This window comes from Pollachius pollachius (assembly GCF_949987615.1).
Source record: "Pollachius pollachius genome assembly, chromosome: 11".
Lineage (NCBI taxonomy): Eukaryota > Metazoa > Chordata > Actinopteri > Gadiformes > Gadidae > Pollachius > Pollachius pollachius.
This window is the reverse complement of record NC_136944.1, coordinates 5556023-5625513: the sequence shown is the minus strand read 5'-3', so window position 1 is coordinate 5625513 and position 69491 is coordinate 5556023. Positions and strand designations below refer to the sequence as shown.

The window sequence follows — 69491 nt, the reverse complement described above, 5'->3', positions numbered from 1 at the left end:
AAAAATCTGGGCCTATCATTGGGCCTATTTTTGCCCTCAATGACTGAAGCTATTGATTGTAATTTGGCTATGTTATTTTCAGCTACAATTCTTAAGACAAATATAGAAACGATACCAAAAGTGATGCCATTTAAAATGAATCATGCTCTGAATCATTCACTAACATCCTTTCCACAATATCAACACAACGGTCAGAAATTCGACTGAGCGGCTTCGTTGGTTCTCGTTGGGGGTTAAACCCTCCCTCCGGGCTGCTCCACAGCCAGGACTCCTGCTTATTGTTTCATAGCGCAACCAGGGCTTTAGGCTATTCGTGAATAGACGTAGGCAGGATCCAGATCCCTTGGCTAGTCACACCCACTCAGAGGAGGACTTTCCTCCTTTCTCCCATTGAACCCCATGTTATTCACCGGCCGCCAACACTTTCGGGGAAATGAATGGGAGTCAATGGAGGCTGAGGGAGGAACGTCCTCCCTGAAGTAATTGTCAATAGGCGATAGGGGGTGCTAATGTCCCTTTTGCCCAGGGAAACAAACATAACATATACAAAGGCATTAAAGTAGTCCTATTTAATTTAACAATGTTAAGGAGGATCTTCCTCCCTCTCCTCACTGGAGAAGCCTCCACTGGTATATACCAAGCGTTACTCACTGATGCTTGTTAATGTTATGCCCTCACGTTTACTCCCTAACAGTGCAGACACTTACTGTCACTGCCTGCTGTTCTCACAGGCTGATTTTAATATGATTAGAATATTAAGGCTCTAGTTGAACGGTCTCACGGTCTAAGTGGTGAGACTTATCTCTCAAACAGACTTTTACCTTTCATCTTTAGCAGCCACATCTTCCTTTCCTATGGACCTTTACCTTTACCTAGTCATCAGGCTCTTATCACAGGGTGCCTTCCCCTACCCCTTTCTAATCTGTATCACTATCATCGCGTCACTGATTACATCCAGCATCAATACGTTTTCCTAGCCTTGTTGTACATCTATTAATTAGCCAACGTTGCTTTGCAAGACTCGCAAGTGAGGCGGAGCAACAAGAAATCGAAATCGGATAGCTCCTAGGAATGGGAAATTCCAGGGTCAGCATTTTGTCATCGTTGGCCTAATTTGACCGGTTCACTGTGAACGCTGTAGAGCAACACATTCCAGAAGATATTCCTCCAAACATCTGCTGAGACGGTTGTTCCCAAAGAATTCCCAACCGTCACATTCCATAGGCATACAGCCATTCTTAGTTTTCAGTCCCATTGATCAAGACAAAAGGGCGAGTTTCCATACTGACAGGTCAAGGGTCAATAAGGTTGCATACCGTTGAGAGGGAGGGAGGGAGGGGAAGAGAGGGAGGAGAGAGAGTCAATCGTCAATCGCTTTACTGAAACGTCTTATCTTCCACACCTGACTGGTCTTGTAGCCTGGTGGATGTGGCTGTCCTTCAATATATTGGCTTCTGATTGGGATCCTGGGGGGGGGGGGGGGGGGGGAACAGAAGGAAGGCCTTGTCTTGCATAACAGCCCCGCTCTCTGTGGGTTGGTAGTGGTTATGCAAGGGACCAAACATGGCCAAAATTTCAGGAACTGGAGACAAACTAAGGAAGAAAACAGGGTGTTGTTTAGCCCCGTCTCAGAGTTAATATGTTGACGCAACACAATTAGGGAACCGAGAGTTCTAGATGTAGGAGAACATATGTTGGCTGAGCGGATATGGTTAAATGTGTTGCTCTCCATACAGACAGGTTCCGCTCTGGCTGTTTCAATCTTCGATGCTAACGTCACGTCATGTAAAAAACTGTCCTAATCAGCCCACACCAAAATACAATCCGGTAAAAAAACGAATTAAAAGAACCATCCAAAAAAAAAAAAGATTTGCAGACCTTAGTCGGAAAGGGGTAAATTGTGAAAAGAATCTGGTTAATTAGTCTGTGGTGTGTACCCAGTGTAAGACCAGTCCCTTTCTGAAGACCAGGTCCAGAGTTCTGAGGGGGTGGGACCCATAGATCTACACTCTGACTTCAGGTGGGGTGGGGAGTGCCATATGGGCTGGAGGTGAAAGGCAATCTTTAGATTATCTCCTGATTTTTGATAATAGCCAGAACCCTGTTATATAACGCACATGGATGAAAGTTCATCAGGTAAGGGTTTACCTGGGTCAAAGTTCACTTCCGCATGTGGCCCAGAAATGCAATCTAACGAAACCCACATGGCTGTGGCTGAATCAAATGACGAGATGGTGTCACTGCTCACATGCTACACATAACCGGATCGCCATCACCTGTTCCATTTCCTGTTCTCCCTAAGTGTGTGTGTGTGTGTGTGTGTGTGTGTGTGTGTGTGTGTGTGTGTGTGTGTGTGTGTGTGTGTGTGTGTGTGTGTGTGTGTGTGTGTGTGTGTGTGTGTGTGTGTGTGTGTGTGTGTGTGTGTGTGTGTGTGTATTCTCCAGGCTTGTTTCCACAGTCCATGCGCTGGTCGTTGGGCTCTTCTGTCTCTACATCCTTTGTTTCGACGACAAAGTCAACGCCGACCCTGTCTGGTAAGAGAACCCTCTTAGCGATGTCACTAAAGACATTTCACATCGAGGCACGTTAAGGTTAGCTTTTTATTTACTCCAGCATTATGAAGGTCTTCCCATTTGCAACCTCTTGCCTCTTGAGCTGAAGCTATAGTTACAGGTATATTGTTTCAGGCAACCATTTCTGTCTCATCGTCTATATATTTTATAATTCAGGCCCTCATTCCCTGAACCGTCCTCTATGAATGTGACACCGACCAATGGAGTTCTGTATAAATAACCGGTGCCGGTGATACATGAAGCCAGTGAGGTGATACTGATGTTCCCGGTTGTGCAGGGGGTCAAACAGACCACAAGGTCATCCCTGTAGAGGTGGAGAGGACAGTTCACACGTGGTGTTCGTCCCTGGCCAGTTAACACAATATCAACACAACCATGAAACATCTGCCAAACGGAACACACGGCGCGATGCAACAATGACGATGTTTGGAAAATGGATACAAATTACAACAATATGTACAGTATTATTGACCTACTCATTTGGAAGTATTTTCAGTAATATGCATAATAACCCTGACTTAAAAGCATTAACAGTAGTGCCTATACTATTCCCCATAACAGGAAATGTGTGCATTTAATTTCATGGACGGTGTGTGTGGACCCTGATAAATTGTTGAAGAAGGAGGAAAAAGATTAAAAAAAAAACGTCCAATCTAATCTGCCTCGGCAGACCACAAACTGTGACTCTCCCCCAGGGAGGGGGGGAGAGAGAGAGGGGTGGTTAAACAACAGGGAGGGGTGGATCCTCCTCTCAGAAGGGGAGACGGAGACGCACTCCTCTGTCAGGGATGGTCTCTGGAGAGGTGTACTCACTGGATTTACCCTTTCATTATTGCTTTCCTCTCCATTTCTATCCCTCCATCTTCTTCTCTCCCTTCTCCAATCTCTCTCTCTCTCCGTCTCTCCTGCTGACTCTGTGATACGCATCAACAAATCCTAAAAACGATGAGGGGGAAATAAATGGCCCTCTCTCTCTCCTTATCCAACCCTCCTCTCTCTCCCCCTATTCCTCTCTTTATCCCGGCCCCTCTCACCTCTCTCTCCCCCTATTCCTCTCTTTATCCCGGCCCCTCTCACCTCTCTCTCTCCCCCTATTCCTCTCTTTATCCCGGCCCCTCTCACCTCTCTCTCTCCCCCTATTCCTCTCTTTATCCCTGTCCCCCTTGCCTGTCTCTCCTATCCCGCCCCCCCCCCTCTTCCCTTTATCCCGGTCCCTCTAGCCTCTCTCTCCTCCTCTCTCCCCCCTCTCCTCTTTACCCCAGTCCCCTTCGCCTTTCTCTCCCCCTCTCCTTATCCCATCACCCTTCTTCCCCCCTCTCTTTTCTTTATCCCTGTCCTCTTCGCCTCTTGTCTTTCCATCCCTGGCATCCATCTTTCTCTCTCTCCTGCCTGGCTCTTTCTTATCCCTCTACTTTACTGTCTTTCCCTGTTCCTTATTATTGCGCTTTACATTATTTTCTCTCTTGCTCTCTCTCCCCCCAACATGGATGCTAGCAGGCTACTACTCCACCCTCCCTTGCTGTTCCTCCTAACCCCCCCCCTCCCGACGGCCTCTCAATGTTTAATCAATGCAGTACCCCTCCCCTACTCCTGCAATCCCCCCCCACACACACACATACGCCCGCGTCATTAGCATTGCTAGAATCACTAATGCTACTGCAACGCTGGGGAGGAGGAGCCAGAGGGGAGAATAGAGGAGCAGAGTGTTCCTGTATCTTCGGTTATCAACTCCCTCTTCTGTTCTGTGTTGCCTAGGAGAGGGGACGTCTTCGGAAAGGGGCAGGTGTAATGTTTTTACACCTGCCCTTTTTCTTTTTTTTTTATAAAGGGGACACACACACACACACACACACACACACACACACACACACACACACACACACACACACACACACACACACACACACACACACACACACACACACACCCACCCACCACGGTGTGTGTGAATCCACAGTGAGCATGAACTCCCAGGCTGCTGAGTCTGTTGCAGCACCATTAACACCAGTCACACAGCCCCATTGTTCCCCTTTCTGAGCGGCCCCAGACTTGCCCCCGCTCGAACCTCTGACCACGCTTTGTCTCCGCGGGGCCACTCCCCTACCGCCCCACAACAAACCAGCGCGTCGTAATCTGCTAAGTGTGTGTGAGACCGGGTTAACGGACACCTCTTTGTGTCGGTTTTTTTGCTTCTTTCACAGTTCGATTTTTCATTTTCTGAAGGAAGGCATTGTGAATATGAATTTAAATACAGACCCAGTGTTCCGCATACTTCATCAATTATACCTTCTCGCCAGCCCCTTGGTTGGTATTTGGTCGGCGAAGAGAAACACAACATTATATTGAGTGTGAAGTGACAGCTACTACACCGAGATAAAGGGGGTTCAGACACATCATGCTAAAAATATGCTAAGCTGCTAAACGGATGAATGGGTAAATGTGAAGTTTAAACTTTAATGACCCAATATAACACCCTTGATAGGGCTTACTGTACACCACAGTAATATTATAATCGTCATTAAAACAAAAATCCAATCTCCCTTTTCCCGGGAACCTACAATAACCTAAAGTTCAGCGGGTGATTAATGCCCTGGCTGAGGGGTGAGGTGTTAAACTAGGTGATTAGGGAACAGATTAGGGACAGTCTGGTGGACGTTGTGATCTTTCAGCCGCTCTCTACCACTCTGCCGTATTATCCCTGAGCGTGAGCGGGCTCCGCAGCGCTCAGAGTGTAGAGGTAAGGCGATACGGGTGATGCATCAGCAGGATTGAGAGCAGCCTTCTGCGTGTCAGATCGGACACCAGGGCGGGGTGTTAGTGCCTCCATTAACCACAGATGTGTGTCTTCGAGTCTAGAGGCATGTGTCGATTTCGCCGCGGGCCGTACCTGGTGGTTCCGGGAGCTAACGCGATCCGAAACGCTCGAGGATAGTGAGGTTTTAGAAGTGGAAAGGATCGTGTGCTGATTCGTTTGTTGAGAAGGTGGAATGAAAGACTAATTGCCTGGTCTGTGAAATGGGCCTGACAATTTATCAGTGAGTCATGAACAAGTCAATATTGAAAAAGCTGACCAAGGAAGCTGAATTCAGTTTCCTTTGACCGCAATGGGGAACTGTACTTTGATGAATGCAGTCTAAATATTAGCCCTAAATCTGTCGTCTGGAGGTGTGAATAGTGGTTAAGGTGTTTGACTCGCTGCCAAAAGGTTCTGGTTTAATAGTGATTATCATTTTGTTTGAGACGTGAGTTCCTGAGGTTGTTTCTTTGTGTGATAACTAAAAGGGTCACTCTTTTGGAAAAAATTGCTATCCAAATCGGACCATTGTGCCGTCAAAACGGGCCCCATGATGACTTTGACAAAGATACCTGATTGTGATTGTTTAACTCACCCCAGCCCATTTGATTATATTTATGCTCAGACTACATCTGGCAAAAGTGTGTGTGTGTGTGTCCATGAATTGTGTGTTCACACAACTTTGGTGCTGTGTTTCAGGGGAGACCCCACTCTTGTGAAGCTCAACGTAGCCATCACCTGTGGCTACCTCGTCTATGGTCAGTACTGCTGTGGTTCATATACATGATCAAAAACATAGTCCCCCACATCCTCTAATGTTTCATTAATAATGTGTGTGTGTAGACCTGGTGCTGCTGGCATGTAACTGGAGCACCATGGGAGACGGCTTCTTCGTGTGTCACCACTTGGCGGCGCTCTACGCTTACGGATACGTCCTGGTGAGTCGGCCATGTTTGTGAGGGCAGAGTGACCTGCTGATACTAGGTTACAGGGGCACTGTATTTATCTCTCAGGGACTTTTTGATTAAAATGTTCTTAAACAGGAAGGGTATTGATAGCATTTGGAATACAAAATATAGAAAAAAATTGAATGAATGGATTACATTTACCAATAGGATACAAAGGCGTACTTCATGTCATTTTATTCCCACTTGAGATTAGGATGGTATTTTTCACTTGAATTGTTTGCATTTTGATGATGTGATAATGGTAAAATGACAAGTAAAAAGTTGTTGTTGTTCTGTACAATCGTTTTTTAATTCAATTGTAAATTTTATTGTTGTTTGACAAATCATCCTCCGCCATCTTCCACTCTCTCCCGCTCCCGATGTGTTGCCTATTGTTGTGGTGTTGTTTATTTATTTATTTTTGCCTTTTGTTTGATTGTCTGTACTGTCTGTATGTATTCCTTTCTTATTTGTAAAGCGTCTTTGAGTACTTAGAAAAGCGCTATAAAAAACGGATCAATTATTATTATTGTACATGATGAATATTTAATGGTTGTTGTTCTAATTCTTCATTACAGACTCGAGGCGTACTTCCCTACTTTGCCAACTTCCGTCTCATTTCAGAGCTGTCCACACCGTTTGTGAACCAGAGGTACAGACGCACACAACCCATACACACACCTACAAAAGAAAAGCGACTTACCTTGACCGTTCAGATCCATTTAATGAATGAGCCGGTTGGGGTTAGGGCATCTTGCGCTGAAGATGCCTCTGGGATCGAACCCAGAACCTGAAAGTACCTTTAAAACAACCTTACCCCATCATTATCCCTTGGGATAAATTAAAGGGGTGATATCATGCCACCAGGTGTGATTGCGATTACAAGCCGTTTGGAAGTCTGCCTTTTCCTGTGTTTAAGTGACATCACAAGTGGGCGTGTCCACCTAGATGTATGATGGATAGATGAGCAACATTTGCTACAGTCCACTGGGTAGGCTGATGGACTGATCTATCCAGCATACACCGAGGTGGACACGCCCACTTGTGAGGTCACTAAAACACGGGTAAAGGCAGATTTTCTAACGGCTTATAAAACTCTCACCTGGTGGCATAACACCACCCTCTTAAAATGACGGGTTTATCCTCGATCTTGTATCGTTTTCATCCTCAAACCGGGGTGAGCGAGGCCGTCTAACCGTAGCACCGCGTCTCCTCGCCCTCCTCTTAATGCCGTTAATCCACTAAGCGCATTGTTTTGATATTTCTTTCGATAATTTTAATTATTTTAAATGGACTTGTTGGTGATCCGTGTCTACACACTTTCCACACTTTTTTTTTTTTTTTGCTTATTGCTGAAGTTGTGTGTGGTTCACTATTTTTGTTTTGCCGTTGCTTTAGCGTGAAGCACATTGAAGTGCCCTACGTGTACGAAAGGCGGCGTACAAATGAACCTGCCTCGCCCCCTCCTCCTCTCAGGTGGTTCTACGAGGTGCTGAAGTACCCGCGCTCCCACCGGCTGGTCGTGCTGAACGGCGTGGCCATGGCGGTGGTCTTCTTCCTGGTGCGCATCGCCGTCATGCCGCCCTACTGGGCCAGCGTGTTCGCAACCTTCGGGACGGAGAGCTTCGCCCGCCTGGGCCTGGGCGCCCAGGTGGCCTGGATCTCGTCCTGCATCGCGCTGGACGTCCTCAACACCATCTGGATGTACAAGATCGCCCGCGGCTGCTACAAGGTGCTGACGGGCGCCGCGGCCCGGCGCTCCAAGGCGGAGCCGGAGCCGCTGGCGCCGCCGCGCGCCCAGCAGGACGCCGTGAAGAACCACGCCGACTGAAGCGTCGGAGGTGGAGATCAACGGCGGTGGCGGGGGGGGGGAGGGGGGGGGGGGTTACTACGGAGGGACAGTCGCTACGGGAGGAAAAAGAGAAGGAAGGGGGTGAGGCCGGGCTACTGCACGTGCCTCTCGTTCCTCCCCTTTTTTTTCTCCCAATGCCTTGAATTCCCCCCCCCCCCCCCCCCACACCTGACCCAATCAGGCCCCCTGGAGTTCGACTGACAAGCACACTCTAAAGTAACCCGGTCATGTCCCCCCCCTCTCTCCCTGTTCCAGCATCACTCCCTTATCTACTACTGCTCCCTTTCTTTCCCTCACTCGCTCCCTTCCCTCACCCTGCCCCTAGTTTCTCTCTCTCTCTCTCTCTCTCTGCCTTCAGCTGAAGGGCCCGAGAGTCCAGAAAAGCAATAATTGCAGTGGAAGAAAAAATCACAGAATTTTATCAGAATCACCTTCTCCTCACCACCACCTCCTGTCCTTCATTATCACCTCTACCTACCTGTCGTCACCTCCTCCTGCCCCTCACTTATCACCTCCAACTCACTACCACCCCCGTCCTCTGCTTCCTCTATACCCCCACCTCCCCCGTGTCTTGTTGATGAAGCTATGAAAACAGTTTCTGTCATCTTGTTATGGTCCGGTTTGTTCTGCAGTCCTCCATCGTTCCGGCATCTTCCCAAGCCCCGAGACTCAGAACAGAGGTCTTCAGGAAACACACAAACACGCATACACACACACACACACACAGAGACGCACGCACGCACACACAGACACAGACAGACACACAGACCAGGGTGCGCCTGACGTAGGCCGGGGACGCTAGGACACCAGCTCCAACGCCCTTTGACCTCTGACTGGTGGGAATGGGGGCCAACAGAGCATGCTCAGGTCGGGACCAGGGCGGTCTCTGGCATCCACTCAGTATTTCTCATGCGGGACACGGAGGCTGGCTGCCCCCCCCCCCCCCCCGGGCCTGGACCCTCTACACAGGGAGTCCCCCGCGCCCCGGTGACGAGACCCCTCAACAGTTAATCACAAGCCTCTGCCTCAGCGGCCAGGGGAGACTTCGGTTGAGCCGATTGTTTTGGTTGCGTTCTACCTCTCTTCCCTGCCTTATAAAGACTACAGGAGGACTCACTCCAGCCCTCTGCGTTCACTGCGATGTCGCACTCAGCCCAATAGTTATTGCTTGTATGTGTGTGTGTGTGTGTGTGTGTGTGTGTGTTTTTTGTTTTTCATTTTCCTGTACCGAGGGGGTTTTAGTCATGGGAAGAATCAAATGCGATGTGTATCTCCATCCCTCGTTCATTGAACCCAAGAGAGCGCTCTCTCTCTCTCTCTCTCTCTCTCTCTCTCTCTCTCTCTCTCTCTCTCTCTCTCTCTCTCTCTCTCTCTCTCTCTCTCTCTCTCTCTCTCTCTCTCTCTCTCTTTCTCTCTCTCTTTGTGTGTCGTCGTTTCAGTCGATTAGCTCTGGAGATTTCCTCTGCCAGCCCAGTTGGGTATCGCTAGCGTTGACATGCTAGCGTTTATCTGCTAGCTCACGGGCATCTCCGCGGTTCTTAGTGACGCTGTGACGTCTATACACGCGTGCGTTCGGCGTGTGCTGTACAATACTCCCCGCACAGAATGTCTGTCCCGTGAATGATCCTGGTATACTATTATACAGAGAATCAAACAACAGATAATCACACATGCTCAATCGGTTCGGGAGTAGAGCCCCGAGGTGGCTAGCCATGTGCTAACATAAGCAGCTAGCTGCTTGTTCTGGTTTTATTTTTTACTATGATAACTTTGGATCATTGATAACCTCGTTATAAAGCATGATTAATCTACAATATTTTTGGAGGCCTTAGGAAAAATAGATTGAATAAAAGAATGAGACCTCTAAATATACACGATTTTAATGTTAATCCAACGATTTAATGTTAATCCAACAAGGGTTTCTCTACCCCGATTTCTTTTTTTATAAATCTAGTGCATTGTGTCTCTTCTTCAGAGCAGAGTATATGCATGTATTGGTTTATTTATGTGTGTTGCTCTGGGATAGGGCCAGAGGTCGTCTGGCAAGGTGCTGAGGAGTCTACCTTTTCACCCCAGGTACCCTGGATCTCTTTCTTCAAAGAGGAGGAGTTGGCCAGGGCTAAAGACCGCCCAGTAATAATTGCCCAGTAAAAGTCTGAAATTACTCTAATCTGAATTGACTAGGTCTTGGGAGAAGGGTGGGTCTATTTTTGTTTCAGTTTGACCCCCTTTCGGTCAGTCAGTTGGTGGAGGTGTGCAGTCGTTCTGGACTGTAGGTGCGATGAAGGACGACAGACGAATATTCACTGTGTCAACTCTACATCAGGCACACCCTGACCCCCGGTCTACCTGTCTGTCTGCCTGCCTCTACCAACCCGTCGGTCTGCCTGTCCCTACCGGTCTGTCTGCCTCTAGCTGCCCGTCCCCATAACCTGTCCGTCTCTACCTGTCTGTCTGTGGCTTCACACCAGCAGGGGCTGTGATTGTCAAATAACCCTTTTCTTTGTTCTTTTAGCATGACCTTTGCCCTTTTTTAAAGCTGAAATCCCCCCCCCCCTTCTATATTCCTAATATGTATGTATACTGTATATATGTATAATGTATATGTATACTGTATGCATATATTTTTGTAACCTGCCTGCACAATGAGTAATCCGGCCAAGTATTATCGTAGACATCATCTGAGGGGGTCTCCTCCCCGGGGGGGGGCTCATGTTGTGTGTGGACGGGGGTCTAGCTCCTGTGAATGTGATGCGGCATAATGAGCGTCTTTTAATGCCCATGGGGGTGAGACTGGAACTCTCAATGAACACACACACGCATTAAATTATATTTTGGACTTCTTCGTGTTTTGAGGCCGCGGACGAGCCGAGATCCTGTGCTCCTCTGTCCGGCCGACCTCTGGAACTTTAAAAGCTGTGAATCTGTTACCACGGTGACCACATCGAGGGTCTGACACGGAGGGGGGGGGGTGAAGGGTGGGGGTGGTGACCCCGTCTTGAGACTGCGAAGGAGGAGCTGGGATAACGTCATCATCGGCCCGTTTTTGTGTCGTAGTTTTATTTGTGTTTTATTTTTGTACGCCACCTTTGGATGCCTTTTTGAGTTCAGACTGGTACTAGGACTGGTTTCCTCTGTAGAGGGGGGTGTCCCGGGTACAGATCAGGTGGCTTGGGTGGGGTTGGGGAGGGGGTCAGAGGGTAGGTGTGATCTCAATACAGTCGTTACAATGCAAACGGTGAGGGCGGGGTTGGGAGGGAATAATTGTTTTGGGAAGTTACAAATTGTCGATAATGTTGTGACTTGATTTGGTGAGGGCGGATTGTAGAGGCGTAACGAAGACGCCTGCTGGCTCGCGATCGGTCCGTTTGACCCGCTGCTCAGTGGGAGCAGAGCGGCGTCTGATTGGGTAACGCCGGACTCTTAACCGCCATGCTGAGAGGTCACCTGGTAACCAGGGCGACAAGGTCATTCGATCCCATCGTAGAGATCGGCGGCATACGGGCTTACCAAGTACAACAGCACTTTTTGATCTTGTACTAACGATGCACAATGTGTTAGAATTGAGAATAGCCTGACTTAATTGGGTCGGGTTAATCAAACAGAAAACATGATCTGAATGAGAATGATTAGAGGGTGAAAACAATTAAAATCTTGCCAGTGAAGCTTCTGATCTTCCTACTTTTGGTTTTGTCACTTTTTAATTTCCTCTTTTAATACAATGCAATCTTTAGTTTTTGTTTTCTGTTCAAGCTGTTTATTCTGGAGGTTTTAAAGGGGACATATTATACCACCAGGTGTGAGTGTGATTTGCCTTACAAGCCGTTTCGAAAATCTGCCCCATATGGCGTGTCCTCCTAGATCTGTGCTGGATAGGTCAGTCTACCAGCCTACCCAGTTGACTGAGGTAAACGTTGCTGATCTATCCAGCACAGATCTAGGTGGACACGCCCACTAGTGATGTCATACGGGGGGGGGGGGGCAGATTTTAAAAACAGCTTGTAAGGCTAATCACACTCACACCAGGTGGTATAATATGTCCCCTTAAATGTGAAGCGGTGAACACTACACACACAGGCCCTGTATCCTTGTGTCTCGGATCAACGCCGTCTACGATGACCACTACTAATGATCGGATTGTAGCGATGAAGCTGAGACTTACTTGAATGTTATGTCATTCAATAAAGTTGATGACGGGGCGGAAGTTGACGGACTCTTTGATGTTGTTGATTCTCTCCCTCTTTGGTCTCTCCTTCTCATTCTCTTTCTATCGCTCCATCTCATTCTCTCTCTTTCTGCCCCTCCATCTCATTCTGTCTCTCCATCTCATTGACTCTTTCTGCCCTTCCATCTCATTCTCTTTCTATTTATCTACCTTATATTCTCTCTTTGTCTCTCCATCTCCTACTCTTACCTGACACAACCTACAAAGTGAGATCGGGTCAGTTTAGGGAAGACCCATGGTCCCAGTGCATGATGGGTAATGTTATGTGAAAGGAGTAATGGAACAAGCAGAAGTATAGGTTCCTGTCCGATAGGACATACTTTTTTGGACTATGTCCTTTCAAACCACTTTTCCTTGACCTCGGTGGAAAAAATCATGACGTCACGGAAAGAGGTGAAGGATAATTCATAAGGACATAGGAAAAGACAACCGCGGAGCTTAGACTGCCCTTACTTAAGGCTGTCATTATGCATCGGCAGATATTATGGACGGTGTGAAGAAACTACGATGTAGAGAAGATGGATGTATAACAATGACAGCCCCAGTGTAAATTATTAAATGAAAATCAATAAAGGCTCCCATTTTACAAAAGGGAAACAGAATAGTTGTCATATTGATAATAGTTGCTCACACATAGATCCCAATTAGTATGATTGATTGTAGGACAGTAATTGATTCCATGAACAGCCGAATGGTGCGTCGCTTTAAATGTTGCTGTTGCGCAGAATTATCTTTGTTCCTTTGTTAAAGGATGGTCCAGTGTACACTATGCTAAAGGAGATGAGAGAATTTAAGCAGCTTCCCTCAAACAGCCCTGGCTGCCACCGAGATACCTCCGGTTCATTCCACTCGCTGCAGCCCCTGCATCCATCCCAAGGCTGCATACTCTTCAAGGGAGATGGGGACAGACCCTGTCACCTTGGGAGAAGAAGGCCCTACCGAGGGGCCAATGCCGAATGGCTGGGGCTGGGGCCGGCTGGTGATTTCCCAAGCCTCAATTTGGTGTTATGGGTATCTGGAGTGCCTTCTCTCCAGACTCAGTAACCCTAACCCTACAGAGAGAAATCGCCTGCATGGCAGCCTGGATAACCATCCTTGTGTACCATTGTCATCCAACTCAACAATAAACCGGTTCCAACACCCCATCCTGTGTCCTTGTCATGGAGGGGTCCAGTAAAAGCCACCTAGGTAGCGTGTAGCACCAACATAGTTTAAGTCGACCTAACCGTCTGAGACTGTGCAGACTACTTTGAAACTATGACATTGATTATTCGTCATGGGATTAAGCATGGACATATCAGTTGTACACTTATTTTACAGTGCATTATCAATATTATCTATACAGATAACCAGATTTATACATTCCCATAACCCATAAATAGTCCACTATATAGGGCACAAGTGGTCTGTTTGAACATGACTAGGGTCTCTCCTCCTCATCACACAAGTGGTCTGTTTGAACATGACTAGGGTCTCTCCTCCTCATCATTCCTCCTCCTCCTCTCGGAGGAGGAGGAATGATGTGTGAACGAGATTTAGAAAGATAAGATTAAATATGGGAGATGAAAAGAAAAATGAGGGGAGAAGAGATGACAAAAAAGGGAGAAAGTGAAAGGAGGTGGAGGAGGGCTTGGCCTTGATTGAGTCCAGCTATTTGTGTGTGTGTGTGTGTGTGTGTGTGTTTGTGATCCAGCTGGTCAAAGGGGTGGTTCAGTCTGCAGAGCTTTACCAAACATGGTCACAGAGAGAGCGAGAGAGAGAGAGTGAGAGAGAGGGAGAGAGCGAGAGAGAGAGAGCGAGAGAGAGACCGAATGAAAAGGTCGGCTGCTACTACACAAACACACACAAGGCCTTGAAACACACCTAGAACACGACTCCTGGTGTGTTCCAGCCAGCCCCTCACAAATAGGAACCCCTACAGTACTGCACACAGACACACACACACACACACACACACACACACACACTTTTCATCGCTCTTTACAAAAAAATGCCAGACGATACAACTGCCATTCTCTGTATTTTTAAGACCCGTAGCTCCCTGTTATGAATTGTTCAGAGTTGGGTAGTTGTGATGTAGGTGCCATGAATTAAACAGTATACTTTTTCCCCCCTCCATCTTTCTTTCACTGCGTCACCTCTTTTCCAGGTGTTTCCAAAACCATTGGGTCCTAGATTGATGACTGAACCAAAAAAAGAAATAATCAATTATTTCCCATGTATGTAAAATGTCTTTCCCATAGATGAACCAGTGTTTGAATTGGCCCAGTGTTGAACCAGTGTTCTTCCTGTTGGCCAGACGTATTGAGCAACATACTTCTACCTAAAGTAAGGAACAGATTATAGAGTTGTTTTTTCAGGGTTGAAGCCCGTTGGCACACGTTTGGGAGGAAATAAAAATAGAAAAAAATGTACATTCCTGTATAATTTTTTCTGCGATGCCAGAATCTGCCCAGATTTGATGAGGTCAGTTGCTGCCCCTCCCTGTCGTTCATTTTCAACAATAATGTTTCCAAGCAACAACTAGCTGTCACCAACATGTCGCGCGGTGACATCACCGCCTTCAAATGCATACAGACTTTTGGAGTTCAGGCAGGAGGGGGGAGGGGGGGAGGGGGGGGGGGGGGGGTTCGATACACTGCCGAAAGGTTCTGGGTTCAAATCTCCACATTCTGTAAGCATCTTCGAGCAAGAAGCCCATATACCTACTTGCTCCTTCAAGCCATGTGCCTTCAACTGTAAGTCAGCTTTAGACTACACATCTGCTGAAATGGCCAAAATAAATAGACGATGGAGCTAGTATAAGTTGTAACAGCAAAGCCAAAATCGGGTGGATGATATTAAGGAGACTATTGACGTCACAGGCTCAAAGTGAGCATGGACATTTCCAAACTAGTATGTGTCTCCAAACATTACAGTGTCTGAGCAGCCTCAGGACCTTTCCCCGGGGAACGAAATCAATCACAACAACCAGCGCCCACCGGTTAACGTTTACAAGTAATCCCCATTCTTGACTTGTAGCCTCACAAGTATTTTATTGGCCGGGATCCTCTGATCACCGACACTCGGAGTGTTAATGAGCCAATCGGAGACCGGCTGGCTGTGAGGTCATGCTGGGGAAGGCTGGCTGGAATGCTTCTGCTGCTGCTGCGAAGGTCTGAGAGACACAGTGCTCCCGCACAGCTATCCTCCTTCTTCCATAAAAAGAGCGAGAGAGGAAGGACCTCCCATGAGCCAACAGGGAGAGGGGGTCTGGAAATGCCCTCCTGAGCTCCTGAAACAGTAGTTCTCTCTCTCCCGCCCTCCCTTTCTCTCTCTCTGTCTCTCTCTCTGTCTCTCTCTCTCTCTCTCTCTCTCTCTCTCTCTCTCTCTCTCTCTATCTCTGTCCCTTTGCTTCTATATTTGTCGATTGAAGTCATAGAAGTCACTCATTTTTGGACATTGTATTCCCACATCTTAACCACCCCCCTTTGCACCTCCACTACAACTTTACCTCCACCTCCCTAGCTTTCACTTCACTTACACCACCACCACCTACTCCACAGTCACCATCAACGTCCCCATCATCTCCTCCACCACTTCTACCAACCTACAATACCACCTCCTCCTGGAATCCACCTCCTCCTCATCAGTCTCCTAACCACCACTTCTACAACCATGGCAGCATCTTCTTACCGCCGCTCTGTTACCATTACCTACTCCACCCCCATCACCACCTCCATCACCCCCACCCACCGCCTCCTCTCTCCTCCCTCCTCCCACCTCCCGTTCTACCCTTTCCCTCCTCCACCGTCTCACTGAAGAAAGAATGAAAACCTTCAACGCTGGATGTCTGTCCATAGTGAGCGTTTTCTGGTCTCAAGCAGTCTGGTTCAAATAAACACAACTCTCTCTGTCCCCCCCCCCCGCACTATTAATTTGAATTAGTTCTCCTCCTTTCGGGTTCTCTAGAATGGCCAACACTAACCAACACGGTGTTGTACTTTCCATCAATGACACCAGAAAGAGAGATAGTATCGCTGCAGAGTTGTGTTTCACGAGGCAGAGAGAGAGGTGGACTCCCAGCCTCCTCCATGCCCAAATAAAGGGTCCGCATTCCTCCCCGCACCTCTCCTCTCTCCCTCTCTGAAATGTTTACAACTCTGTACGCTTCATCACTGTGTGTGTGTGTGTGTGTGTGTGTGTGAGAGAGAGGGAGAGTGTGACACAGTGTTTGTGGGCTTGTGTGTCAGTCTGCAAGTCTGTGTGTGGATGTGTGTGTGAGAGGGAAAGTGTGACAGTGTATATGTGTGTGTGTGTGTGTGTCGCAGAGTGAGAGCATGTGTGTGTGTGTGTGTGTGTGTGTATGTGTGTCGCAGTGTGAACGTGTCTGTTTGTGTGTGTGTGAGAGAGGGAGGATGTGTGATGTGTGTGAGTTTGTGTGTGCGTGATGTGCACTGTAAGTCGATGTGTGTGAGTTTGTGCATCACTATGCATGCATCCAATTCCTGTGTGTGTGTGTGTGTGTGTTTGTGTGTGTGTGTGTGTGTGTGTGTGTGTGGGTGTAAAAGTGTGATCGCAGATCGGTGTGAACGCGTGTATGTAAATGTGTGTGTGAGAGAGTGAGTGTGTGTGCGTCCAATTGCCAGTTTGTTGATCTATTCGTGTGTGACAGTGTGCGTGTGTATGTGTCCCACTTGCCAATATATCAATTCCACCAATCATTTAGGGTCCAGCCTCTGAAAACCTTTTATCCACAAAAGGATGAGCCACACAGTCGTAATGGCACACCTATGGGATCCATCCTGCATCTCAATTAATCTGCTGGACGTCAAACAGATCAATAGATAGATATGAACACTGTGAGGTCATGTCTGTAGTTAGCTTCCAGACACTGTGACCAGCTATGTGGGCTTCACCACTACTGTGTTAATGTACCTAGACGTACTACTCAGTTAAGAAGTACACAGCACCTTGCTGTGTATTTGTTACACTTTGTATGTTAGCATGTGTACTAGTTATACCCTAGGTTTTGCAGTATAATCTGTATGGGTGTTACTTCATACCAGCATTACTTAAACTATGAAACTAACTGATGGTTTGTGATCCAGTTTGTGAACCAAACCAGTAATCCCAGTTGCACAGAGCACATGCTTTTTCTATTGTTCATCACCGCAATGATACTAGATGATATTCAAACAGCAAATGGATTCCTGAATTAAATATAGTCAATTTTGACAGATTGATCCATGAGCTGAGTCCTACTGCAGGGTCACAACATAGCTCAGGATGCTATAGAATTGTACAATCAGCAGGTTCACTAACGAGCGAGCTAGCTATTGGTATGATTGATTTCGCTTTCTATTATTTCCCCTCTGTAGTGAAATAATATATAACCCTGTTGTTCATGCACTAGTGTTACTCCCACATTAATTAATAAAGTTGTAAAATAAAACGTATTGGACTTAAAGTTATAAGCCTTATTAAGGGTTTATACAGTCTACCAAGTGTTTCTATATTAAATACAACTGATTAATAAAGATGTTGATCTTCTATTTTCATTCTATATTTATGTTCTATAAACTACCTGTCTACATTCAGGCTGTTATTTGGTAATTGGAATATGTTTTCAATATAACTACCTTAGGTAGGATATAAGTGAAAAAGAATAGTAGGCGTACTGTTTGCATTCGTTGACCACTTGAATAAATTTTGCGAGTCAATGAAAAGGCAAATCCAATATGCTGTTTAAGGTTGAAAAAAAACCCTTCTGATTTAGCGTGATGCCCGAGTGGTGACATCACCCCGTGAACAAGCAGCGTCGGCATTGGATGTGGGCCTCGACCAATCACGACGCACCGTGCCAGAGCACAGATGGGAAGAGTTTAAAAAAGATTCGGAAAAGTGTCGGAAAGTTGTCCAAAAGCCACAACAGAGCAGGCTCAACCCAAAGTCCTTACCCTTCTGCAATATTGGATTTCTCCCGATCTGATCAGCGGGGACTCCTTGCCAGTGTCTAAAGACGTGTCCAGCTGCAGCATCAGTGACCAGCTCCCTAAATTGTAAATAGTCAGATCACATCATGTCACAACATTTCAGGAGCGGACCATCGTTCGGACTTTCTGCCGAAGTCAAGAGCAAGGTAAGAGTCCTTTTGCGTTTGGAAACGTGTGTGTTGTGTGCTAAGGGTGTTTTCCACTGAGCTGTGAGGGCTGCAAGGAGCAGGTAAAGGATGCTGAAGGTTGACACCTGACAACTGGATAAGATTGTCCCACAAACTCGAATTAACCTGCTAGATGAAATCTCATTCAATCGATTTGGGATTCGACTTCTCCACATGTGAATGCTTGTTTAAAAAGAGTACACATGTGTGCCTGTGGAAAGTATGCGTGATGCATGTTTTCACAATAAGAGGCCGTCCTACAGGCTATAATGAAAAATGGTCCAGATCAGACCTTTTCAACCGTGTCTCCATCATCCACTGCCCTCAGAGATATTTATCATGGCCAGGCTTGTCAACGGACATCAGTTTTTTTAGACGCCTATATAGGGTGTGTTCACATTTTCTTTAGAGGGTTTTAATTCTCTGAAACGCAAAACAGAAACGGCAGTATGCTGAACCGCGAGGGAATGGAGACAGAGCCCGGTCTGTTTTCAGACCTAAAGTCAGGCAGTAGTGGAGCTATTCAAATCATCCTCATTGTCAACACAGCATGGCGTCTGCTCCCCGGACTCTATCATCTCTCTTCGAAGCTGGAATAGTAGGCCTACTTAATAAACACAGACATTACTAATCAGGCCTGCCCAGGCTGAAAGGATACATGTTTTCCTGTGAGTGTGTTTATGTTCAGCAATGGAGTGCAGTGGGATTTAGCCACCACTGGTTTCTTGTTTCATTTTTATTTCAAGTTACCAGTCTTTCAATTAACATTGATTTATATCTATAGTTATTCAATAGGCCTACCTTATTATGGGCCTATGCTTAAATGTTAATCTGTAACAACATGTGAGTTATCACATAATTCAAAATATTGTTTCGTGTTGTTTATAACTATGGTTTAGCTTTGGAAGAAGAAAACCCCGATGTTGAGGCTGCATCGCTAACAGTGTAACGAAGGGGCTGTCCCGTGTGGCTAACGCTAGCATGACATCAGTCAGGTGCATCACATCACGTCCTTTTAAGGAGCAGAGACCCCGTCCCCTAGCGCGCGACGCATCCTCATATTCCAAACAGTTTACATTCCCGTTTGGCGCAGACGAACCGCTCTCCTGACAGAACGCCGCTCTGACAGAACGCAGGTGGATGCTAGAGATGGCAGTTTGAAGCTGAGCCATCCGCACGCAGACCGCACCGTCCATCAGGGAGACTAGAATAACTCCACTGCTTTCCTTATCTGGGAACAAACTCACTCAGTATTGGCACTGATTCATTTGCATTCATTTGATGACGTTTTGGGGCCCTAATTGTATGATCCTGTGCTAAATGTTTCTGCTACATCTTCATGGGATGTTATGAGGACATGCCTTTTTTCAGTGATATCTGCCACAGAGCCAACAGGGATGCACACTACCGTGTGTTTGGTGGGTTAGCTATTAACTAGTTTACTAAATCCAGAGTTAAGGAGCAGGTTTGGTTTGGACATTTCACTCTAGGAGGCCACTACAGTTCACTGTGCGAGTCAGATGGAAGTTGGAGACGCCCTAGTACCCACTCGACTTTCCTACCCTAAGTCTAACGACTGTTAATGTTTAGACCATTAGGCCATGGCAGTGGCACCCATATGGAGAGATTAAGAACCAGGAGGTACAGAACCACCGGTCGTTGCATTCTTTAGCTTCTTACTGAACCACTTTGGTCTAGATTTATCCCGGAGGCTAGGGGCCTCTCTCCCTCACTCTCATCCTCTGGCCTCCTAGTGCGCTGTGGGAGAGGTCAGAGGAACGGTTCTATAACTGTGGATCAAGATTCAGATAGATTATAATAATACTAGTAATAATAATAATACATTTGATATATCTCTTGATGTATATCGTGCTTTTGTAAATACTCAAAAACACTTCACAAAATATGACATCAAATGCCAAAGTTGCCAATAGCAAAAAAAATGCCAAAGCCGTCTATCTGTACACAACAGAAGCAACACACCTCCTACCAGCTGCCTGCTCGTGGCTGACAGGCAGCTGAATGAACAATGAGCTCCTTTGGACCAAAGTCTCTCTTACATGAGTTTTAATTGGAGCAACATAGCAATGTAAAAAAAAAGAGTAACATGCTGACTTTTGAGAGAGAGAGAGAGAGACAGAGAGAGACAGAGAGAGAGAGAGAGAGAGAGAGAGAGAGAGAGAGAGACAGAGAGAGAGAGAAAGAGATTCAGAGAGAGAGAGAGATAAAGAGAATCAGAGAGAGAGAGCGATAAAGAGATTCAGAGAGAGAGAGAGAGAGATTTTCTCCCAATTTTGGTGTGATGACTTCTGGAGCCGTTTTGTGAACCTGTTTGTATTGGCCAGAGAGTTGGGGGTGGGATGAAAAGGGAGGAGGAGGGAAAGAAAGCTAAATAGATGGAGAGCCTTGGGAGGATAGAGAGATAGAGAGAGAGAGCAAGAGACTCCATGCCAGAATGTAAAGTATTAGAGCTGTGTGGGCGTAAGAGTAAGGATACGCATGGAGAGAGAAGAGCGAGACTCCCACTCAAGAATGTCCCCAGGCCGCTCTCCTCTCAACTTCATCATGAATCATAAAATATACATAAATACACGTGTATTATTATTATTATTATTATTATTATTATTATTATTACTATTATGTCTTCCCAGGGAGGACTCCATATTCACTGATACACAGAGAGATTGTTGTGGACTGAGGTCCATCATCAATGTTATAATATCATGATAATATGTTGTGCTAAACAAAAATGATTACTGTCTAGTCTAGTGAACTATTTTCCAGTTAAAGGAAGCACATGCGCTTCAATCGACATATTTTAGGGGTTAGGCATGTATACCAAACTGTCTTACCCCTAACTGCTCCTTAATGACTGCTCTTTCTATTCACTGTCTAACCCCTTCCTGCTCCTTAATGGCCTGTTCTCTGTACTCACTGTCTAACCCCTACCTGCTCCTTAATTACCTTCCTTTGTATTAAATATCTAACATATATATGCTCCTTAATGGCCTGTCTCTGTACTGACTGTAAGTCACTTTAGAGGTGTCTAGTAAATGAATAAACGGAACAAAATATGAGTGGACTCGTGGAGACTGGGTGAAACTAAGAGGTTGTTTGTTGAACTCCGCGGTGGGTACATGGGACGGGGACACAGATGCCCAGGGGCTGTTGTTCTGATGGATCTCTGGATCTGCAGTTGGCAGGGAAGTACGACCTTCAGAAAGAGGAGGAGCTGCGGCGTTGGATCCAAGACGTCACCGGCAAGCGGGTCCCAGACCCCTTCATGGAGAGCCTGAAGGACGGCGTCATACTGTGCGAGTGAGTACTGGCGCACTGTGGGAGTACTACCATAGTGTCCTGGAGTACCTCCTTCTGAACTATAGACCATTAAAGCCAAAAGGTGACATATTACACCACCAGGTGCGAGTGTGATAAGCCGTTCCAAGCCGTTTTGAAGATCCGCCTCTTCTGACATCACAAGTGGGCGTGTCCACCTAGATGTGTGCTGGGTAGGTCAGTCTACCAGCCTACCCAGTGGACTGTAGCAAACGTTGCTCATCTATCTGCCATACATCTAGGTGGACACGCCCATTTGTGATGTCAGAAGAGGCCGATTTTCTAAACGGCTTGTAACGGCTTATCACACTCTCACCTGGGGGTGTAATATGTCACCTTTAAAGACAATAGATAAATATAATCTATATCCAGTTCCTCTTAGACTCGGTAATGAGCCAATCACTGGCCCGATCCACTTCTGTTACTGAAGGGGATTTTGACTCATTTTTCAGTTTGTGTCTCTTTTTTCAGACTTTTGACAGTTTGTGATCCTCAGCACATTAATTAAATTATTAATTAAAATTACCTTATTGTCTTGTTTTGGTTGTATTTCTTACAAAAACAAAATAAATGGTAAATAAGGATATATTTCCTTATCTTGGGTATTTGTATTGGTCTATATTAAATGAATGTGTTTGTTTCTCGACAGACTCATCAACACACTCCAACCTGGCTCGGTGAGAAAGATCAACAACTCCACTCAAAACTGGCACCAGGTAAGTCATAAAATACTACAGTTATGTATCCATGCTTCCCCATGGCTGGCCTTCACCTTGGCTACTGGCCAAACTCAGTTAGACAGACCTGCCTGCTTATGACTGACCTGCCTGTTATGACTGGGTTATGACAGGCTTACCTCGTTAAGACTGCCCTACCTCATTGTAGCTGGCCCAGTTTGTTAAGACTGGACCTACCTTAAAAGGAGCTGTTATGTTCCTTTGTTCGAGGATGAGAGGCTTCCTGAAGTACAAAGAGCAGTGTGAAGGTGGGGAGAGCAAGCTGCTCTATTTGTGTGTTTGTGTCTGGGCGATTGTTTACATTCCAGAGAGGAGCTGGCCTATCAACGTGTGGCCCAACTCAGAATGCGTGTCTGGGTCCCCCTCAGTAATGAGCAGGCAATGTTGCCAAGTACAGGAATAGTGTGTCATATAGTTACCTTTTTGTTTGTAGGATGTATGGATTTTTAGGTTACAATAATGAAAAACAATGCGTTTGGTTTTAAACTCCAAGCACTGACGTTTAAATGCTCTTTTCTACGGTTGTGTGTTTCAGCTGGAGAACATCGGTAACTTTGTCCGTGCCATCACAAAGTACGGTCTGAAGCTGCACGATCTCTTTGAGGCCAATGACCTGTTTGAGAACACAAACCACACCCAGGTCCAGAGCACCCTGATCACCCTTGCTGGCGTGGTGAGAGCACTCCCCTCCCCTCCGTCCTATTGTTTAGAGTTCTGTTTCTTCATTCATGTTCAAGCTCCTGCAGGTATTCCAGGCATGATTACTACGTTATACAGCTGTACTGCATGACAAAAACACAAAACCATGAGACGTACCTGTTTAATTTGACCATTCTCTCTCGTTCTCCTTCGACTTTGACTTTATATCCTCACTCTCTCTATTAAAGAGAACCTAAGCTAGCTGTTTCTAGTGGAGCAAAAGCAAAGCAAAAGTTGAAAGTTATTATTTATTGTGAACCTTTGGTATAATAAACGAATAGAAACTGAAGAAAATATGTTATTATGGAATCATGCATTCTAAAAATGCTATGCGTTTACAATGTCAAACATCGTAAGTCTCAGGGTTTCCCACAGCACTTTACCATTTAGGCAGCTGCATAAATATTCTAAACTTAAATCACTCTCTGTGTATAGAACAGGCTGCAAGCAAAAGTCTGACAGCCTGCATGAACATGTGCATAAATGGTCCACCTGTAAAACCGTGCATCTCCCGTCTTGTGAAACCCTGCGCTTTATTGACCTAAATAATGTTCTATCCATCTCCAACTCTCCTACCCCCAGGCTCAGTCCAAGGGCTTCCACACTAAGAACGACATGGGGGTGAAGTACGTCGAGGCCACGCACCGCCGTTTCGCCCCAGAGAAGCTGAAGGAGGGACGCAACATCATAGGCCTGCAGGTGAGCTTCACATGGCCGTCCTCCACCTCCCGGATCCACCCGAAGGCCTTGTTATTCCCATGACGCATTAGCGATGGTGAGGGTCAGGTGTTGGGCTAAAGGGGGAAAGCAGTGCATTAAGAGAATAACCACCAAAACAGTTGTTGTGATGGGTATACCAATAAAGGATCGATCATTCTTAGCTAAACTTCAATATGTATTACTTATAGCTTACCTGTAAACAAATCTGTTAAAGTTGGGCCATCATTGGTGCTCTTTTGAAAACACAAACTTTTCCAGGATCTTAGGTCGGCTTAGCTGAGGAGGTAGAGCAGTTGTCTTGGAATCAGAAGGTTGCTAGTTCGATCCCCAGCTCCTCCTAGCTGAGTGTTGATGTGTCCCTGAGCAAGACCCTTAACCCTAACTGCTCCACCAATAAAGGATAGATAATTCTTAGCTAAACTTGAACTCGTATTACTTATAGCTTACCTGTAAACAAATCTGTTGAAGTTGGACCATCATTGGTGCTCTTTTGAAAACACAAATCCGAGAACAATTATTCAACTTTTCTGGGATCTTAGGTCGGCTTAGCTTCCCTGAGCAAGACACTTAACCCTAACTGCTCCTGACGAGCTGGCTCTCGCCTTGCATGGTTGACTCTGCCGTCGGTGTGTCAATGTGTGTATTAACCGATGTAAGTCGCTTTGGATAAAAGCGTCTGCTAAATGCCGTAAATGTAAATCTTATCTGCGGACACAGAGTTGATTTTGTGTCTCCCTGACCAGCAGGAAGATGGAATGGAAGGGAGAATGTAATGGATTGAAGTGACACTTTATAAAAACAATTCAGAGGCAGACCAAATTATTGAATTAGAAATGTGTTGTACGCATGAGCTGTTTATTAATTATTAACCTCATGTGTGCAACAAAGTGCCAAACTTTATAGTCGCGTAAAATATGCACTTAAATTGCACCAGGCGGCATGAACCAAGATTGATCTATTTACTGCCCTTAAGCACCCTTGTAATGTTGTATAGACATAAAATAAAATACATCTAAAATAAAGCCTTTTCTCTACAAGATGACAGCAACAGGGACTGTCTTTAAATACCTTATGTGGGATGCATAGAGAAAATTATAAGTTCATTCTTTCATTAATTTAAGTTGAAAGAGTATTGCCTATTTGTTTGTTTTTTCAAAGAATGATGGGAACTTTTAGGAAAGTGGGGGAGGGCAGCCTTTCTTTTTTGACCGTTTGGGGACCTGGCAAGAAGAGATAAAACACCGCTCCAACCCTAAAACCTCAGGTCCAATCCTAACGTCTGCCCTCTCTTCTCCCTGTTTATCAGATGGGCACCAACAAGCTAGCCAGCCAGAAGGGCATGACCTCCTACGGAGCCAGGCGCCTGCTGTTTGACTCTAAGATCGGCATGGACAACCCTCTCGATCAATCCACCATCAGCCTGCAGATGGGCACCAACAAGGGAGCCAATCAGGTGAGAGGACACAGGACTTCAAGTGGGCGTGTCCACCTAGATGTGTGCTGGATCAATCCGTCTACCAGCCTACCCAGTGGACTGTAGCAAACGTTGCTCATCTATCCGCCATACATCTAGGTGGACAAAGTATCAAACTGGCATATCTTTGCTTTATTAATTCTTAGACCTGACGTTTGGGCATGAGAGCATGTTCTCTTGATTTAAACATACAAATGGGCATTAACTGCACTTTTGATGTCTATTTCCCTTGCCTTTCTTTCTCTCCACCTCTCCATTTGTGTTCTTCTCTGTCTTTGATAATCCATACCTAAACTTCAACATGTATTACTTATAGCTTACCTGTAAACAAATCTGTTAAAGTTGGACCATCATTGGTGGTCCAATGATGGTCCAACAATTTTTCAACTTTTCTGGGATCCTATCTGCGGACACAGATTTGATTTTGTATCTCCCTGAACAGCAGGAAGATGGAATGGAAGAAAGAATGTAAAAAAAAGTATATAATTCACAAAATGGTTATTTTCTTCCGTCCCCCCGTCTTGGCTCCGCCCCCCAGGCCGGTATGACGGCCCCTGGTACCAGGAGGCTGATCTTCGACAAGAAGCTGGACCTGGAGACATGTGACTCCAGCACGGTGTCCCTGCAGATGGGCACCAACAAGCGGGCGTCCCAGCGCGGCATGACCTCGTACGGCCAGCCCCGCCAGGTGTGCGACAACAAGTACTGCACCAACCCCACTGAGGAGGACCCCTACAACGGCCAGGGCGACTTCGACGCCTACAACCAGTACTCTGAATAGGAAACACAGACCCCCCTAAGGACAGTCTCCCACCCCGCCCGCCTAACCCCTCCTCCTCCTCCCCCTCCGGTTGCCTCGACTCCAACTCGACTCCAAACGACAACGACGACCGCAGACTCGTATTTGTGACTAGTTTCTCCCGCTCCCTGAACGTGGTTGCCCCTAGTGATAGTGATCCCGCCAGCACCACCTTCAAGTGGCCGCTTTAAAACCTAAAGTCCTCATCGTAGGAAGGAACCATAGTGATTATGTTGTTCTTATATCACTTTAAATTTAGCTACAAACAAATGTTTTCATACACATCATGTATTCTTTCTCTTTGATAAAGTTTAAGGGTTTACCCCTAAAAAAAGTGATAAAGTATAATTTCCTATTTATTGACTGTATTTCTAGAGTTGTTTTTATTTTATTAAAGCTATTTAATTGGAGTTTCGTGGCGGTACCATGACAACGACGAAGAAGAGATTCCGTTAACGGACACAAGAGACCGACTCGGTGCTATTGACCTCTGACCCCTAAGAGCCAGCGCTCGGCTGCAACCTCTGGTCACATGACAACAAGGGGGTGACGCTACAGGCCTCACACGCGCTACAGCACGTTAATATTCTCCTCACGCCGGCCAAGACGCCCCCCCCCCCATGCCCGCTGCAGATCACCGCACAGGACCCATCGGGTGGGAGCAGAAGCTGTTAGTTTGAAGGCAGTGGCTAACCCTGTGTTAGAAGGTAGAGAAAGATGACAGGGTCTTCAGCCAGGTCTACGGGATCTATGGTTCGGTAAGAACACCGCTGTGTTCTTTCGCTTTCCGTTATATGTCCACCGTCCTGAAGTGCCGCGTGTTTCCAACTCTTCTTCTGCGCTCGAAAGACTGCCGACCCCTATGCCACAGAGCTTCACCGCCAGTCTGCAAGCCCGCCGAACTTTGACCCCCGTCCCACAGTGTATGTTGTAGAAGTTAGCTTGTCGTATGGAAAGTTCATGTCTGGCATGACGCCAACCCACCGGATGTACTGAATGTATTGTTTTATAGAGTGCTACAAGCTGTATCGCTGACCACGGTCACCATGGCCATGGCAGAATTGCATTTCCAACAATAAGTTTTAATATCAAAATCCAATAAAACTTTGGCCATTTAAGTTCCTGCTTTTTGATCTAAATGTGACATGATTTTGCATTTAGCACAGAATTTAGGCAATCGTGCTTTGCCTCATTATACATGAATGCGATGCGCATGTTTTTGTAACTTCAATCATGTCATGTTTTTTTTTGTTGCTAATTGCTTATGTTGTCTGATGATGACAATGGCTGAGACGATATAGACTACTGAGACACAGTTGGCAGCACACAGCCAGAGCTCAGATCATAGCATTGCCAAACTACAATATGATAAGGAGAAAATAGTGCTAGAACAGAAATGTTGCATCAATTTGGATTACAGATAGATCAATTCAACATGAGACTGTGATCTATTCATGGTACATTACCGTTGATTCCGGGCTTATTATGCCTAGTCAACAGCTCGCTGAAAAATAGGGGCCCTTCAACCATCGCTAAATATTTTTATTTTAGGATTTAAAAGTAACACGAGACTCAGCAATCATTAAAACAGTATTTAGAAGTTTAATACAGATTACAGGAAATGGAATGTGTTATTAAGGAGACTTTTGAGGAGTCTGATGAATAGAACAACGGGTAAAACCGATTAACTTTACAACAGGTGAGAGACTGATTAAATAAATGAGCTTGAAAATATGTAATTGTGAATTTGTGATTATTGCAACCGATCAGATTTTATTTTGTTCAACTAATTAAAAACGCATTAATTGTAAGCTGTTTTTACTAGGCAGATTTTTTTTTAAATAACTTAAATTAAGCCAATATGATGGACATCAAAAAGAGAAGTACCCAGCATATATGGAACCATTGCCATTAAATTGTATCAACTGATGGACGCTTCAGATGCATATTGATAATTAAAAGCACATCCAAATAAATTTAAGCAAACGTGAGTAAATGTCTCATAGGCTGCCATTACAAAATAAATACCTTTGCTGCAGTTTTAATTTATAAAAGGTTCACTTACTGCCACCATGCGGTTTGATCATAAAATTGCACTCCAATGCGCACACTCAGGAGAGTATTATCTCATCCAAATTACCAAATCTTGGGTACACTGGGTTCTCCTAAATCTTTAAACACGTTATCTTTCTTGCATGGTTGAAGATGGCAGTAAATATTGTTGCATTGCATCACTGATCGTTGATGTGGCATTATAATCCACATTAAAAAAACTTGTATAAAAGATTAATTCAACAGAAGACATTAGCAAACCGAGGAAGACGACGAGGGTCCACAGAAGACTCTTGAAGAAGGGGAGGGATTATGTAGTCGGTATCTTGATGTTTCCACACATGAGAAGAGTCTGACTGGGAATGATTTCCATGATGTGATGTGGGTGGGTGCAGATCTAGAGACCACCATGAACACCTATATCTACAATGTACACACGATGAAGACTGCTACAGGGAGCCAGCAAAGTGAGATTTCTCATAAATTAAACATGTAGGTTTCAATCAAATTAGGAAATTTTATCTTATGGATAATTACCCATACTAAAACAGACTTCAAAGTTTAGCCTCCAAATTTTATTCTCAGAGTTACGTTTCTCATACAAGTGGCATGATTGTAATCTTCCATACAGGCAAAATTAACACAACATAAAAGTACAAAATAAAATTCAGAATAACACTTGAGAGTAAAAATATGAAGCACTATTCTATGCTAAAGCTATAACGGAATGGGCCATAGGGATAAAATAAATGACACCAAAGTAGTTCAGAAAGTGTTAGCATTTGTTACCTCGTACAAAATGAAACCCAAATACCTCCTACTCACTGAGGAATGAACACAATTGTTTCATCCCTGGATCGATAAGGAAAAACTACACAGATGACTTGACCCAAATGGACAGGATACAGAGGTAAGGATGTTGCAAGGTCCACATTGTGTGATATAAACATAACATGATCCTTTTAGACAGTTAGCCTGACCACTCACCCTGCCAGATAAATGTTTGGTGCTTCTCGAAGCTAAAAAAAAGATACAACTAAACAAGTGATATAAAAGGAACCATGCTGGCTGGGTCGACAAATGAGTCAAGTGGAATGTTTACAAGGGTAAGTGTGTCACTGGAAACCACTGCTACTGATTGGCTGCTTCACAAGCATCGATCCAATCGCTGTACACGTCCACTGCTTCCGAAAGGTCTGAACCAATAAGGTCAAGGATCAGTCAAACCCACAGATCAGACAACAGACCACACAGTCCATTACTTTACATGTATATTGACGTTACACTTAACATTTTCCTTTAAATATTTGTTAGATGTATTGTGTAGTGGATCTATCCCTCTGTGACATGTTATGGTTATTTTAACGTACTTTCAGCACAGTTTGACCAATTGAATGATATTGAAAGGATACAAGTTATAGGGGTCTGGAACTCCTCCAAGCAGACTGTGCATGATATGATTCCCGTGTTTCGAGTCCGTTCCCTGCACACCAGAGAGCAATGTCAAATGAATAATCAATAAATCGGGATCAAACACGGCTACCATGCCATGCGGATGCAGACAGGATACTCACATTTTGACATCGCAGGACTTCTCGTGGTTACAGAAGGGGCAGGTGAACTGGGTGTCCAGGTTCCCAGTTAGCTTCTTCTTGGGCGGCGGCTTCCTCTTCGACTTTCTGCGTCCCATGCTGAACTGCACACTATCTGTGGAGAGAAGTTGGATCAAACTTTTTTCATACGTAAAAAAAGAAATCCAGACATAATCGACAACAAAAGACCAAACGCAATCTATCCAGGGAGAAAACTACTCAACTCTGTTACATTTATAAACTTTCAAAATAAAAGTCCAGCACATTCGTGAGGTGCATCATGTTCGCACACACGATGTGCCACACATCTGGTTATTATACCCATCTAACATTTATATTAAACGAGACATGTAGCCGGCGTGTACATCAAATACGTCGACGCGAGAGATGTCGTATGTGACCATCGATTCATGTTTAAATAATCTCTTCCAAATGTTGGGTGAGAGAACACAACAAAGCTAACGGTGGAGGTCTACCATGCTAGCTGCTCAGCTAGTTGTTTTGCGCCACAACAGCCCGGCAGTTCGTGCAAAAATCATCCAAGTGAAACCCCTGCGTGGATAGACCGTTGTACCTCATGCCTAACGTACATGTTCTCGGACCGTATACGTTTACGAGAAAGGGAAATAATGTAAATGTACTGTATTACCAGAAAAACGTCTTGCAGTGAATGATGCTCTGGTTCATTCAAGTAGTTCCGGATGCAGCCGCCAGAGTTAATCTGATTGGATGAACGCTGGGTGCCAGGAGTTAACCCTATCCTGGTAGAAGTGGGCCCCATAGAGAGACCATAAAGCCATAATGCAGTCCAACAAAGGGATTCAAGGCCCTCTAGTTCGGTAGACTGTGCAATTTAGTGGAGGAGTTGATACTTTCTCATATTACCATTTGGTTCGGTTGGCGTTCACACTTTGTCAGGTAAACCAAACATTCTAAGCTCATGTCAACATGTTGAAAGAGTTGCTCGTCCATTGCAGTTGTTTCTGACCTTTGTCTTTAGATGGACCCCTGAATAGTCATCAAGACCCTTCGTGGACCATCTCATATTCAAACGCTAAAATATAGATAAATACCTCGCTGATTGGCAAGAGATCATTGCAAGATCAAAATTTGATTTTATGGTGCTTAATCGTGACCTTGTTAATGTTGGATTTAGCTTGGTATCTTGTGTGCAACAGGGAGGAATGGTGAAGAAACCATGCCTATAGGGTCAGCCACTGTTGACGGACCGTTTATCGGAGGGGATAAAGGAGGTGTTTGGTGCTTTGATGCCCAATGTTGACACTGCAGATGTGGAGCTTGAACTATAGAAGCACCGCAATAGGCATGTGCCTGCCAATAGTGACATCTGCCATGTTTTGAGATTGTCTGCAGCCCTACCGAGGTTTCCACTGCCAGTGCTGAGTGCTTCTTTAGCTGTTTACGCCACTTGAAGACCTGTATCTCAGGAATACAATGTCAAACGACTGGACTTGCACTGATGAACATTATTACTCTTTTCTTGTATTCCATTTATCAGCACATGGGCACACTGCTATAAATTGTCGACTGGGGCAGCTAAGGGGCCGACTGTGACGCAAAACATCGACATACTCGCCAAAGGCCCTTTGCCAAGCCACAGGCCCCGGCTCCGGTGGATAATATGGGCCGTTCCAGTAGGCCTACTCATGCATCACATGCACCAGTCCTTTACCGCAAACAATATAATTCCAGTGTATTCATTATCTCTACCTGGTTATGTTATTATACGGCACTACAATAATATGTTGGGACATATGGTTGTTAATATATTTATTATATATAAGTAGGCTGTTGATTATTTATTTACATATTTTTGATGTAGATCGTTCAGTTTTTTCCTAGAACTAGTTATAGAGCATGCAGTGCATTAACAGTTGAAGAGTTATGTGATGGGTTGTGGTTGCATTGGAAAATAATCCTAATCTTACTCTGAGTCTTGTCTTGCCTGACATAACAGTTGTAGCAGTTCAATTGACACTACGAGCCTAGCCTAGTTATGTTAGTAATGAAGTATTTTTTACATACTGAGAATTGAATAAATATCGCTTTTTCATGTCATGCTTGATAATTTATAACATAAAGTAAATACAATAGTGTAACAATTATTAAACATATATATTTTTAAACATGTTGTGTGTCCTTGAAATAAAGGTTCCATAGTCTGGGTTATTAGCTCATGTTGGTATATATATATATATATATATATATATATATATATATATATATATATATACACTGTATATTTCATCTACACCAAACTCATCCTACGTAAGCTACTCTGTCACTAAACAGCCCCCGATGAGGATTGCCATCGTAGTGAGGAGCTGTCGTGATGTACCTTTTGAAAGTAGGGAAGTCAACCATATCCACCAAGTTATCTGTATACTAGAGAGTGATTCTTTCAAATTATAATTGATACTCTGAAAGGTACTACATATACCAACTGAATCATGAACTCAATTTGAAACATTCACATAATTACAACTTGCATAGTAAAATGACAAAATCACCTTTTACATAATATTTAGTTGCTCTAATGCACACCCGTAAAAGTCATAAAAGGTCTTAACAAGTCTATACTTTCTGACATTTTACACACATACAAGTATTTTGATAACAAGATACATTTTTAATTAATGTCAAAAACATTTAAATGTATAGCCTTTACAAAAACTATACTGTTCTGTAAACTACTTAAACACTGGGCATAAACTATATTTGTATGCTATGTTCGCAGCCACACTTCCCAGATCACCTGCGGTACACATGACTTAACTCAACGAGATCCACAAATGAGGAAGGACAAGTTTGTGTTTTGCATGCAATTGTGAAAAGTGTGGGTATCAATTTACCAAACGTGGAATAAAAACATTTGTGCATCGCAACGTAGTACTGTGGCGATCCTTTTGGCTTCGCTAAGAATCTTACGTAAGCCTATAGTTCTGACAATATTGTTAAACGAAAGTTTAAAATTATTTGACAACGCATACTTTATATAAATTGTATTCGTATATATATAATCGTATATATTTTATATAGATCATAGAATATTTGAAAGTTGGTCATTAAAGATAATGTCAAATCAAGTTGTGGTTTACCATGAAATGGTAAATTTTTAATTTCCTAGATTGTGCATGAATCTACTCATTTAACTCAAGCTTGTTATTTACGCAAAGCTTAGAATATTAGAGTTCGAATAAAACAAAGGAGAGCTCTTGTAGTATTGTTGTGTGGTCCTTAAAAGGACCGTTTGTTTGAGTTCAGGGGGCAGTCTACTTGGAGCTGGTGTACTTGGTCACAGCCTTGGTGCCCTCAGACACGGCGTGTTTGGCCAGCTCACCGGGGAGCAGCAGGCGGACGGCGGTCTGGATCTCCCTGGAGGTGATGGTGGAGCGCTTGTTGTAGTGAGCCAGACGAGAGGCCTCACCGGCGATGCGCTCAAAGATGTCGTTGACGAATGAGTTCATGATCCCCATCGCCTTGGAGGAGATGCCGGTGTCGGGGTGGACCTGCTTCAGCACCTTGTACACGTAGATGGCATAGCTCTCCTTCCTGGTCTTTCTGCGCTTCTTGCCGCCCTTGACTGCGGTCTTAGAAACGGCTTTCTTGGAGCCCTTCTTGGGAGCGGGTTTGGCAACGTCAGCAGGCATGATGTCTGTCGAGTGTCGATTGAATGGACACTGTTCCACTGCCATCTTTATAGGAGGCGCATGCAAATCAACAAGGGGCCGTGCATCTGTGTGATTGGCTAGGATACAAGATCATAAGTGTGTCAGCTATTGGTCAGAAAAATATATCTGCAGTATATAGTTATATACTGCAGTATATAGTATAGTTTATCTTACTGGCACCATACCTAGCAATATAAATTCTTATTTTCTTGCAATAAAACTGGTTAATTTCTGTTGTTCTAACTCACGAGGACTCTTCGGAAAAGTTTAATAACCTATTCCATACTAAATCATCAGTATATGAACGCTAGGCAAATCATAAACAGTCACACGTAAAATGCCTCAAACAATGTACGGGTATCCAAGATTATGAGGTACATATGAAGCAATTTACGCATTCGTTTATTCTATTTTCTGCCTAGAATTACGTCACAGTGTCGAGCAAGAAATTGACCGCGCGCGAGAAAATTTGAATTCTAGTCTAACGTTCCCTTTTAAGCAATAGTTGATTTAACTTCAGAGGTATTTATACCAGCTTTAACTATGGTCTAGGAAGTTGAACGCCTCTTTAAGAGAGATGTTAGACTTTTGGAGATGCACCGTGACACCGACTTTAAGTAAATAAACCGTACAATAAAATAAATCGCTGCAGTAATATAACTGTCGATACAGCGGGCTAGTTCATCCATTTAGTAGGAAGCTTTTAGGTGCATTTGGGTGGCTCTTAAAAGAGCCTTTGGGGTCATAGTAGGTTCAGAGACTGGTTTAACCGCCGAAGCCGTACAGGGTGCGTCCCTGCCTCTTCAGGGCATAGACAACATCCATGGCGGTGACTGTCTTCCTCTTGGCGTGCTCGGTGTAGGTGACGGCATCACGGATCACGTTCTCCAGGAACACCTTGAGGACACCGCGGGTCTCCTCGTAGATAAGGCCAGAGATACGCTTCACACCGCCGCGACGAGCCAGACGGCGGATGGCGGGCTTGGTGATTCCCTGGATGTTATCACGGAGAACTTTACGGTGACGCTTCGCGCCCCCTTTTCCGAGTCCCTTTCCTCCCTTTCCGCGTCCAGACATGTTCGGCTGTTAGTTTAATAGTACAATGAAGTCCTTGGTGCACCCAGCCGTATTTGAAGGCTTGCTGAGGACCTGAGAGAGGTGAAAGGCGGAGGGCTCGAACAGACACCTCCCAGTGCCTCTATTGAGAATGTATATTCACCCAATTCAGGTCGCGTAAAATGAAACAGCCTTTTAACGTGAAAAGGTTTTTCCATTTACGTGTCTGAGGGTTTATCTGCAAAATAAATAATATTGCAAAACGTTTCCAAATGTGTCTGTTTAAAAGTAAACGCACCAACGATTAGAATACAGGGCACCCTAAATGACAGTGTCGTCAGTCCCTCGAATATTTTCCTATTAGGCCTACTATAACTTTTCCTACTGCTAACTATTATTAGCCTATTACTTTACATCTTATTTACATCTGCACTCCATATGGTTTGATACGCAGATGTCCCCTCACTGCCAGCGAACTACTGTATTGACGATGTGTTATTTTCTTTGGCCTGGAAATTCGTCTGATAAAGTGGGGTCCCCATATTTTATGGTCTAGACTTTTATAGGCCAATTCACAACTACCTGGCAATAAATACCTTTAATTTCACAAACAACTCATGGGTTAGTTTGCTGTTGTATATATTTGCTGTTGCCGGTGGGAAAACAAGGTTTAGGGAGGACCACAAGTTGTGTTCTCCCGAGGTTTTCCTCGCACAACTCAACAGTACTTTGGAATGCAGCCATTTGCCGTCCCTTTATATGGTTCCACATCTTTCTCACTGGAATGTACGGAAAGTGGAGCGTCCTGGATGTTCGCATGTGACTGCTGTAACAATTCTACAATGCGTAAAAGAAAAACGAAAAAAAATATTGCGTGGAAGGAGGTTATTAGGTCTTTACGGTATGATGCATGTACATTTCTGAATCACATTGAGGAGTAAATGTATCGACTTCGGCGCAACTCCATAAAACTCAGTGTTTAAATAAGTAGGCTAGCTCTTAGAGAATATGTGGTTGGCTCTTAAAAGAGCCTTTGAGTTGTGGGGTTTCTGATTTACTTCTTGGCGGGCTTCTCGGTCTTCTTGGGCAGAAGGACGGCCTGGATGTTGGGCAGCACACCGCCCTGGGCGATGGTCACTCCACCGAGGAGTTTATTGAGCTCCTCGTCGTTCCGGACGGCCAGCTGCAGATGGCGGGGGATGATGCGGGTCTTCTTGTTGTCGCGGGCAGCATTGCCGGCCAACTCGAGGATCTCAGCGGTCAGATACTCAAGCACGGCCGCCAGGTAGACTGGAGCTCCGGCTCCGACGCGATGTGCATAGTTTCCCTTGCGAAGAAGTCTGTGCACACGGCCAACCGGGAACTGGAGCCCGGCACGGGAAGACCTGGTCTTCGCCTTCGCCCTTGCCTTACCTCCGGTCTTTCCTCTTCCAGACATGCTGTTGGATTATTTGATAAGAGTCTCTTGATAAGAGTACAGATAGTACCTTCCGACTGGTTTATATCCCGACCCAGGTCTCTGCTCAATGGCCAGCTTATACTTCCAGATAATGGACCAATCACAGTAGAGCACACATTTATCTTTTATGCCCTTAAGGTGGCACTGTTCTACCGACTGAAAGAAAATAAAAAGTAGCAGGCCGTAAAATACCACCTGTAAGACACTAGTAGTGACAACGCCTGAAGGATGCTAATTAAAAAATATAGATACCAATGTGTCAACAATCAGATGAAGTCATTTTTTTTATACTTAGTGAATTTACTTTGAACTACCCCCATGATGGTCCTGACTTGACCTATTCAAATCCAATTGGCTACATTTGTAGAATCAGAAAATTGAAATGATATGCTAGAGCAAAAAACGTACTTTGTTTTTATATTTTCCCTTGTTAAGTAAACCATGGGGACACTCAAGAGGCATCAGGGATGCAAAGCACGATGACAAACTTCACATTGAGGATCAATTTGAGAACAAACAGCGCAGCAAGTGGAACAGCATAAAGCACTGTCTGACCACAAAAACATAAATCTGCAGCTGGTGATGATGCCAAACTGCCTGAACCATTAATTTGCCCGCTTCAATATTCAGAGAGGGTTCACTTATCCACCCATCTGCATGAGTTCCAAGAGCCCCACCAGTTGAGGACTAGCCTTAAGAAAGTACATTATTCAACCTATCACTGCAACACGCAGCTTTTTCAACATATCCTTTACCCTAGATCGTAATTCCAGTCCCTGAAAAAAATCATCTGTAAATTGAATAACTGGATGACTATGTGACCAGTGGTGATTAGACCCCTAGCCGTTAAGTGCTTTGGGAATCTTCATCAGACCATTAACCTAGTCCTTAACACATCAAAATCAAGGGGGTTACGCCCCTCCCACTTACCTGCCATGCTGGTGTGGGTGAGGGTTAGTAGGGCTACATGGTGCACGTGGGCCATAGTCTAAATAGGAGGTCCGGATCATGGCGCTCTCTTTTGATGTGGCGCAAACTCAAGGTTCTCACCATAAACTGTTCAGTGTCACCTGACATGGAATATTTGGGAATCCCCCTTGTGCTACTAAAGCCTGGGAAAAGTCACTTATTTTTGGTTGTTTTCATGGACGGCTCCTTGGCAGTTGATGGGGGAACATGTTCTGCTCAGGAAAGCGGCCAACATTAATGTTGGCGCTTTGTGGAACTTTCCACAGGGATGTGGAACTTTCCACTGTGATGAAAATGATGCTACAACAGACAGCCTGTCAACAAAGCAGCCCTGTGGTTCCCAAAGCAAGTGATGCTCTCGTGCTCAGTGCCGTGGCAGGGTGCACTGTACACAACACAGTTCACCACCACCCCGATCTGTTGGCCAATTATTGCTTTGGCTCCTTAAAGGTTGATTCGACAGGGCAGAGGTTTGACATTGGCAGTTATAAGCACTATTCACAGTGCCCTCGCTCCATACCACCTCTCTCTACACAGCGAAATGGAGAGCTAACTCTACGCCATCTGACAGCAATTACTTATTGTCTCATCCCATTGTTAGATGGGAAGCGTAATTAATTTCTTACAGAAAAGGGGTTTGCTTTTTCCACTGTACAGGACAGGCCCATGAGGCATAGCAGACAACTAAACCTACAAAAATAGAACAAAACTTATAACATAACTATCATTCCTTAGAGTCAATGTGTCCAAAAAGGGACCTCTTCTACCTCACACTTGGTTAAAAAGGCACAACTAAACACTCAATTTCGTTCAGAGCTTGAAACAGTTCCATCTCCCGCAGTTAACTGCTGCTCAGTTTATACAGGATCACCCTCGTCTAGCGTCATTCGTTTGCAAGAGGATCTGGTTGGGTTCAGGACAGCGAAAATCAGATAGGCTACCGTTTCGGTTTGTTAATATTCAGCAGCAATGACTCAAAATTTTTTGGCTTGGACTACAATCCACACATCATTTAGGATATTATTTATATGCATAGGCCAACTAATGTTACTATGCGCAGTACTTCATGGGTTCGTGGCCAGACACTTTGTCGTTCAAGCTCCCGCCCCCCTCCCTTAATTTAGCAAGACTCAGATTTCACTTTACAAACGGTATCCTTTGAAATGTGATATTTTTTCCTTCTACGGCATATCGTCGTCAAACATAGGGTACAAGGAACGTTCTTAAGATTTGTAGGTGGCTCTTAAAAGAACCGTTTGGAGCCAGCACAGCAGTGCGATTTAAGCGCGTTCACCGCGGATACGGCGAGCTAGCTGGATGTCTTTGGGCATGATGGTTACCCTCTTTGCGTGGATGGCGCACAAGTTTGTGTCCTCGAACAGACCAACAAGGTAAGCCTCGCTGGCCTCCTGAAGAGCCATCACAGCGGAGCTCTGGAAGCGGAGGTCGGTCTTGAAGTCCTGTGCGATCTCCCTCACCAGGCGCTGGAAGGGCAGCTTGCGGATCAGCAGCTCGGTGGATTTCTGATAACGACGGATCTCTCTCAGCGCTACTGTTCCAGGCCTGTAACGATGGGGCTTCTTCACGCCACCGGTGGCCGGGGCACTCTTACGGGCAGCCTTAGTGGCGAGCTGCTTCCTGGGTGCTTTTCCACCGGTAGACTTACGCGCTGTCTGTTTGGTTCTCGCCATTTCAGCAGTGAGTATTCAACGTCTGTTTGTTAAAGTGAGGGGTTGAACAGAGGTAATATATACGCTCCCGGAGTTCGCCACAAGCTAATTGGTCAATTTGAACCGGCTGAGCGAGAACGAGAGTCCCGCCCTCACATTGGATCGCGCCCACTTTCTACGTCACCAGCAGCTCAACTTGTTTGTCCTTAAACTATTACTGTACAGGATACGTTTCTGCAAACATCATGTCACTAGTGTTCTAAAGGACTTATTTATTGTCACCAGATGCTGCTGTTATATTTAAAAATGAAAATTGATTTCCAATCATGAAGACCTTATTTCTATATATGCATAGGGAATGGCAATTTTTATTCGTTTTACAAATGTATTTGTCATGATGTAAATTAATGTTCTGCGCATGGTTAGACCACACAATATTAAAGCTAAGATAAGTACCTAATTTGACCACTTATTTGTAGTGGTACTAAATAATATACTTCATGGTAGGGCATCATCTATGCATCATGGAGAAGAAGTGGTGTCTTGGTGCGTGGAGAAGTAGGCTTACTCTTATTTTTTTAATGCGGCCCGTCCAGCAAAGGAGGTAAGACTGCTCTTGCATGTTAAAGTTCACAGCAATGGGCCAGTAGTATTTACACATTGTCACTGCACTCCTGCTGCTTCAACTAAGGGAGTAAGACTCAATATGCATTTAACATTAGCCACAGAAGAGACTTCTCAATCAATACTAGTCAACATGCTATGGGGTGGGACTAAATTTTGAAGGAACTATTACTTTCTCCTCAAATGTTACTTGGCCTTCACAGGCCTAATGCATGAATAAATATTGTCGATGAGAAAAGTTTGATAGGCAAGGATAAACTCTTTGGATGTTTTAGGTGGTCCTTAAAAGGACCGTTTGTTAGAGACCAGTTGGTGGAGTCTACTTGGAGCTGGTGTACTTGGTGACAGCCTTGGTGCCCTCAGACACGGCGTGCTTAGCCAGCTCACCGGGGAGCAGCAGGCGGACGGCGGTTTGGATCTCCCTGGAGGTGATGGTGGAGCGCTTGTTGTAGTGAGCCAGACGGGAGGCCTCACCGGCGATGCGCTCGAAGATGTCGTTGACGAAGGAGTTCATGATCCCCATCGCCTTGGAGGAAATGCCGGTGTCGGGGTGGACCTGCTTCAGCACCTTGTACACGTAGATCGCATAGCTCTCCTTCCTGGTCTTTCTGCGCTTCTTGCCGCCCTTAACAGCGGTCTTGGAAACGGCTTTCTTAGAGCCCTTCTTGGGCGCGGGCTTGGCAACGTCAGCAGGCATGATGTCTGTTGAATGAATGCACGTTGACCGACTGCCTTATTTATAGGAGGCGCATGCAAATCAACAAAGGAATGGCTCATTTGTGTGATTGGCTAGAATAAAAGACCTCGTGACCATCCGCTTTGGGTCAAGATCCAAATCTGTGGTACCAGTATCCGCCTGGAACTTCATAGCAACATTTATTATAATTATTTACCCCTTTTGTCTTGGAATTAAAAAGATAAATATGCACTCTTCGAGCTCCCGAGTTGGCTTTGGATAGCTTTAAAATGTCAATCTAATACTAAATCATAACAGTGGACATCAAGCAAATCATAAATACAAAATAGCACATGTTTGTATGTATTTGTACGTATCTGTAAACACAAACAATGTACGTGTATTTATTCCTGTAATTAGGTACATATAAAGCAGTTAGTAGTTGTCTCTGCTCAGCGTAGAAATAGCCTACTTCCCTTTAAACGGACAAGATAATTAATCCTCCAGCGAGTTTTTTTTTTTTTTAAATGCAAGCTAAATCTATGGACCACAGAGGTACTTAGCCATTGTTAACGTCCATGTTATACACTTAGTGGTGGTTTAGGAGTGAGAATCGATAGTTTATTTCAACACGACATTCGCATTACAATTGACCTTGTTGGCCTATTATAGCTTTGAGTCCAGACCATGGATCTTATTCGTATACCTTAACGTTAAGCAAATCTTTAAAAGACATACACGTGTAATGTGTCTCAAACAATGTACTTATATCAAAGCCTCTAATGAGGGTAGGCTACACATGACCTAGTGACGAATTCGTTTATGCAATTTTTTGCCTAGAACTACGTCACAGTGAACGAGCAAGAAATTGAGCGCGCGCGCCAATTTTGAATCTAGCCTATTATGAAACTTTTGAGGTATTTATGCCAGCATTATCACGGTTATAGAAAAATAACGAGGACCATTTCATAGTGCATTGAGACAGACATCAATAACCCTATATTAAGCATCAGACAAGTCCATTCATTTTGAACTCATCGTTATCATAAGCTTGCTAAAGGTATGTAGCAGTTACCATTTACGGTGATTTATAGGAAGCTTCATTAATGTATTTAGTTGGCTCTTAAAAGAGCCTTTGGGTGTAGTTGGAAATGAGTTTAACCGCCGAAGCCGTACAGGGTGCGTCCCTGCCTCTTCAGGGCATAAACAACATCCATGGCGGTTACGGTCTTCCTCTTGGCGTGCTCGGTGTAGGTGACGGCATCACGGATCACGTTCTCCAGGAACACCTTGAGGACACCGCGGGTCTCCTCGTAGATAAGGCCAGAGATACGCTTTACACCACCGCGACGAGCCAGACGGCGGATGGCAGGCTTGGTGATTCCCTGGATGTTATCACGGAGAACTTTACGGTGACGCTTGGCGCCTCCTTTTCCGAGCCCCTTCCCTCCTTTTCCGCGTCCAGACATGTTCGGATGTTAGTTTCAAAGTAGAATGAGCATAAAGGCGCCCTCAGTTGAATTTAAAGGCTTGCTGAGGACCTGAGAGAGGTGAAGGCATGGAATCCAGAACAGACCACTCCCAGTGACTCTCTTAAGAATGCATATTCATTTCATAATTTAAATAATGGACTGTTGGGGAAAATATCCTTTCAACGTGAACATGTTTCTCTGTTTGTCTGAAGTTATATCTACAAATAAACTATGTATTCAACTCTATTAGTATAGGTATCTAAATTAGTCAGTTAATAAGAAAACGCGCCAACGTTTAGAATACAGATGTAGGTCACTCCAATTGTTGTGTAGCCCAAATCTCTGAAATTAGCATTTCACATGGTTTGATGGAAGGCGATTACCCTTATGGCCATAGACACGAATAGGCCTTCTACCGAATCAAGTATTAATTCCTTACTCGAAAACAATACCTGAAACTGTTGCAAAACATGGCTAATACTTAAATGTCCACATGATTTTAGTGAAACCGCGGTGGGACTACCTTAATACCACTGAGTGAATAGCTCTTAAGAGAATGTGGTTGGCTCGAGGTTTTCCTCGCACAACTCAACAGTACTTTGGAATGCAGCCATTTGCCGTCCCTTTATATGGTTCCACATCTTTCTCACTGGAATGTACGGAAAGTGGAGCGTCCTGGATTGTTCGCATGTGACTGCTGTAACAATTCTACAATGCGTAAAAGAAAAAAGAAAAAAAATATGGCGTGGAAGGAGGTTATTAGGTCTTTACGGTATGATGCATGTACATTTCAGAAACACGTTGAGGAGTAAATGTATCGACTTCGGCGCAACTCCATAAAACTCAGTGTTTAAATAAGTAGGCTAGCTCTTAGAGAATATGTGGTTGGCTCTTAAAAGAGCCTTTGAGTTGTGGGGTTTCTGATTTACTTCTTGGCGGGCTTCTCGGTCTTCTTGGGCAGAAGGACGGCCTGGATGTTGGGCAGCACACCGCCCTGAGCGATGGTTACTCCACCGAGAAGTTTGTTGAGTTCCTCGTCGTTACGCACAGCCAGCTGCAGATGGCGGGGGATGATGCGGGTCTTCTTGTTGTCGCGGGCAGCATTGCCGGCCAACTCGAGGATCTCAGCGGTCAGATACTCTAGAACGGCAGCCAGGTAGACTGGAGCCCCAGCTCCCACGCGATGAGCATAGTTGCCTTTGCGAAGAAGTCTGTGCACACGGCCAACGGGGAACTGGAGGCCGGCACGGGATGACCTGGTCTTGGCCTTCGCCCTTGCTTTACCTCCTGTCTTTCCTCTTCCAGACATGTTGAATACGTAGTTAAATTGATGAGCGCTGAACCCAGCGTCGGACTGGTATATATAGCGACCAAGGTCATTGCTCATTGGTCAGCTCAAACTTCCGTAAAATAGACCAATCACGGTAAAACAAAAAATGTGACGCCCTTTAGGTGGCAGTGTTGACAGAAAGAAAAGGTCCTAAATTTAAAGTAACAGATTAAAATAATTTATATCAGTAGCGCCAACCCCTGAATCAAGCTGATAAAAAAAAGGAATAAACAAAATCTGATTCTTTAAAAAATGTATACCTTTTCAGTATGCTAGGAACCAGGAGCGTCGCTAGCAATTGAAAACATTCGGGGTTGTTGCCCAGAAGTTAGAGTGCTTTAAAAGCGGGGTTCGGGGGTTTCTCCCCCGACAAATTTGAAGATCGGGCTGATGAACATGCAATTGTAACGTAGTTTGAGAAGTAAAGGAAAGACCAATCGTCATGTTTGACTCACGTCGGGGTAGGCCTACTGAGTAGGTTAATGTTTACGTTAAGGATAGGAAAGTGTACCACATACACCAGCAGCCAAAATGATTTATTAGAAAAGCCTGTAGCCAAATAAACACTGTCATGCGCATACCCGATGTCAAGTGGACGGGGTTGAATTCACTCTGCGGGTCTCCTTGTAAATGACCCATATAATTTTGTTTTATCATATTTTATATTATTGAGATTGGTTTATAGTGCCTTGGATATCACATTTGTTCATTCAAACTTGTATGGTGCCCTAAATGTGTTTCTGATTAATATTCATAGCGAATTTTACTTGCACCTTGTTGTGTGACCTTTATTTTGAAAGGCCACAGAGACGTTTACCTGCCGTCTCTCGGTGCGCGACTCAGACGGAAAGGAAGGTTTAAGAGGTGAACACGTTTGTTCATGCTTAGAACTGTTCACAAAACATATGAAGCATTGTTCATCCCTTTAATAGCACCTAGCTGGAAGGCGAACAGGTATGTGTGTTGATAAACTGTGGAATTAAGTTCTGTTACGTTTTGTTTTTGATATATGTGTAAGAGTATGCATTTTTGGAGTTAGCTAATGCTAGCTAGTGCTATTCACCTCGTGGTGGTAGCTAGCTGTGGGGAAAGCATGGTCATATTACGAGTGCATGATTGTGCCTTTTTATTTGCTTTCAGCTCTTACGGTGTATCTGTGGTGTGGATGTGTGAAAATAAATGGTTGATACCGCACCATGGGCCATCAGTCATCTTTATGGAGTGCATCGCTAATTAAAGTCTGAATAAAGTCCAGCTGGGAATGCTACAGTAAGAGCTAGACCGTTCATCAACCCTGCCACCACGCTGCCAGAGGAGAGGTCTACGAAGACGATCCACGGACCCAGGTTGCAGCACGACTAGGGGAGACCGGGGATAGATGTCCCACGGCCGACACCTCATGTAGGGAGCAACTCGGCTCCATTCTACGGGTCTTCTAGACAAAGGGACTTTAAGTCATCGTGCAGCTGGCTTAAAGGTTTGGTGTGACGGTCAGACATTAAAGGTATGGAACATTTAATTGACTGGAAAGGAACGATTCATCTTCACTAAGAACATTCATATTCATCTGTAACGGTTTAAGAAGAAAGAAATTAAGAAGAAAATTATTTCAACAAAAATGGACATTTATTGAATTTTCTTCTACTAAATGTAAAGCTTATAGGACCTTTAAGAAAAAATAAGGTACTCTTCACACAAAGAAAAAACAAGTGAATTTTGTGACTTTGTTTATGTTTATTGACTGCTATGCTACTGTACATTTTCTGATCATCCTTCCTGTTAACTCCAAATAGAAAAAGAAAAAAAAAGAAAAAGGGGTGTTTCAATGTGTAACAATGTACAGTCTAAATGTTAACTGAATTTTGTATTAATTGGAGAGGTTGATTTCATTTTAACATTGCAGTCAATCATTTAACAATCAGCCTACAGTAATAGGCTCTAGTCCTCTGAGTGGTCTGTATTTATGTCAGATTATCTGCTCCTATCTTTGTGTAGTCTAAATATTAAGGATTCTTCTTCCCGCTGTACAGTCTATAGGCTATTGTAAAGACGAACATTTTATCATATCAATAATGGCAGAATTGAATATTAAAGGAGCAGAGAATCCTACCCCACAGTCAGAGCTAGAGAAACAGATAGATAGCCTACAGCATAAAATAGGAAGGCTTAAAGGGGCTCTTGATGAAACACTGGTGACTACAGAGAGAGAACGTTTAGAGAAGGAAATTCAAAGTAGAGAAGAAACATTAAGTAGCCTCCAAGGTCAACTTCAAGAACAGGAAGAGGATAGCCGCCGACGCTCAACTCGAACAAAAATCCTGACTCCAAAAATGCTTGAACTTCAACAAGATGAGGCGAAGAAGAAGGAAAGAAAGATCCTCACAGCGTATGAAAAATGGAAGAGTCAAGCCCGTGAGTCAAGAGAGCAGTTAAAGAAAGACCTCAATGAAAGTGAGCTGGCATCTCTGCTCGATGCTCTGGAGAAAGATAAAGAGTCAGTGGTGAAAACATATTCCGAAGCACTAGTTCACTTCACACCGTCAGCCGTATTGAGAAACCATGTTGACGCATGTGAGGCAGCTACAACAGAAATTAAGAAAATCGCCTACGAGAGGATTGTAGACATCGATTTAGATTTTGATGCAGAACAAGCACAGCGCCGTCTCAAGGAGCTACTGAAAAACGGCTATGCGCGCTCCGTTTATGGATCCACTGTCTCTAGAATGTCAAAGTCAGTCAACGGTTCTGAAGACACTACTTTAACAGCCAAACGCATGAACGCTGCAGCAGAGCTTGCCGTGAAGGAAGTTGAGTTGGAAGGATTTCTGGAGGAAGAGAAACAAAGGGAGAAGATCCAACTTCTAGAAGAGCAACAAAGGACACTAGAGGAGCAACAAAGGAAGCAGCTTGAAGTTGAAAAACGCGCTCTTGAACGCATACAGGCCGAGAAGGAAATCAAGGCAGCTCGGGCCAGACTACAAGTCTACAACCAGGAAGCTCCACAAGAGGGCAGCGTCCACTCCTCAAATAGTCATAGTGGCTCCATAGCTCCAAGTAGACAACCCCCTAACGTCACAGTCTCGTCATCTGAGCTAAATATGTCGTCCCTAGCCAGGGCCCTCCAAGATAGTATGGCCCTAAATAGACTTCCAGTGCCAGAGCCATCAGTATTTAATGGTGACCCTATCCAGTTTATTGAGTGGAAAACTTCATTTATGTCACTCATTGACTCAAAGGCCATCTCCTCAGCAGATAAGCTTTATTATCTGAGGAAGTATGTAGGCGGTCCAGCTCGTAAGACACTGGAAGGGACCTTCTATAGAAATGATAGCGAGGCTTACAGGGACGCTTGGGACAAAATGAACCACAGATATGGCCACCCCTTTGTTATACAGAGAGCCTTTAGAGATAGGCTGACAGAGTGGCCGAAAGTCCAACCTAAGGATGCAGAGGGGCTTCGGGACTTTTCAGATTTCTTGAACGCCTGTCAAGATGCAATGTCACATGTGAAAAACCTTGAAATACTGAACGACTGTGAAGAGAACAGGAAGCTAGTCCACAAACTGCCAGACTGGATAGCATCTAGATGGAACAGGAAGGCTACGGAAGCCTTGGACTCAATTCGAGAATTCCCCAGTTTTAAGGACTTCACCACCTTCATAGCAAAGGAGGCAAGGATTGCCTGTAATCCGATCACCTCACCATATGCCTTCCACAACTCCGAGTCTAGCCCAGCTAAAAGGAATAACAGGGACCCCAAGAGGAACAAGGCGAGTGTTCTGAGTACTCAAACCGAAACCAAAGCCGACGGTGAAAGGCAAAGGCCAGCGAAGGGGAAGGAAAAGCCCCCTTGTGCGTTCTGTCAAGACACTCAACACAGGCTACACGGATGTCCCAAGTTCATCGCCAAGACTCTGGCAGAGAGAAGAGAATTTGTGAAAGACAACAAGCTCTGCTATGGCTGTACCAAACCTGGCCATAGTGCAAAGGACTGCCGACATAGACATTCCTGCAACACCTGCAAAGGCAAACATCCAACCTGTCTTCACGATGAAAACTATGTAAAAAGGGAACGGTCCAAACCTTGGGAAACCATATCCCCAAGCAACACACATCGAACAGATCCTGCCACGACTGCGATGTCACATGCCGTCACGACTGGACAGTCTACCAACACGTCGATGATTGTGCCTGTTTGGGTGTCATCCAAGAATAACTCACAAACTGAAAAACTTGTCTACGCCCTGCTGGACACACAAAGTGACACCACATTCGTCGACGAGGAAGTGAGCAAAACTTTAAAGGTAGACTCCTGTCCAGTAACACTGAAGTTAACAACTATGATAGGATGTGACACCATTGTGAAAAGCCAACGAGTTTCGGGGCTTCGTATACGAGGTTACGAGTCCCCCATCCACATCGACCTTCCTCCTGCCTACACGAAAAGCTGTATTCCAGTGAACCGCACCCACATTCCTACAAGCGAAACGGCCAGACAATGGAATCATCTCTCCACAATCGTAGACAAGATTCCACCGCTGCAGGATTGTGAGGTTGGTCTTTTAATAGGATACAACTGTGCAAGGGCAATGGCACCAAGAGATGTAATATCAGGAGGAAATGAAGAGCCTTACGCAGTTTGTACCGATCTAGGATGGAGTATAGTTGGATGCTCTTCGCCATGCCTTGACGCTCCAAGTGTGGCAAGACGGTGTTTCCGGATAGCTGTCAAGGAGCTCCCTCCAGTCACCCCTGCAGATGCTATTCGTGTTCTGGAATCCGATTTTAAGGATGCCAAGGAGGATGGGAAAACGGTGTCCCAGGAAGACATCCTGTTCCTGGACAAACTGAAAACTGGCATCAGGAAAAATAGCCAAGGTCACTACGAAATGCCCTTACCCTTTAAGGAGAGACCCAACTTACCTGACAACAGACAGCTTGCCGTCGTTCGTCTCAACCATCTCAAGAGGAAGCTGTCGAGGGATGAAAGGTACAAGGAACAGTACATGAAGTTCGTGGAGGATGTCATAGAAAAGGGTGACGCAGAGGAAGTCCATGATGGTGGGAAGGAAGGAGAAAAATGGTACGTACCTCATCATGGCGTCTACCACGCCAAGAAGCCAGACAAGCTGCGCGTGGTATTCGACTGCTCCGCCAAATACAAGGGAACCAGTCTAAATGATCATCTGCTCACCGGACCCGACTTGATGAACAATCTCAATGGTGTTCTCCTTCGCTTCCGACTACACTCCACGGCGTTGATGTGCGATGTAGAAAGGATGTTTCACCAATTTCATGTGAGCAAGATGGACCAGGACTATCTGCGCTTCCTTTGGTGGAGGAAAGGAGATCTCAGTGCGCAGCCTCAGGACTACCGTATGAAGGTGCATATCTTCGGCGCTGCCTCATCGCCTGGTTGCGCGAACTATGGCTTGAAGTATTTAGCTACCGAGAACAGAGACCTATACCCTCTAGGTTCACAGTTCATTATGAGAGACTTTTATGTCGATGACGGGGTCGCAAGTATAGACAGTACGGAAAAGGCTATTCAGCTCGCTCAAGAAGCCAGAGAACTTTGTGCCCTAGGTGGTCTTAGGCTCCACAAATTTGTGTCCAACGACAGAGCTGTCTTAGAGAGCATACCGTCATCTGAACGTGCATCAGACATTAAAGATCTCAACCTTACCTTTGATGATCTACCTGCAGAAAGAGCATTAGGTATCCAATGGCATGTCGAGTCAGACTGCTTAAAGTTCAACGTCAACCTCAAGGACCAACCTGCAACACGAAGAGGTATACTGTCTATGGTTGCCTCCTTGTACGACCCCTTAGGGTTTGTCGCCCCATTCTTGCTAATCGGAAAAGGAGTGCTGCAGGAAATGTGCAGACAGGGAACGGGTTGGGATGATCCCCTGACTGAAGAACTTCGTCCACGGTGGGAGAGATGGAAAAATGACCTTACCAACATGGAGAAGATAGACATCCCCCGGAGTTACGCACCTGCAAACTTTGGAAGGGTTACGAGACAAGAGATACACCACTTCTCCGATGCAAGCATGATTGGCTACGGGCAGTGTTCATACCTGAGACTCAGAAATGAAGAAGGAGACATCCACTGTGCCCTAATCATGGCAAAGTCTCGTGTTGCTCCTACGAAGGTCACCACAATCCCGAGATTAGAGCTAACAGCTGCAGTCATCTCAGTGAAGACCAGCAATGTGTTAAAAGAAGAACTTGGATACGCTGATGCCAAGGAGTACTTCTGGACTGATTCTAAAGTCGTTATAGGGTATATTAACAACGAGGCTCGACGTTTCCACACGTTCGTGGCCAACCGCATCCAGAAGATACACCTCAGCACGTCTCGACAGCAATGGAGATATGTCCCCACTGACCAAAATCCGGCGGATCACGCCTCCAGAGGCCTAACCATCAGTGAGCTGATATCATCAGACTGGTTCCAAGGACCTGCGTTTTTATGGGAAAGGGAAATCGGCCTCTCAGAGGAGGTGATCTCGGAACTGCCACTTGGAGACCCAGAAGTGAAAGGCGCTCAGACACTGAGCACAGAAACTACAGAGCAAGACTCCCTGGCAGATCGGCTGTCAGGGTTCTCATCCTGGTCCCGGGCTGTTAGAGCAGTGGCGCGTATCCTTCGACGAATCAACAAAGACAAATCCAATGGTCTCTCTACAGTGGAGGAACGAGAGGACGCGGAGCGCCTCATAATCAAAGATTTACAGAGACAGACATATCCAGAGGAATTGAAGTTTCTGAAGAAAGGCTCTCGGCTGCCACTCCACAACGAGATGCATCGCCTCGACGCCTTTCTGGACAATGATGGTGTGATCAAGGTGGGAGGTAGACTCGGTGACTCAAATCTCCCTCACGCAGCCAAACATCCTGTGATCATTCCGAAGGAACATCACGTCACGAAGATGATCATCGTCCACTGTCATGAAAAGGCTAAACATCAAGGTAAAGGAATGACCATCAACGAAATCAGGTCAAAGGGCTACTGGATATCGGGGATTGGTCGAGCCGTGGCATCTCATCTTCGCCAATGTGTGATGTGTAGAAAGCTCAGGAGACACACAGAAGAGCAAAGAATGGCCGATCTCCCACCAGAGCGTTTGGATCCATCTCCACCATTTACATACTGTGGAATGGACTGCTTTGGACCCTTTTACACCAAAAAAGGACGGCGTGTGTGCAAAAGATATGGCCTTCTCTTCACCTGCTTCTCCTCCAGAGCCATTCATATCGAAATGCTGGAGGACATGTCAACAGATTCCTTCATAAATGGACTGCCCTGCTTCATTGCCATACGTGGTGCAGTGCGCCAGATAAAATCTGACCAAGGAAGCAACTTCCTAGGAGCTAAAAATGAACTGAAGGAAGCTCTTAAGGAAGTTGATATTGACAAACTGGCAATCTTTCTCTCTGAGAATCAGTGCGACTTCATCATGAATGCACCAGGTTCAAGCCACGTCGGCGGAGTGTGGGAGCGTCAAATTAGGACGGTCAGGAGTGTCCTCAACTCGACCCTCTCTCTCTCTCCTGGAAATCTGGACGATGCGTCCCTCCGAGCATTCTTCTATGAAGCAATGACAATAGTTAATAGTCGCCCTCTCACTGTTGAAAACCTCAATGATCCCAACAGTCTTGAGCCGCTTACCCCTAACCAACTTCTTACCATGAAGTCTACCCCAGCTCTTCCTCCCCCCGGCAAGTTCATCAGAGAAGATATGTATGCGAGAAAGAGGTGGCGCCATGTACAGTACTTAGCGGAGCAGTTCTGGAGCCGTTGGCGTAAAGAGTATTTATCCAACATCGCCATCCGGCAACGCTGGCACACTCCGAAGAGAAACCTACAAAAAGGGGATGTAGTGATGATGAAAAATGATGATCTGCCTAGAAATGAATGGAGGTTGGGTAGAGTTTCAGAAACTACAGTGGATAGGGATGGGCTGGTTAGGAGGGTGAAAATCTGTCTAGGTGATAGAAAACTAGGCAAGAAAGGTGAACGTCTCACCAAGCAGTCAGTGCTTGAACGGCCTGTTCAGAAACTGGTCTTGTTACTAGATAGTGACTAGTTAGTTACAAACTAGCACATGCCTTGCATCTATTAAGATGTGTTTTCATTTGTTTTGAAGTACTTGACACTTCTTCCTTACCAGGTCTATGGTCTATGGTTATTTTGAGTTAAAAAATCATTTGTGTTTGCACATGGTTGATTTGACTATATTTGAAACACTAATGATTTGGTGGGAGTGTAAATGACCCATATAATTTTGTTTTATCATATTTTATATTATTGAGATTGGTTTATAGTGCCTTGGATATCACATTTGTTCATTCAAACTTGTATGGTGCCCTAAATGTGTTTCTGATTAATATTCATAGCGAATTTTACTTGCACCTTGTTGTGTGACCTTTATTTTGAAAGGCCACAGAGACGTTTACCTGCCGTCTCTCGGTGCGCGACTCAGACGGAAAGGAAGGTTTAAGAGGTGAACACGTTTGTTCATGCTTAGAACTGTTCACAAAACATATGAAGCATTGTTCATCCCTTTAATAGCACCTAGCTGGAAGGCGAACAGGTATGTGTGTTGATAAACTGTGGAATTAAGTTCTGTTACGTTTTGTTTTTGATATATGTGTAAGAGTATGCATTTTTGGAGTTAGCTAATGCTAGCTAGTGCTATTCACCTCGTGGTGGTAGCTAGCTGTGGGGAAAGCATGGTCATATTACGAGTGCATGATTGTGCCTTTTTATTTGCTTTCAGCTCTTACGGTGTATCTGTGGTGTGGATGTGTGAAAATAAATGGTTGATACCGCACCATGGGCCATCAGTCATCTTTATGGAGTGCATCGCTAATTAAAGTCTGAATAAAGTCCAGCTGGGAATGCTACACTCCTGAATATGTGCAAACTAGAGCAGCACTAAACAGCAATGTCGACGTGATGCGCTATGCATAGAGAATCAAATATGCAACATTTTGCAACAAATGATTCTAAATCTGCCCATAAATGTACAAGTCAGAATTTTGCGGTTTTCACGGGCTACAATATTGTATCTGTCAGTTGTCAAATTTGCTGAACAAAATGTTAAACTTCAATAATTGTTCATAGTCAACATAAATAGTCCATTTATTTAAGCTCTCCACAGCATAACCATACAGCTTCACCACATCGGCGGGAAAACACGGCGCACGCAAAGTACATCCATGGAATCAGCCGTTCAAAGCCAGTCTGCATGAATCGTATGACAACTGGATGGCAGGGGATGCAGACAAGGAATACACCGCAGGGGGGATCATGAGAGCCCCAGCTCGCCGCATACTAGTAGCCTGGGTGCTTAAAGCGCGGAACAAGCTGGATACGGACCATTCTGACCAATCGCAGTTCAAGGCCGACCTGGGCTGTACCACTTCGGGAGGGGGCGCTCAGCTACTCCCCTCTAGACAAAATCGAATTGGCTGCGACGTTGACGTTAACGGCCCACAGGGAATTCTCCCAACTCTCCCGATTACCACTCCGCGCGTGCGTGCGTGCGTGCGTGTGTGTGTGTGTGTGTGTGTGTGTGTGTGTGTGTGTGTGTGTGTGTGTGTAGGCGTTATTCGATTGCCTGGTAAACATGTACGGTAATATTCTTACTGGTTTAAATAATACATTTGATAGTATTTCCCATCGTTGCTGGGCAAGAGGTTTGTTCGAAAGTTCAGTGATTGAAACAAATAAAAGCTATTGAAGCTATTGAAGTTTTACGGTACCAATGTCATGCACCTACCCGATGTCAATTGGACCGGGTTGAATTCACTGCGGGTCTCTCTTCTTATATCAATCTTACCAAAGATATTTTATTACTGTCCTTCTCAACACTCTGATCTCACAAAAATGCTAGCAGCACGAAACAGCATTATTGACGAGATGCGCTATGCATTGAGAAGAAAGAATACCGACGTTGAATTTGCAATATTTTGCAACAAATTATTCTAAATCTGCCCATACATGGACATGTCAGAATTTTGGCCCCGGGCAGCGGGCTCATGGGGCAATGTCCCGCCCCAAAAGCGCCGGCGAAGGCAATTTCGGGGCGAGGGAGAAGCGTGTGACAGCGAGAAACACCTCTTTACTAAAGACGGCTGTTTTCTCCCCACACCCCACAGCCCAACCATAACTGTTTCACACGCATCTCCCACCACATATAGGCAAGCCAGCCCTACATTACTTTCTCCTCACCACATCATGCCTGGCATGGCATGTGGCGAGACGGCCGCTAGAGCGAGCTCTCTGTCTACGAATGACAAACAGCTCGCTCATAGTGTCAGCAGTCTGCTCCCGAGTCACAGTGTTATTCCTCCTCGCGTCCCAACGCTCAGGAGAGAGGAAGCTACACTCCTGTCACAAGCTGAGCAGGCAGGGCATGCCGCTGCTGATGACACACACACCCAGCCCTTTCGGGCAGAGCTCCCCATGGGCTGCGAGGAGGACAATTCCTCCCCTCGCAGCGGCGGCAGGGGCTCAAGCGTGGCTCGTTCCCATGACAGCCGCATCAAAACAAGAGGCTGCACAGCCGCTTTCAGAGCATTACTCAAAGTGGCTAAACGCGTGCACCCTGGCAAAATGGATGGACAGGCTGATCAGCAAGGGTTACAACCTGCAGTTCACCTCCGTCCCGCCAGGATTCAACGGGATTGTGGAAACAACGCTGTCATCCAAGGATCAACAGCTGTCACTTTGGGCGGAGCTCCAGCAGCTTCTAGCGAAAAAAGTGATTTCCACAGTCCGGAAGGAAGAGGAGATGCAGGGATTCTATTCCCGTTATTTCCTGGTTCCCAAGAAAACTGGAGGGCTGAGACCGATACTCGATCTAGCCCTATTCAACAAAGGCATCGCGGAGAGGCCGTTTCACATGTTAACAATCAGACGAATGTTACAGTGTGTGAAACCGGGCGACTGGTTCACATCAATAGATTTGAAGGACGCATACTTCCACGTCACAGTGATCCCCAAACACAGAAAATTCCTGCGATTCTCATTCCAGGGGTCACACTACCAGTACAACGATGGACGATGAACGATCTGCTTTTGCTGACTCGCTCCAAGGAGGAAGCAGCTATTCAGACAAAAAAGCTGGTAATTCAACTGTCAAATTTAGGCTTCGCCATAAATTGGACGAAAAGCTCCCCCCTCCCCTCAGAGAGTGTGATGTATTTGGGGGTAGAGCGGGATTCAGCTGTGATGAGAGCACGGCTCTCAGAGCAGAGGATGGAGACGCTGTGGTCTCTCCTCCGCCGCTGTTCCCCGGGCAGCGTCGTGACAGCCCTCTCTGTCATGAGGCTGCTGGGCATAATGTCAGCCAATGCGGCAGCATAATCATTACTACCGATTTTTTTTTCACTTTATTCTGTTTTGGGCATTTCCTCCCAGTGCAAATATGTTTAAATTAGTTACAGAAACAGTGTTCTGAAATGGGATCAATTAATAGTTTTTAAACCTATGTTGTGAGCAATAGAGAAGAAAATATTTAAAATATTGTTGCAAGTGGCCTTTATGCATCGCCTTCACATGGTTTTGCAAAGCTGTACATGTCGTAAAGATATTGATGTGGATGATTCCAACATTCTAATATATATTCTCGTTTTTTACATTTCCCACAGTGCAAATATGTTTTTGAATGAGTTTCTGAAAATGGTGTTTTAAGATGGGACATATGTAATTATAACTTGTAAGCCTATGTTGCAAATATAACAACCAAAAATTTTAAAACATTGAAAATGTTGATGCATGATTGTGGACTAAATGGAAATAGTACAATTCCAGGTCTTCTGGAAATGTTTTTGGTCGCTGTGTCATTTAGCTTATTTTTTAATATATTGTTGCTTAAGGCACACTCATTAACGAGAAAATGTAAACCTGGCACTGCAAGTTGAAAAGGTTGCTGACCCCTGGCCTAGAGGGTCTCGGCCTCTCCCAGGAGGTCGTACGGACCATCCAGGGTGCCAGAGCTGACTCCACCCGAGCGTTTTACTCGGCTAAATGGGCGAATTTCCAGAAATGGTCCACGGAGAGGGGTTGTGATCCCATCTCCTGCCATTTGCCGCGTGTGCCCTCTTTCCACCAGACACTGATGGAAAGAGGGCTGGCTTTTAGCACGGTTAAAACGTATGCGGCTGATATTTCGTCATGCCACGAAGTTTTAGGGGATAAAACTGTTTTTAGTCACCCCTTAATGAAGCGCTTCCTAAAAGGTGTGAGGAGAGAGAGACCCGTGATGCGCTCTCTCACTCCACAATGGGATTTAACACTGGTGCTGCGCGCCCTGGTTAAAGCCCCATTTGAGCCTCTTGACCGGGTGCCCCTTAAGTTTGTGTCAGCCAAGACAGCTTTGCTGCTGGCCCTGACGTCAGCTAAGAGAGTGAGCGACCTGTCTGCACTCTCTGTAGCCCCTTCATGTCTTACAATACAAATAGACGGCAGTTCGGCCATATTACGCCCGAAGCCGGCTCTTACACCAAAGAGTATTACTAGCTCGTTCAGATCAAGAGTAATAACACTCAATGGTTTCTCTCTCCCTCCTCATCAATCTGAGGAGGAAGCAACAGCCCATCTGTTGTGCCCTGTACGTGCGCTTGCCTGTTATGTGAAGCGCACAGAGGCTCTGCACAAATCTTAACAGTTATTTGTGCATTACAGAGAACATTCCCAGGGCCTCCCCCTGACGAAACAACGGCTGTCACATTGGCTGTGTGATGCTATCACACAGGCTCATGTGTCAGCGGGGGCAGAGCCGCCTGAGTCTATCAGAGCTCACTCGACCAGAGGAATATCGTCCTCTGTCGCTCTGCAAAGAGGGATGCCTATGGAGGATATCTGCACAGCAGCCTCCTGGGCTTCTCCATGTTTTTTCATTAGGTTTTACCTAAGAGACATGTCGCGCCTCTCTATGACACTCTCAGTACTAGATGCTTTGTCAGAGTGAGTGTGATTGTGTGACGATTCCCCTCGCATATTAACACAATGTGATGTGGAGTCATATATTCATGCTGAGAGCTCTTTTGTCTTATCAGACACATTAGAGCTGCTCGTTGATGACGTGCCGTTAGACGCATGAAGTATGTTACGTACGTCTGACGCATGATACTGGCGCGTATGTAGCTGTGTTTCTGGTACTGAACGGGACCAATGAGGCATAGACTACATCGTGCTTCGCCCTTTAACCCAATAGCAATAGCCTTAAAAGGCTGCGCCTATACTCATAGAATCTAGAGTTACAATACGTAACTAACGTTCTCAGCTGAGGCTGTCAGACCCAGCTCCTCCCCTGTTTGCATTCTCAAACGATTGTGGAAGTCGGTCATCAATCAACATTACAACTTAACCAAACGCAGCGGGATATGGGGGGGGGGGGGGGGGGGGGGGGGGGGGGGGGGGGGGGTGTAGTTGATTATTGGATGTTTAAAGGCCCCATGGCATGCTACTTTATGGATGCTTTACTATAGACTTTAGTGGGCCCCTAACACAGTATTTGAAGACGTTCCCGGAATTCAGCCATGGTGCAGAATTTCAGCCAGACAGGTACGGGCCTGTCGCATATTGCGCTTTCCCCAAACGTGCCGTTTCGGTGTCCGTAGCTTTAATGCAAATGAGTAGGAGAGAGGCGGGTCAAGGAGGAGGGTGGGGGTGTGGCCCTGAGCAGTTTGCGGCCACGGAACCATGCACTGTTTACAGTGGATGTATCGCAATGGCGAGGCGCACACAACCTTTGGCAGTGTTCTGTAAATATTCTGGAGTCCTGGAGCTCTATATCTAAATAATATCATATAATATGTAGATATCTATACCATATAAAGCATATATTATCACGGCCGAAAGCTGTGTGCGCCGCCAGACGATATTATGAATCAAAAACGACTGTCAGGTTCTCCGACGTCTCTGGTTCTTCCACGTCCACATCAATCTTAAGTAGACTGAAAGACGACATGTAAGAGAAAGGGATTGTTGCCCTCGATTGTTGACCGCAATCTTCTCCCGCCAGAGCCTCGCCGCCTAGGTAGTGGTCAGCCGGCAGCGCTTAGGCACCACCGCCTCCTGCAGCGGGCAACGCTGAGGCGGTGGTCCCTCGGCAGCGGGAAGCGGGGCTCAAGCGGGAGACAATCTTGGGCAACAATCCCTTTCTCCTCTATGTCTTGGTTCATGTACTTCAGGGAGTCAAAGCCAAAGTTCCTTTCCCCCAATTTCCTTCTCAACCATGGCTGAGATAGCCCCCACTACGAGTCTCGTTGCGGAAATACCAGAGACGAGAGTCTGACGTGTTATGCGCCATAACACCGACAGCAGAACGGTTATCCAAATAATGAAGTGTTGGCCTACACCAATTGCGTTACAATCCTGGAGCTCTATATCTTAAGAAATATCGTATAGACTTATAGGCCTACATATCATATAACACATATTATCACGGCCAAAAGCTTTGTGCGCCTCCAGACGATATAATGAATCAATAGCGACTGCGTCGGTATTGATTGTCGTTCTCCGACGTCTCTGGTTCTTCCACTTCCACATTAATCTGAAGTAGACTGAACTGCGCGCTGCCGGCTGCCTGCTGCGGTGGTGCTCCGAGGTGGTGGTGGGCGGCAGGCAGCAGGGCTCAACGATGGCTGAGATAACCCCAACTACAGTCTCGTGGAAATACCAGAAGTGTACAACACTTGCGTAACAGTCCTGGAGCTCTATATCTAAATAATATCATATAATACATATCATATAGTACATATTATCACACCCAAAAGCCGTGTGTGGCGCCAGACAATATTATGGATCACAGCCGACATTTGCGGGCCAAAGAGAAAGGGGAGGTAGCTTGGCACCTTATGATGACATATGGGGCCACATTCCAAATCAGCACCCTTGAGCTTCCATTTTTTCAAAGACGAGCAGGATACCTAATGCTCGTTTTACACCGAAGGCAAGTTTTAGCCACTGGGGGACCATAGGCAGGCTAGGGGAACTCATATTAATGTTAGTGTGGTACACTCAAAAACAAACCACTATTTCAATATGTATTCTTTTTTTTGTGAATGCATGTATAACCGATGGTCATTCATTTACATTTGATTTATTTACATTGAGCATTTATTCATTACGTATTATTATGGTATACTTGGAAACGGAACGGCAGAACCAAAGTGTTTGTGCTGAAGCCCGGACTCCTATGGTTGGGGGGCCTTTCCGCTTCCTTGCCAGACGGATTTCGGAAGACCAAACAAAAGCTGTGCTGCTTCAGTCCTTGTAATAGATATATACCTGCTTTTCAGAAATCCGCTCTCAACATCAATTTGTTATCACCTCATAAAGTGAGATTTTCATGCCATGGGAACTTTAACATATCTGCAAGATAATAGATTTGATTTAGCAATGATGGGCGGGGGTCCCGGGTGGAGAACGAACCATGAAAGAACGAGACAGATTGACGAGACATAAAAATATTTGATTAATCTGGCATTACACAGAAAGTACAAAGACAGCGTGCATTTACCATTTCACTGATATTGATCGTATTATCGTACGCTCGCTCACTAAGCCTCTTCACCACTCACAGTCATTGAACGAGTCAGCCAGTCAGCGACTAGTGGTTCTGGCAGGAGTCGAGTCAGAGAACGAATGAGACGAACGAGAGAGAATAATCAGTTTGGTTCGTTCTTGTTAAAGATTTGTTCATTGGAACTGATTCGGTCGCATCACTATTGAGGACCACCTTTAAGAAATTAAATGTAAGCAAGACAGCAGGCCCAGGGCCCGACCAGGTACTGAAAGCATCTGTAGATTGGCTTACAAAGGTGTTCACGATGATATCGAACCCCTCATTACAGAAAGCTGCATTTCCAACTTCTATCTTTGTTCCTGCGTCACACAACAAAACCATTATCCCCCTGATCTAAATAAGCAACAGCTACTCCTGTCCTCCTGTGCCTAGGATTTGCACAGTGCTCATGGGAAATTTACATCTTCTCTGATTGACTACAGCGTACGTTGGAATGGCAACCAGACCTCCTTCATTCTCATCCTAAACAAACAGCAATGTGTGCTGAGCCCTTTATTCTTTATACTCTACCCCAACGACTGCACCCCTAAACAGATAGCAAATATGTTTTCAACTTTGCAGATAGGGTTAGGGTTTGTTATCTTTATGGGATTGGTGGTGAAAGCTTTTGTACATGGTTGTCGTGGGGGGGGGGGGGGGGGGGGGGTACCTGTTTTGAGCCATACACCACTACAACAGCAAACTGTGGAATTATTGAATGTCCCGCATGTGCATGAATCGGTACAGTATCTTTGTTATCAGCTAATAGCAGAAGCATGTCGCCTTTAACAGGCAACAGAAAATATCTACTGCTTTGAGTGTCTGTTGAGCATAAACCATTAGGAGCTATTTGCTACACATGTAAACATTTAAGGATACTATATGTGTGAATGCTTTTATGAATGTGTTATCTTTTATTCACAAATGATACATTTGTAGTGTACCATTACATATTTACTCATACAGACCGTTAATACTGTAGCGACCCTGGGACATTTAAATAGTTTGTGTGTTAAATGTTGCATTGTATTTCGTTGTCCGTTATGCCAGTTGTTCTGTGTGCATGTATTGCAATGTTCTTCTTGTCAATCAGTGTGGGGGTGAATCTGCGAGCTGGGGGAGGGCCTTGGAAGAACAGGAGGGTGGGGGCTTGCACGTTGGAGGACCATGTTGGGGGTGGCCCGGGTAACCGGTGTTTGTTTTGTGTGGGTTTTTTGCCGTTGAATACGCGTTTCAGTGACCTGGTTTTGATAACATTAAAAGTTCCTTCAAATACTTATGACTGGACATTATGTCACCGGCGAGGTCATTACAATACAGTAATATCACGGAGCGTTTAACATAATACACTGATACTAAGGAGTTTATTATTGGAGTAAATGAGTTTAATAGACTTATGTTGAGGTCAACTGTTCATATCCTTATTCATCTGTTCATGGCCTGGCTGTTCTAATATTATGGTCTTGTCCGATAAGGAACGGTAGAAAGCCTGTTATTGCTCTGCCATATCCTATCTGCATAAAGTTTGAGGTGCTCGAATGTAAGCCAGTTTTCTTTTCTTACATAAACATTGCAGCCTCGTCATCAGATATATTAGCTTTGAAGGGAGAAACTGTACAAGGAATGTTCTTAAGATTTGTATGTGGCTCTTAAAAGAGCCGTTAGGAGAGTCGGCACAGCAGTGCGATTTAAGCGCGTTCACCGCGAATACGTCGAGCTAGCTGGATGTCTTTGGGCATGATGGTGACCCTCTTTGCGTGGATGGCGCACAAGTTGGTGTCCTCGAACAGACCAACAAGGTAAGCCTCGCTGGCCTCCTGAAGAGCCATAACAGCGGAGCTCTGGAAGCGGAGGTCGGTCTTGAAGTCCTGAGCGATCTCCCTCACCAGGCGCTGGAAGGGCAGCTTGCGGATGAGCAACTCGGTGGATTTCTGATAACGACGGATCTCTCTCAGCGCTACTGTTCCAGGCCTGTAACGATGGGGCTTCTTCACGCCACCGGTGGCCGGGGCGCTCTTACGTGCAGCCTTAGTGGCGAGTTGCTTCCTCGGTGCTTTTCCACCGGTAGACTTACGCGCTGTCTGCTTGGTTCTCGCCATTTCAGCAGTGAGTATTCAATGTGCGTAAATGCAACGGGTTGAACCGAGTTTATATATCCGGTCGCGGAGATTTGCTATACGCTGATTGGTCATTTTGAACTGGCTGCCAGAGAAAATGCTGCAGAGTCCCGCCCTCGCATTGGATCCCGCCCATTTTATTCAGCGCCATCTGCTCAATGTGTGTCCCTAAATTATGCATATTTACATCTCCAACAGCATTCTATTCCAAATATTTCATATTTCAATCATTTTAGAATATACATATTAACCATCTGCTGTTTTATATATATATATATATAAAACACTAACTGGAGACCTATTTTATATACAATGAGCCTTGCGAATTGCAAAGCTCATTTTAGAAATGTATTTGTAAAATACATTATTATTATTATTATTATTATTATTATTATTATCATTATCATTATTATTGTTGTGAATCCATCGACTTTCTATTTATCTGTATATTTTGTTCATCTATCTTCGAGTTTGTAAAGAAAGAAAAAATATATTTCAAAATCAGAAGACCAATTAATACCATAACCACTGTCATCAGAATTGTCCGTTCCCGCGTTTTTTGGAACGAATTTTAACCATCTAATGTCCCTCCAAATTTCTGCTATGAAAAGGCAAAACAACACATCTAAATCTGCTTTCAGATGGAAAGTTTTCGTTGGCCCTTAAGTGCTTATTGTACTGTACTACATTTGCATGTGTCGACATTCCATTTCAACAGCAGAACGGTTATCCAAATAACAAAGAAGTGTACAACACTTGCGTTACAGTCCTGGACCTCTATATCTAAATAATATCATATAATACATATCATATAGTACATATTATCACGGCCAAAAGTCGTGTGTGCCTCCAGACGATATTATGGATCACAACCGACTGCGTCGGATTATAGAGACGCAGACTGAACCGCACGCTGCCGGCTGCCGGCTTGGACGTTTATTGTCAAACCAGAATACATGAGGAAACGGGATTGAACCTTCAATAAATAAAGCCCACGTACCCTAGATCTCAAATGTATTAATGTGATATAAATCTCCTTTTATATTACAACAGAATGAAGATTAAATTCATGAGTTTACTGCTAAAACAGCATAGTTTATGCCGTAATGAAAATGTTATCCCGACTGTGACACAATTGAGGAATATGGTCTCGTTAAGATATGTGTTTGGCTCTTAAAAGAGCCTTTGTGGGGTGCAGAGATCAAGGAGGCTTGATGAGAGAATTTACTTCTTCTTGGGGGCTGCCTTCTTGACTGTTTTGGGCTTGGTTGCCTTCTTCACCGGGGTCTTCTTAGCACCGGGCTTAGCTGCTTTCTTGGGACTCTTGACAACTTTCTTGGGCGCCACCTTCTTGACCGTGACGGGCTTCTTCACCTTCTTCGGGGTGGCTTTCTTGACAGCGGTTTTCTTGACTTTCTTTGGGGTAGTCTTCTTGGCAGCGGCGGGCTTCTTGACTGCGGGCTTCTTGGCTTTAGGGGCAGCAGCCTTCTTGACCGCTGGCTTCTTCGCCTTAACCTCCTTGTTTATCTTAAAAGACCCAGAAGCTCCGGCGCCCTTCACCTGAATCAAAGTTCCCTTGAGAACCAGAGCTTTGATGGTGGTGTTGACGCGTGAGTTGTTTTTCTCAACGTTGTAGCCATCGGCAGCCAGGGCTTTTTTCATTGATGGCACAGTAACCCCGCTACGCTCCTTGGAGGCAGACACGGTTTTAACGATCAATTCGCTGACGCTTGGTCCGGCATTCTTCGCCTTCACCGCAGTCTTCTTCTTTGCTGCTTTAGCCGGAGCAGCGGCGGCAGCAGCGGGAGCAGCAGGTGCGATTTCAACCATCTTCACGAGTTGTTCTGAACAAGAGTAGCCCACAATGAAGAGTTGTGCTCAAGGGCGCCAGTGGGCTGTCCTTATACACCGAGTGAGAACCGTAGAGACTCAACTGGTGAAGCGTTTCTCTGTTGGCAAGAAAGTTCGCTTCGTTTGTGTTTCCTCCATCATTTTATCCTTATTTAATTCATACACGATGGCAATATTTGACGCGCCTAGTCAAGCAACTACGATGAGGAATATAACAATCATACCGTACCGAGTTGAATGTACCATTAGTGTCGAGAATATTTATAAAAACGCTAACAATGCAACGGAACATGGTTATGATCTCAATTACGTTTGTTTGAGATTTGTTTTTAATTATACCTGAAGACTTTATTAATAGGAATCGTGCCTTTTCATTTTTCTGAGAAATCAGACTAACCGTTGGATGTGATGATTATGACCTTGGTGTCTGTAGTTAAGGTGAAAATCGACGTATTTTGTGGCTACTAACACAAGTGTTTTTAGAGGCTCGCCTGCATCAGCAAGGACATTTAGATGGATGGATTTTACATATAGCATTTATGTTATTCATCAAATGTGTTTGATTTAATATAATATTACACAGTGTGGGTTGTTCTTTTTTTCTTCATTGTTACTGATCATCTGTAATACATGGAATCAAAGGATGTATCTTACTACTCAACTGTAGTTAAATAGTATCTGTTGATGTTGATTATGGTGATGAACACATAATGTAGGCGTCTTACAACAAGATGTATACGGTTGGAATTTGTTCAATACAAGTGCATAACATTATTTTTTTAATTAACATTAGAAATAAATAGGTTATGCTTCATTGGTGGGTACAGTTATCTTCTCATCAGTTTTTTAGACTATTGCCAAAATAGGCCAATTCTCAATGATAACAATGGAATGTTTAACAATCTAAATCTGAAACAATATTTATAATTTGAGTTTTGAGCACATAAGAATGTTTACATACTGTAAACATGATGATACTCCACTGATGGTGGAGGCAAAACAAAACCTAGATTTGTTGCCTAAATTCTCTAAACAATAATCTAAACAACTCTCATTTGAATAACAGTGGAAAAAATAGCATACATTACTATTTTTCCTATTATATAAGACATGATATTGACTTATACCTATTTTAATAGTCAGTTTAGGATTATGACTTCAAATGGGCAGTGAACCCACAGTCATTGTATTGTCTGTAATCGATTTATGTCTTGTTTGATGTCAGCATAGTAATCTATGCCTTTTAGTCACTGTAACTTAAATAAGACTGTAATCTAGAGAAAACAGTTGGTGTTTTTGTGGATGTGTGGAGCTCCATCTGGGCAGTATTTAATGGCGAAGGCCAATTCTGAGAGTGTTAAGAATCTGCCTCATAGTATATTGCTAGTGCTGAGTGATTCATGAAAAATAATATCAAGTATCAGGTACCTAGGATTCGCATCTGCAAGTGGATTCTTAATTTCTTTCATAGCTTTGGGCATGCTGTGGGTGGGTGGGACAAAGACCCAATCACATCGCAGACTTATAGGGCTCATTCTAAGGTAACAATTCTCCACAAACCTAAGAGAAATTATAGTTATAGTTTAGGATCAGAAGATTCCAAAAACTATTAACTCTTCCAAAAGGTATTATTTGCAACATATATTTATCCAAGAACATCACCTGGGTAGCAGAAAATTAGTCAGTCAATAAGACACAGTACATTGATACCCTTGGTACGTAGGGTATAAAACAGATTAATAAACAAAACAAATCTGCTTCTTTATGAATACCATAAACAGACGAGACAACTGGTATTATTTCACTAGGCCTATACCAATTCATATTGAAACACTTTGCCGACTTATCAAAAGTAGATACATCCGCTCATTTTGATATTCATCTTTGTTTTGTCCAATATGAACAATGTATTATCACATATACACACACACACTGATGGAAGTTGGTACTGACAACATATTTAACAATTGTTCATGAATCACTACCACCGAGTGGTATTATGCTACAAGTGTCCGAGGCGTTTCTAAACAACTTCCATTTCCCTCCGGAAAAAAAACAGCAACTGCTAAGCCCCAAGAGTCTAGGTACAATGTAAACTAATACGTTTCATCATTTCACTCTTCGAACTGGAGAGCGTTTTATGTCAGGTTGACGATATTATACCCAGTGATTAAATGGTAAGGAGAAACTCTTGGAATGCATTGGGTGGTCCTTAAAAGGGCCGTTTGTTTGAGATCAAGTCGAGTTTACTTGGAGCTGAGCTGGTGTACTTGGTCACAGCCTTGGTGCCCTCCGACACGGCGTGCTTGGCCAGCTCACCGGGGAGCAGCAGGCGGACGGCGGTCTGGATCTCCCTGGAGGTGATGTTGGAGCGCTTGTTGTAGTGAGCCAGACGAGAAGCCTCACCGGCGATCCGCTCCAAGATGTCGTTGACGAAGGAGTTCATGATTCCCATCGCCTTGGAGGAGATACCGGTGTCGGGGTGGACCTGCTTCAGCACCTTGTACACGTAGATGGCGTAGCTTTCCTTCCTGGTCCTACGGCGCTTCTTGCCGCCCCTCAAGCGGTTTTAGAAAAGGCTTTCTTGGAGCCCTTCTTGGGAGCGGGTTTGGCAACGTCAGCGGGCATGATGTCTATCGAAAGAATGCAGTTCGGCCGACTGCCGAATTTATAGGAGGCCCATGTGTCAGTCCATTTGTGTGCTTGGCTAGAATACAAGATCTGAGAGTCCTCAATCGGATTGATATATATTCGTTGTAATTAGGGGAGTAACCGACTAGCGTATAACCTTTAATTTCAAATGTTAAAACCTTTGCTATATATATATATATATATATATATATATATATATATATATATATAGATCTCGTCCTCTAAAAGAATAGGCCTATAGTTTTACTTATGATTTCAACCTCTCAATAGCGTAGGCCTACCTTTAATTCAGGATCGTAGTTTAGCGATACTACTCGACAGTGATACTCACACGTTTCAAATCTATTGGGATAGAGGCGATAAATGCATGTATTGAAATAGTCTGTCAGGAAAATAATATTGTTTACATTCACATTAATTCAAAAAGCTCCTACTGTATGATGGCTTTTTGAAAAGATGGCTGCTTATCATTTGTTGTGGATTGACTCATGCGTCAATGATATTCGCTTTTTAAAGCAGTAGGCAATGACTATTTAGAAAAACACAGCTCAGCAGCTGTGCCGAGAGCTCGCCCCCTTGGCGATTCATGTATGCTGCTGTCGCCTTGAAAAGTTCTAACTGAAAGTAATACAAAGCCCTATTTCAAATGTGCTACTTCACATACAATATATTAATGGGACCAGTCGGAAGCTTCTCTAATTAATTTGGGTGGCTCTTAAAAGAGCCATTGGGGTCATAGTTGGTGGAGACTGGTTTAACCGCCGAAGCCGTACAGGGTGCGTCCCTGCCTCTTCAGGGCATAGACAACATCCATGGCGGTGACGGTCTTCCTCTTGGCGTGCTCGGTATAGGTGACGGCATCACGGATCACGTTCTCCAGGAACACCTTGAGGACACCGCGGGTCTCCTCGTAGATGAGGCCAGAGATACGCTTCACACCGCCGCGACGAGCCAGACGGCGGATGGCGGGCTTGGTGATTCCCTGGATGTTATCACGCAGTACTTTACGGTGACGCTTGGCGCCTCATTTCCCAAGCCCCTTTCCTCCTTTGCCGCGTCCAGACATGTTGCAGTGCTTGTTGAAGTTACAATACTATGAGATGGCGCGCTCTGTACTTAATAAAGGCTTGTTGAGGACCTGGGTGGGGCTTGTACTGGCGGTTCCGCCTTTAGTCTCCCTCAGGTCCTCAGATACTTCTCAGAATCCTATATTTCAAATGTTAATTAAATGAAACCAACCAACAACGATCAAGATGTTTTTCCCCATCATGAAATACTTATTGCTAAAGAAGTTAACTTAAAAATATTTAGTTTTATCCATTTTTAGTTGCATAGAAGGTAGGCAACCTAAATACAACCATGGTAAGCTGAGAGACAGTGCACCATTTATTTTGCCAATATTTGTTCATATTATCCCTACATGCAATAAACATGTGATCCCGCAGCACTGTCCAACAGTTCAATCTAACTATTGTGTGTGTATATATATATATATATATATATATATATATATGCCCGTTTCTTTGACAGTAAGAATTCTGCTATGAGCAATAAAAATGGGATTCAGCCTGTAGTGTACTCGTGGCGGAGAAGAAGCTCTTGTAAAGATGTGGGTGGCTCTTAAAAGAGCCGTTGGAGGTTGTAGAATTATTTGATTCTTAGATTTACTTCTTGGCGGGCTTCTCGGTCTTCTTGGGCAGAAGGACGGCCTGGATGTTCGGCAGCACACCGCCCTGGGCGATAGTCACTCTAAAGTTTGTTTAGCTCCTCGTCGTTACGGACAGCCAGCTGCAGATGGCGGGGGATGATGCGGGTCTTCTTGTTGTCGCGGGCAGCATTGCCGGCCAACTCGAGGATCTCAGCGGTCAGATACTCAAGCACGGCCGCCAGGTAGACTGGAGCTCCGGCTCCGACGCGATGAGCATAGTTGCCTTTGCGGAGAAGTCTGTGGACACGGCCGACGGGGAACTGGAGCCCGGCACGGGATGACCTGGTCTTGGCCTTAGCCCTGGCTTTTCCTCCGGTCTTACCTCTTCCAGACATGTTCAGATTTTTCCGATTAGAACGCTTTAGATAAATGCCTGATCGGTGAAATGCTCTAGCATATATACCTATCTAGGTCTCTGCTCATTGGCCATCTGCAATTTGAAAAGACGGAACCAATCACGATGCAGTTAAATCATGACCGTCACACCGAAGTGGTGTTGGAACAAAATCAAATGTGTGTCCCAATTGAAAATGAAGACGTAAAATAGATAGATAATATGTAATTGAGTTGTACATCAATTTGATTCCTCGCCAAGTGGTATCTTAGATTCTAGTCAACATGTCAATATCATTTGACATTAAACCATCTGCTTGTAGATGTGTCGAACTCTTATCAATCCAACATTGAACACGGAGCTAACCGAGTTTTAAGATTATAGTTTTCCAAATACCAATTTATATGCAACTTTACTTAAAAGATAAAAATCGGCCGCTGTCATATACAGGATGTATTTAAACTTGGACTAACTTAAGTCAAGGGTTCATTTTCTGCAATTTACCAATTATAAATACATCGCATCTAGGTTAAGGTAACCCAGTAGTCTAGATCTAAATTTTGCCTAACGGCAAAAATTATGGTTGACCACAAAGGAAATTGCTTTTTCAACGTTTTAGGTGGCTCTTAAAAGAGCCTTTTTTGCAGAATAAACTGTCGTCAATTTAGGCACGCTCCCCACGGATACGGCGGGCGAGTTGGATGTCCTTGGGCATGATGGTGACCCTCTTGGCGTGGATGGCGCACAAGTTGGTGTCCTCGAACAGACCAACAAGGTAAGCCTCGCTGGCCTCCTGAAGAGCCATGACAGCGGAGCTCTGGAAGCGGAGGTCGGTCTTGAAGTCCTGAGCGATCTCCCTCACCAGGCGCTGGAAGGGCAGCTTGCGGATCAGCAGCTCGGTGGATTTCTGATAACGACGGATCTCTCTCAGCGCTACTGTACCGGGCCTATAACGATGGGGCTTCTTCACGCCACCGGTGGCCGGAGCACTCTTACGGGCAGCCTTAGTGGCGAGCTGCTTCCTGGGGGCTTTCCCCCCGGTGGATTTACGAGCGGTTTGCTTAGTTCTTGCCATTTTAGATGAGTTTCTTCTAAGATGGGTAACTGACTGCCATTGAATTGACTTTATATAGCCAGTCCCGGACAACAGCCACACGCTGATTGGTCCTTTGTAACACGCTATGAGAGACGTCGAATACAGAGCCACAGTCCCGCCCTCATGAAGCCCACCCCTTCTTTCTAACCACCTGCTTAGTGCACCCATGAAAGAATAAATGGACTCTGACTTATCAATGTGTTTAATTGATTCGAGGTCAGGATAGGCTGGCCTACCATCTTAAACATACAGTTTGCTTCTTTAGCGTCATTCGATCATGGTGAAAAAGCAGCTTTATTTCAATTTAGTGCTTTGAGTGAGTTAGTTTAAGACGTTATCAAAACGCCTAAAGGCATCGAACTATATCACGAGATTCAGTAGAACCTTTTATTTTTTACAATTTGTAACAACGATGCAATCTTTCATATTGCCTCATTTTGAAACTATTAGGGATGCCCAACAAATTTGACTTACAAAAATATATTTTGTTCTGTATCCGGCACCGTAGATCATTACTTTAGTACTCCGGTACCACTTTCTGAGCTAGACTCTTTGTTCAATGTACAAAATGGTGAGCGCGAAAATCCAACTCTAGTGGAGGCTGTGGATATGACCAGTGGAAATAAATGACAAGCTAGGTAATACACAAAAGTGTTGTCTTCTATCGCGTTCCTCTTCGAGATTAACCGCCCTATTTTGTTTTCTCTTTAGAGCCAATGGCATGCTTATCATGCGTTACTGAGTTTACCAGAGTCCAACCCTCAACTTCATATTCATATTCGGTGGGCCGCCAGTAGGTTTCATTTCAAATGCACACTTTCGTGGTTATGTTTCCCGATTGCATGTCAAACCTCAGACATATATGGCAATCAATTACTGCAACGCCCATACATTCCTTTCTTAATGCAATCCTTAGGGCCACACATTTCATTTCTGGAAGACGGCTCCTGAAAGTACCATACAAGGCGTTTACATTCATGCTTTAATCATTATCTTTTTGCAAAGAAATCAACTTGGTGACTTTAACTAGAGTATTTACATATCGTTATGGTGACATGATTAAGTAAAGTGCAGGACTTGGAAAATATGAAGTCTGAATCTTGTGTTAATTATTCAAACACAAAACCTGAATAGATCGCTAATAGGTATAGCGTCTACTTAATGGAAATGCTCTTTTGTCGCATTTGAGTGGTCCTTAAAAGGACCGTTGGTTTGAGTTCAGGTGGCAGTTTACTTGGAGCTGGTGTACTTGG

The 69491-nt window shown here is 44.8% G+C and overlaps 14 protein-coding genes and 3 pseudogenes across 17 annotated transcripts in view; 2 read left to right on the top strand and 15 right to left on the bottom strand.

Moving 5' to 3' along the window:
* tlcd4b (TLC domain containing 4b) overlaps nt 1-11259 on the top strand; it is a 15526-nt gene extending 4267 nt beyond the window's left edge. Inside the window, exons 3-7 of the mRNA XM_079745850.1 lie at nt 2445-2534; nt 6067-6125; nt 6211-6305; nt 6893-6966; nt 7791-11259. Coding sequence (XP_079601976.1) covers nt 2445-2534; nt 6067-6125; nt 6211-6305; nt 6893-6966; nt 7791-8145 — 673 coding nt within the window. The 3' untranslated portion in view covers nt 8146-11259. The remainder of the gene's footprint in view (nt 1-2444; nt 2535-6066; nt 6126-6210; nt 6306-6892; nt 6967-7790) is intronic.
* A 7043-nt stretch (nt 11260-18302) lies between these two features.
* Nucleotides 18303-27728, top strand: cnn1b (calponin 1, basic, smooth muscle, b). Its single transcript, XM_079746454.1, has 7 exons — nt 18303-18512; nt 21730-21851; nt 22519-22585; nt 23142-23279; nt 23888-24004; nt 25332-25478; nt 26038-27728. The coding sequence occupies exons 1-7, from the start codon at nt 18453-18455 to the stop codon at nt 26278-26280; spliced, it is 894 nt and encodes a 297-aa protein (XP_079602580.1). The 5' UTR covers nt 18303-18452; the 3' UTR covers nt 26281-27728.
* A 1182-nt stretch (nt 27729-28910) lies between these two features.
* Nucleotides 28911-30643, bottom strand: LOC307082766 (transcription elongation factor 1 homolog). The gene is made up of 4 exons (XM_079746455.1): nt 30592-30643; nt 29925-30057; nt 29763-29833; nt 28911-29546 (listed from the first exon to the last, which is right to left on the bottom strand). The coding sequence occupies exons 2-4, from the start codon at nt 30038-30040 to the stop codon at nt 29482-29484; spliced, it is 252 nt and encodes an 83-aa protein (XP_079602581.1). The 5' UTR covers nt 30041-30057; nt 30592-30643; the 3' UTR covers nt 28911-29481.
* Nucleotides 30644-33235: 2592 nt separating this feature from the next.
* On the bottom strand, nt 33236-33613 carry LOC307082292 (histone H2B 1/2-like; the record flags this gene model as incomplete). Its single annotated transcript, XM_079745814.1, has 1 exon — nt 33236-33613. One exon carries the CDS (start codon nt 33611-33613, stop codon nt 33236-33238), a length of 378 nt encoding a protein of 125 aa, XP_079601940.1.
* A 786-nt stretch (nt 33614-34399) lies between these two features.
* Nucleotides 34400-34711, bottom strand: LOC307082933 (histone H4; the record flags this gene model as incomplete). Its single annotated transcript, XM_079746686.1, has 1 exon — nt 34400-34711. The coding sequence occupies one exon, from the start codon at nt 34709-34711 to the stop codon at nt 34400-34402; it is 312 nt and encodes a 103-aa protein (XP_079602812.1).
* Nucleotides 34712-35744: 1033 nt separating this feature from the next.
* Nucleotides 35745-36128, bottom strand: LOC307082231 (histone H2A; the record flags this gene model as incomplete). Its single annotated transcript, XM_079745733.1, has 1 exon — nt 35745-36128. One exon carries the CDS (start codon nt 36126-36128, stop codon nt 35745-35747), a length of 384 nt encoding a protein of 127 aa, XP_079601859.1.
* Nucleotides 36129-38398: 2270 nt separating this feature from the next.
* LOC307082331 (histone H3.2) lies at nt 38399-38809 on the bottom strand (the record flags this gene model as incomplete). The annotated part of the gene is made up of 1 exon (XM_079745865.1): nt 38399-38809. One exon carries the CDS (start codon nt 38807-38809, stop codon nt 38399-38401), a length of 411 nt encoding a protein of 136 aa, XP_079601991.1.
* Nucleotides 38810-39731: 922 nt separating this feature from the next.
* LOC307082664 (histone H2B 1/2-like) lies at nt 39732-40115 on the bottom strand (the record flags this gene model as incomplete). The annotated part of the gene is made up of 1 exon (XM_079746304.1): nt 39732-40115. Exon 1 carries the CDS (start codon nt 40107-40109, stop codon nt 39732-39734), a length of 378 nt encoding a protein of 125 aa, XP_079602430.1. The 5' UTR covers nt 40110-40115.
* Nucleotides 40116-41245: 1130 nt separating this feature from the next.
* On the bottom strand, nt 41246-41557 carry LOC307083038 (histone H4; the record flags this gene model as incomplete). Its single annotated transcript, XM_079746831.1, has 1 exon — nt 41246-41557. One exon carries the CDS (start codon nt 41555-41557, stop codon nt 41246-41248), a length of 312 nt encoding a protein of 103 aa, XP_079602957.1.
* A 928-nt stretch (nt 41558-42485) lies between these two features.
* Nucleotides 42486-42869, bottom strand: LOC307082300 (histone H2A; the record flags this gene model as incomplete). Its single annotated transcript, XM_079745824.1, has 1 exon — nt 42486-42869. One exon carries the CDS (start codon nt 42867-42869, stop codon nt 42486-42488), a length of 384 nt encoding a protein of 127 aa, XP_079601950.1.
* Nucleotides 42870-60168: 17299 nt separating this feature from the next.
* LOC307083082 (histone H3.2) lies at nt 60169-60579 on the bottom strand (the record flags this gene model as incomplete). Its single annotated transcript, XM_079746886.1, has 1 exon — nt 60169-60579. The coding sequence occupies one exon, from the start codon at nt 60577-60579 to the stop codon at nt 60169-60171; it is 411 nt and encodes a 136-aa protein (XP_079603012.1).
* Nucleotides 60580-61821: 1242 nt separating this feature from the next.
* LOC307082815 (histone H1-like) lies at nt 61822-62427 on the bottom strand (the record flags this gene model as incomplete). Its single annotated transcript, XM_079746534.1, has 1 exon — nt 61822-62427. The coding sequence occupies one exon, from the start codon at nt 62425-62427 to the stop codon at nt 61822-61824; it is 606 nt and encodes a 201-aa protein (XP_079602660.1).
* A 2233-nt stretch (nt 62428-64660) lies between these two features.
* Nucleotides 64661-65076, bottom strand: LOC307083239 (histone H2B 1/2-like; annotated as a pseudogene). Its single transcript has one exon. The product of its transcript is annotated as a histone H2B 1/2-like (transcript).
* Nucleotides 65077-65854: 778 nt separating this feature from the next.
* LOC307082816 (histone H4-like) lies at nt 65855-66166 on the bottom strand (annotated as a pseudogene). The gene has a single exon. The product of its transcript is annotated as a histone H4-like (transcript).
* Nucleotides 66167-66764: 598 nt separating this feature from the next.
* LOC307083047 (histone H2A-like) lies at nt 66765-67143 on the bottom strand (annotated as a pseudogene). The gene has a single exon. The product of its transcript is annotated as a histone H2A-like (transcript).
* Nucleotides 67144-67806: 663 nt separating this feature from the next.
* LOC307083158 (histone H3.2) lies at nt 67807-68217 on the bottom strand (the record flags this gene model as incomplete). Its single annotated transcript, XM_079746968.1, has 1 exon — nt 67807-68217. One exon carries the CDS (start codon nt 68215-68217, stop codon nt 67807-67809), a length of 411 nt encoding a protein of 136 aa, XP_079603094.1.
* Nucleotides 68218-69468: 1251 nt separating this feature from the next.
* LOC307082956 (histone H2B 1/2-like) overlaps nt 69469-69491 on the bottom strand; it is a gene marked incomplete at both ends in the record, with an annotated part of 378 nt that continues 355 nt past the window's right edge. Inside the window, one exon of the mRNA XM_079746711.1 lies at nt 69469-69491. This exon is cut by the window's right edge and continues 355 nt beyond it. Within this exon, the coding sequence (XP_079602837.1) occupies nt 69469-69491 (23 nt within the window).

Coding starts and splice junctions, on each gene's coding strand:
- LOC307082766 (XM_079746455.1), bottom strand. CDS start 30,040: ATGGGACGCAGAAAGTCGAAGAGGAAGCCGCCGCCCAAGAAGAAGCTA. Junction 29,834..29,924: donor AAGTCCTGCGATGTCAAAAT/GTGAGTATCCTG, acceptor TCTGGTGTGCAG/GGAACGGACTCGAAACACGG. Junction 29,547..29,762: donor GTTCCAGACCCCTATAACTT/GTATCCTTTCAA, acceptor TTATTGGTTCAG/ACCTTTCGGAAGCAGTGGAC.
- cnn1b (XM_079746454.1), top strand. CDS start 18,453: ATGTCACAACATTTCAGGAGCGGACCATCGTTCGGACTTTCTGCCGAA. Junction 21,852..22,518: donor GACGGCGTCATACTGTGCGA/GTGAGTACTGGC, acceptor GTTTCTCGACAG/ACTCATCAACACACTCCAAC. Junction 24,005..25,331: donor GCAACATCATAGGCCTGCAG/GTGAGCTTCACA, acceptor CCTGTTTATCAG/ATGGGCACCAACAAGCTAGC.